Genomic DNA, 61,309 nt, shown 5'->3' with positions numbered 1-61,309 from the left:
TTTTATAATAAAGTCTAATGTATCGCTAAAATACAAAAACAATAATCTTCAACGCTTCTACAGTAAATTTTAATATAAAATCAACTTTTTCAGTAAAAAAGGGGTGTGGTTATGTATCTTAACATTCAAAAACTCTACTTTTTTCCATACATTTTTCGTTCAGAAACAGTAACATTTAATTGGAATTTACTATACCATTTTTTCGCTGGACAACAAAATTTGTTGTTACAGGAACTTTCATTGTAAATCTACTCTAACTCTATGTCAAACTATGTTGAAACTATGGTTTGTGGGGTAAACGCTAATGTAGATTTCTATCCGGGTCGCTCAAGGGTCAAGCGTCGCTTCAATCCTATATAATATTTTTACTTCTGATCTTTCAAATCTACCCGTAGGATGTAAAAAGTCACTTTTCTGTGATGATACCACCATCTCTACCACAGGAAACCTTCGAATTATCTGCAGTCGACTGCAACGAAGCTTGAATTTTTTCAATGATCACCTGAAAAATATTGAAAATTTCTACTAATGGGGCAAAAACACAATATATTGTGTTTCCGCATAAACCGAGAGCTTCTTCTTTTAAACCAAATAATAACAATATTATTAAATTTGACGTGGTCAGATCAAGTTAAGTACTTGGGTTTACTATGTTATATTTCCACATAAGGGGCAAAAAATTGCCAAAATTTCTCCCTAGGGCGAAAATTTGTGGTGAAACCACTCTTTGTACGTAGAGGGCACCAATCCTAACTTAACAAAGTCATGGATGCGTTTCGACTGCGTCTCATCAGAAACCGATACTAACTTATTGTCGGAATGGATTAGCGCCGGCTTGACGCTAACGCTTCTAAAACGGAACACACTGCGTTTCAATTGAACGAGTGGTCAAACGTGATGACCCGTCCGAGCAGAAGTTCTGCTTATACCGATGAGACACAGTGAAGCCAAAACTTGTCTTGAATTAGCAGGCCAATACGAAAGCACTATGCTATATTTCCCCCTAGGGAGATTTTTTTTTCGAATTAGGACAAACCTTCTTGGTAAAATCGAATATCCAACGGGTTGAATATGTCACGCTCTCGTTAGTACTGTTTCGGTTTCGTAAGCGCCGGGCCGTGCCCCAAAGAGTGCTTATCGATGTTTCTCTCGTTAGCTCGTCGACGAACCGACGCCAGTAGCTCCGTTTTTTGGCTTTCATCAAACTCTTGATGTGCGTTTCTGCCATCGCGTACTGTCGGTAGCTGGCTGGTATCCCGTCATCTCGGAAGGTCTTATACGCGGTGGCCTTTTTCCGCGTACACGTCTGAGCACTCTTTGTCCCACCATGGTTAGGAGGATGCCCGCGAGAGTTCTCATGTGGTACGCGTTTTGTCTGAGCTTGTATCGCGGTATCGAGAATCTTGTGTCAACTCTACTTTTCAGTAAATTGCGGACGCGTAGCTCTTCCAATCAATATTTCGTGTAAGGTCATAGCAATGCAAATTTCTTTGCCTTTAATTCTGGTTTGGCAAGCGACAACTTCAATACCTGGTGCCGAGGAGAGGTTGATTCGATTGAAAGAGTAGCTCTTTTTAATCCCCAAAAGTACTCCTCCGTAGGAGTCTTGTCGATCCAAGCGAATAATATTAAAATGGTTGAAGTGTAGGTCTATTTCTGAAGTAAGCCATGTCTCGCATAGTGCAAATGCATCTCATTTCAAGTTATTTAGTAAGATTTTAAAGGAATGGATTGTCGAGATAATGCTTCTGCAATTGCACTGTAAAATAGTGATTAAATCCCTGATCTCGTTCGAAGAATTAGCCATCGAAGGATACAATCGCTGAAAGGAGGGGCCATTTCGCAGTGAACTGCATCAAAAATGTTTTTACTGCGGGGAGAAAGCTTATCAAGATGCTTTTAAGAGGGTCAGAAATATTTAGTGCTGTAAAAATGTTGTCCACAATGTCAGAGAAATTTGTTAAGCCAGCGCTGGTTTCATTCTCTGGCTCCTGGTATCGTAAAAACTGGTAGCCTATTGGTTCACGAAACGGATATCGGTACCGAGAGAAATTTCGCCACATTTTGTAGTCTTTGACTGACTTGGACTGTAGAATGTGCGAGAAGTATCCCCATAGCGACCATCAGGTGATTCGCTACCGCATCGGCCAATGGAACCTTGTTGCAGCACGGAGAAGAACGACCGGCAAGCTAAAGTGGAAGACGAAAGTCTTTAACAAAAACCTCTTTATTGAGCCATTTCGGCGAATAGCGGAATCAAGTAGGGGAACTAGGGGTAAGACGGACATGTTAAGGTTATACTCAAATAAAACATAGTAAAAGCATGTTTTTGTCAACATGAAATACTCTATGTTGTAGCTCCATATGTTGGTTTTCGAGTGCCCAGAGGGATTATGTTACAGAAATCAACAAGTATCTTTTTTGAAAGAAATAGAAAACAAAGAAATATCTGCACTTTTTCCAGACTGCGGGTGAAACGGACATATGCTGGGGGTAAGACGGACATGTCACCGGAAGGATGATCACAATACAAAATATTAAAATTTACTGTTTCTAACGGATGTTTTGGATAGTTTGTGGTTCTTCTTAATATATATGTTCAATTCGAGGTGAAAAATAACGTTTTGGGGTTCAATTTAAAGTTGAAGCAAATGATGTATTTTCTAATATCGTTTTTTTCCGTTTTCATAAAGAGGCTATACAATCAGTTCCAATGATCAGTCAAATCATTTATACAAAACTGGAAAGTTACATATTAAATACGCAATTGGTAACATCAGTTCCTCGATTACACATAGCCAGAATATGGGACCTGCACAAAGTCTGCTACCTTTTCCAGGTCCTAGGAATTCCGTATTCAGCCTCGGTCACATTAACGTACATCTTGCAGTCTACTACATGTGAGACTTCAGCTAACTGGATGGTTCTCCACGTTTGACTGCTAGAATTTCGTTTCTACACGCGAGACATTCATATAAGGATGAATCAATAGAATTAATCAAGACTGTCCGTCTTGCCCCACCAGTACACATATTTTTTAAACGCTCGCACTTATTTACTCGTATAAGAACTTACCTGTTACTTTCCACGAAGATGTCATTTAAGAGTTACATTATCGAAATATAAGAAAAAATCCGCGAAAAAATTGATTTTTTCCTCGATAAACCTTAAAATCAGAGACGTAAAAATTACTTCCGCACGAAGATGCACTACTGATTATCAATGTTTACTTAATTTATTCGCTTTTAACAATATTCAAGGCATACTGAGTGCTTCATAATTCAAGGATATCCATAAAGAGAGAGTACTCATATAATGCAATTGAACTTTATATGCTATATGCCTAAAATAACCATATGTCCGTCTTACCCAACCTGTCCGTCTTACCCACAGTTCCCCTACGTTGATGCGGCTGATCTAACAAGAAGGATTGTGACGGCTTGTGACGTTACAATGCCATGAAATTGGAGCCATGCAGTAGACGGCGTGCTGTTTACTGGTTAAATGAGTAGCTCAGTACGCTACACGCTGCTTGTCTTAGAGCTAGAAGGCGGGCTCAGAGCGCAAGATCGGAGAGTGAGAGAGGAGCGCAAGCGACGTTTCGAGAAAATAGGGACTCTTTTAATCGGGAGATCAAGCTTTGCAAGCCAATTGCCTTAAGTATCTGTGCTGAGAAATAGACGCCAATCCCTGAGGGACGCGTACTGAGTCGTCATGATGAAGAAAAGGCCCGTCGACACCAGCTGAAATATGCACGGGTAAGCTAAAGATAATCATTGAGGGTCTTTTCTCAAAGCACGATTCAACTACCTAGTCGCCGACACCGTAGGGCGAAGAAGAAGAATGAGGTAACACAGCCGCGTGGCAAGTGACTAACGACGAGCTCAAAGAAGCGTCGATGTGATAAAAATCAAAGAAAACCCCCAGTCCGGATGGAATACCAACCGTGGCGCTGAAAGCTGCGATCCTGGCATAGCCGGACATGTTCAGGATGCTACTGAGCTACTTCCAGAGTAGAGTACTGCTGTACCAGACGAACAAAGGGTAGAAGGCAATGCGAATCGTAGCGGGCTCCAGTCTCTGTCCAACTCTTTGGAACGGGATGTACAATGGGATCTTAACACTGCGGATGCCCGGGAAAGTGAAAATCGTAGGTTTCGTGGACGACGTGTAACTAACGGTGATGAGTGAGACGCTTGAAGAAATGGAGGTGTTGGTGACGGAGACAATAGATGCGATCGAGAGTTGGATGAAAGGAGTCAAGCTGCAAATAGCTCACCACAAGATGAATGTGCTGTTGGTCAGCAACTGCAAAGCGGATACAGATCACCGTCGAAGGGCATGTGATTGCATCGAAGTATGCACTGAAGGAATTGGGAGTGATAATCGACGACTAGTTGAGCTTTAACAACCACGTTGATTACACCTGGGAGATGTCGGTCTATTTATTTATTTAATTAGATATTTATTTATTTAGTTACACACATCAGCAGGCCGTACTCGGCCCCAATGATGGAAACATAAATTAAGTACTCCTAAAACACTTCAGAAATCGATTTCTTAATAATATTTGCATTAGCATTAAAAAATTCAACTGACACATTTTTCTCTTATTGAATAACACGTAACACCCACAGATTTTACATAATACATAACAAAATCAAAGAAACATATATCGAGTTTAACGAGACGATATAAACTTATAATAATAATAAACGTTTCACTCGAAAAAGCTTTTTCAAGGCTGTCATGGTTATTGCAAACGTTGTTTGAACTCTCTGAAGTGTATCCCTCTAGGACATGTTGATTCGTTCAATGCGTTTGTCTTATGCTGCCATCCAATGCCAATTTTGAATGATATGTAGACACATTCTACGCACTTGTATCGCTTACCTCTTAAAAATGAATCTGCTAATATAAGTAAAAGTTGTTCTGAAATATGTTGGTGTAGGTTTGAGGCTCCCAAATCGTACATATATATAAAAAAAATTAAAAGAATTTTATAACGGTCGTCAATGAAAACCAGTAATACATTTATGACTCGTTTTTAATAATTGAATTGATTTTTCCGTACCACACCGACAGGTTTGTAAAAAAAATTATTTGGAATAAGCTTAAATTCCATTTTATTGTTCACATATTGTACAAAGATTTCATCTTCGGACGCAGATTTATTGAGTGAATTGATCGTCGGATAAAAAGGGGACAAAAATTGACCATTGTTGCGTTGTTCCCTAACGCAAATATCATGTTTTTTCAATTTTTCACGAAAACAAAGCACGCTACCTATGAAATCTTTTCAGAAGCTATTAGTACTCATCAATACCTTTCTAAAAATATGCTATTTGTATATAGCAAGCTTTGGAATCGTTCTTTCAGAGGGGTGCACTGAAGTGTTGTCTCCTAACGCTTTCCGTTGCAATACGATAAATCCTTCTGTAGAGTTACTTTGAGAGCCTACAGAACAGTATATGGACATAAAAGATATAACCAACCTATTTCAGCAATACCGCAGCCATGCAGTGTCATGGGTTGTCTTAGGGCGGGGGGGGTGGTTCCATTAAGGGGGAGGCCTTATAATATCGAAAAATTATCAAGTTTTTTATTACATATATCAGTACATAAACTGTCTAAGGATATATCAACAATTTCAGAACTGAGTTCGAAGTGATTTTAAAGATATAGAATGGAACGCATTAGAATACCAAATAAGCATGAGAGCGCGCGGAAAAATTTGGTCATAGGGAATAACACTCACTCGTCGTCACATCTTTCAAAGTAGCGGGATAATTATTGACCACTTGGAACTAACCCGGTTTGTCTTTTCGGGATAGATTTTCTTCAACACGAACCAAACATCGTAGTTTAATGCAGTTTTTTTTTATGTTTTATAGCACTTTAAATTCAAATTGTTATCCTGAGGACATTTCTTAGAATTCGCTAATAAAAGATACAATTTTACGAAATTCTCCAGTTTTCTATTCTTTAGATAATTCAATGACAAGCCAGCCATCTGAGCCATAAGACCGCAATTGTGTGAAATTTCTTAACGAATTTTTTATTACTCTAATATATAAAAATTTTCAAAAAGCTCGAGCTTACCCTTCTTTTCCAAAAATTGCGTAAAACGGCTACATTTTGATTAATTTCCGCAATCATCACTAATAAGTGTCGTCTTGGAGATCTATGAGTAGAAACAGTTGTGCAAACGCCAGAGGATGAACTGGAAGGGCGATATTCTCTTTCGAACTTTTTTTCAACCGTATTACTCGTATTTCGCGACAACATTATATACAATATGTAAATACAATAACTGCTCGACTGAGTATAATCGTTAGACAGTCTTTCCTTTGTTGATTTGCTTCAGAGTCACATTTGTGTATTTGTAACGTAACAAGAAAATAAATATTGAACAACCCTAAGACGTATTTTATCTGATAAGAGATTTTATAAGGTCAAAAAACAAAGTCAGTGCACCAAACATACATGAAAAAAACTTAGTTGGTTAACAAAATAAAAAAAAAATTGAGTCACCCTAAGAAACAGTTAATTTTATTTCATATATTTTCCTATGTCAATCAGGAGCGGATCCAGAAAAAAATTTCGGAGGGGGTCCAAAATTTCGACTTTAAAATGTTCATTGTACAATACGTAATAGGCACCATCCATAAATGACGTAGCATTTTTTGAGTAATTTTTAACACCCCCCTGCCCCATAGTAGCATTTCGTCACAAACCTCTAAATACCCCTTCTGGTAATTACGTAGCTTTACGGTAACTCTCCCCCCCCTGTACCCCATATTCTTTTTTAAATAAAAAAAACGCTTTTAATCCACCTAACAGTGTGATGAGACATTTCTTATAACTCTTATCACTCTCTTCGGATATCATATCGTTTGAGAACATTTAGAACTTGATGCTTCGCGATGTTTTTGATAACACATACTACATGGGATAGTGGCAGGACCCAGAGAATCGCTCAAATCAGCATAGGACAACATCAGTGCTAGAAATCTCAAACCAAATCAATGGGAAAATGGTCCATAAAATAGAAATACCAACGAATTATTGCTAATGCTCTGTTAATAAAATATCTAAATTGTGGTGGGAAAACTGAATTTTCCTAAAGGGGTTATACAGGGTGTTTGGTTCATGGTTAAGAATCTCTCGGGGGGTGATAGACTGCTCTATTTGGAGAAAAAAATTGTTCTACACATACCATCAAATCTCAATCGTTACAGAGTAATTGAACTTTTTGTGTAAAAAACTTATTTGTCTTAAAATACCTCTAACTTTAAAAGTATACTTTGTATTTTAACTATTTCAGTTCCATTCGAAAGGTGAGAAAATTTCCTATTGAATATTGTTCTCATATCTTTTAAGTAATTAGTTTTAATTACCTTTTAGCTGTAAAGTAGTGAAAAGTTAGTGTTTTTGAGAAGGTTTTTGCTAATTTTCTCAAAATAATGAAGTATGGTTATAGCAATATCCATTATCCAAAAGTTGGGTTTTAAGACGATTCATAATTTGTTCTTGGACGTCATATTTCTATCTCTTCTCATTTCTTTGTAATTTCATTACTATACTTTTCCTGTAACCGACTTGCAAGTGCTTAAAAGACTCTAATCTAAAAAATATGCATTATATCGTTATTTACAATATTTCATTGGAAAGCTGAGAAAATGTCCTATCAGTGTATGTACAAATATCTTTTAGTTAAGTGTACTAAATGATTTTTTACTAACGAAATAACTCAAAATTTGTGTTTTTTGGAGAGTTTTTTAATAATTCTAATTATTAATCAACAAAATTTATCGTTACTATTGTTCATTTGATGCCCCTTAATGTTCTCTATAACTTTTTATTTGATACTCTGTCTATATCTCTTTTCATTTTGCTGCTATTTAATAGTTAACACAGCATGAGCTCGCCACAAATGTAGTGGGTTCGAAATCGTTATTTTTGCATATGAAACGATGTGATAAAAACCGATTTTGCGTCGAAACCAAAAGAGATAATTGAATGGAGTCAAAGAAAGAACTGTAGAACTTGCTGAGATGCATTATTTCCATGATAATAATGGTGATGTTTATTATTTACTATTTTAAGAAAATTAACGAAAATGCTAATAATAGCACTAACTTTAAACTAATTTACTTTTAAAATAATACTAAATTCACCTAACTGAAAGGTATTAATACATTCTTCACTGTAAAATTTTCCTGGCTTTCGAATAAAAAGAAAAAAAAGTACAATAAGTGCCATAATTTTTCAATTAGAGCTGGTACTAGTGAAAATGAGATAAAAATCTCCAAGTTGAATAACCCAAAACCGTGAAAACAAGAAAAGGTAAGTGTATCATGTCGAAGAACGAATTAAGCAGCTCATCAAGACTAACAATCTGAATTATTAAAATGATGAGGTTAACTATTAGGAGAAATGAACGAAAAATCGTTTAAAATTGTTTAATTTTCAATAAATTACTTTGAAAAAGTTACTTAAACTCATTAGCTGAAACTTGTGAGGGCATCACTCAATGCGAAATTTTCTCACCTTTCGAATGGAACTAAAACATTTAAAATACAAATTATACTTTTAAAGTTAGAGGTATTTTAAGACAAATAAGTTTTTTACACAAAAAGTTCAATAACTCTGTAACGGTTGAGATTTGATGGTATGTGTAGAACAATTTTTTTCTCCAAATATAGCAGTCTATCACCCCCCGAGAGATTCTTAACCATGAACCAAACACCCTGTATATTGTACTGAGCCAAAAAAATCGAAATTTTTTTTTGAATCGATTTGAAGTTTATACTTTACTCAAATTTCCAACGCGACTGAGAACTAAGAAATCAACGCTTTTTCTTGAAAAGGGCGATACTAACAGCGATACCATTCAAAGAAAATCAACAGTGAATATTTCCAGACTTGGTTATATTTCCTATTTAAGAACTATTGTGTTTTTTTACATCCTAGATTGCATGATTCAGTGATCGAAACCCAAAACTTCATAAAGTATTTGAAATTATTAAATTAAAATTTGTTTTTGCTATTGAAATTGACAAAATGATAGTATCGCCCCTTTGGCGATTGTTTACTTTTTCGGTCCCACCTATCAGCATTGAAGTATCGCCCTTACGTTTTTTTACAATAACTACCGTATAACACCACCGATTTCGTCCGTGTTTTTTCAATAGCGATCATTGTTACTATTTACAGCTGGTATCAGAAAATAACAGTTTCGCCTCTAAACTGCTAGCAAAAAAAGTATCGCCCTGTTTGTTTGCATGGAGCGTGGAGGGCGAAACTTTAAATAAATAAACAAAAATACAGTTTCGCCCGTTGTATTTTTTGCTGTAGTTTAAGAAAGCAATATCGTAGAATCCAATTTTTTAGGTTAATTTGTTGCGTTTCAAAGCTCTCATGCGCATGCATGAAAAAAAGCCTTATGATTACATTTGTAAGTATCGCCCTTTTCACAAAAAAGAGTTGAAATGAAATCGCAGCTTTTGATATCACGCTATCTCTGAAGTGCATGCGTGCATAGTTCCAAATTTTACTTTGTCATCTACTTTTTCTAAAGGTGAATTCCCAGTAGTATCCTTGATTTGAAATATTATCGCTAATCCTAATGTCAAAGAACAAATGAAAACCTCTCGAAAACGAACCGTTTGGGAAAATCATCATCATTACTGGAATTTTCATTTTCACGAATCTTTTCGATAACCTTCCGTCACTTGCGTAAATGCACTGGGTGCACAGTGCTCTGAAAATCTAGCGAAATCGTCTTAGGGCACCAGCGGGTCTAATTCAGAGCTATCTGCGCGGCGAGTTTAATCCGTAAAGAATACTAAAAATTAATTTCTATTCCATAATTTTCAGTTCAGCAATTCGAGAGATCGTGCTCACCGCAAGCCATGAAAAATAGACTACGTTGTGAAGCGATGGTCACTATTTATTAAAAATCACGGTTAAATAAAAAATAAAACTATTAAAAAAAATTCAAATAGTTTATAATTTTCACAAACTTATTAGGAAAAATGTATTAATAAGCTTTCGTAATATTGTGTAGGAAAAAAGCTAAAAATTTCAGTATTTTCTCTATCTGCAACATATAAACCCTCAAGTATACCAATTAATTGATATACGAATTGGAATAGGTTCGCCAAATTTTGGAAGAAGTCTAGAAAATAACCCCTTGAAAGCTACCTAAAAATTGTTGTAGTTCGATGCAATAAAAAAATCCCCAAAAATGAAATGTATCTATTAATGTGAAACACAGTGAATAATACATACAATAAAGACCCATTTTTATCAATCTCATGGTATATTTTAGGCTGACAAAATGGGGACATTGACTAAATCGGGCAATTTTTTTTCTTTATAATAAACTGAAGCTGTTAAAATATTCTTCCCGTCCCTTGATGTAGTCTGATAACTATTTCTGATTATGATGAACTTTTTATTTTTGCATATTTCCATCTTCATGATAAGGAAAACATGCTCAAGAAAGGATTTACTCGAATTCAGTCTTGTTCGTCTGCTAGAGCCCATCAAACATATGTTCATATTTGGCTGATAAAATCGGGGTTTCAATGTATTATAATAGATATTCAGCATTCGAAGAAGTTTCTTGTGAACGAGTGTAGAACGACTTTGTTTCTACTTACTTGAAGTCAGCGGCGTAGCCAGAAATTCGGTTTGGTGGGGGTTTGGTGAAAATCGATCATACTGCCCAAACGGCATAATTCCGAAACCGTAATTTTTGAAGTTTTAAAATTATGCAGAATTAATTTTTCAGAAAATAGTAACAGAGTTCGTGTCTTCAGCGAATTTGTTGAGACTTTATTGTAGTCATGAATATTAACCTGAGAAAATTCACCATAAATACTTCTTGGACCGTCAAAATTATTTTATCAAATAATGCGCTGTTTAACGTTTGTAAAACTCATCGAAGATACCAAACCTCCGAAATTGGCGGTTTCAAAATGATGCTATCTTGACCCTAAATTACTGTTTTTAAACATTTGACCTATACATATAATTGGTCATATAACAAAAATCAAATGCTCATCAAAATCGATCAGAACCTGCTAGAGTCGAATGGAAATCGTCATTTTTCATAAATTTCTCTCTACATTCGGAAAGTGTTATCCTCGTTATTAATCATCTTACGTTTTCGTCTCAACTCGACGCATTCCCAAAATAAAAACCTGTTTTAATCCACCAAGTAGTGCAATTGTGCTTGTCTCATTTGTCCAGACTACGATTCCATGGCTGGTTATATTCAATACAATGGTGGAAATGAAAATTACATGTTCAGTACGATTTGCACATACATACATTTTAATTTTAAAGTAGCAACCCCTCACTGCATGCCCCCCTCGGGCCGGTATAATTGAAGATTTTTAGAGTGATTGCATAACCTTTCTATATGAGAAAGGCAAAAATGTACCAAAGTCTAAAGAAGTCAATTTTTGTCAAACATCTCAATGTTTCATGCATTTTAAAGTCATTTGGCATCAAAAATACAAATTTGATTTTGAAATTTTTTCATTTCAGTTTATATGGGAATTTGCTGCGTGATTGCACTCTTCAACTCGTAACCCCGGAACCGGAAGTCCAGTCAATAAAAAATTCAATAGCAGCCGATGGGAAGGTTGTACCTTTCATTTGAGCCTAACTTTATGCAAATCGGTCCAGCCATCTTTGAGAAACAGAGGTCACATTTTTTTCCACATACACACATACACACAGACATTTTCCGATATCGACGAACTCAGTCGATTGGCACATGACACGGCCCTCCAGGTCGGGATTAGATTGACGAATTTTAGAGTGAATGAGAAAGGCAAAAACATTTTTAGCAAATGTTGAAAGTTATGCATTTTTTTGGTGAGCAGTTTTATGTTTCACATGCATTAAATCAATTTTAACTTCGCTTCCTATTAAATAAAGACCCTTATTACAGTACATCTCTACAAAAGCGAGCGCAATTTGAAAAGAAATCTGAGGATTATGATTGATTACAGAACTCTTGAATTTTCTATTGGAATGTTTTCAGGCAGGAATTTGACATTGATGCTATTAGACAACTGTGAAATCAAGACCAATAGATCAGTTACATATCAGGAGGACCCCATTCCGACAATTTATCAAAAGTCCTCATGATGTTTGCAACAACAGGTTATCAATGTACGGATCAGATAATTGTTATTGTAATATTGAATTAAATCAGTCTGCATCAATAAATTTTCAACTTCAATTCAATTTTTTTTTTGGGTGCGGTGGGGGGGGCGGTGCTTGTATGATGGTCAACCCCAAAACCTTCTCTTGGCTACGCCGTTGCTTGGAGTAATTTATTTCGCTTCGCATTTTCCGATATGTTTCAGATCGATCCGATGGTTATAAGTTAGAAAAATTGCAGTCAGAAGGTTCGCACAAATGAAAATTTTTGCACTGATAAGTTATCAAGTTCCTTCCAGACAACTTGGAAGTGTTCGGTGATTATTTCTAGCGGTTGTAGATACAAAAATGAAATACAAAATTCGTTTTATCGAAATACTGTTTGGCTTATTTCAATGGATTATTACTATATTGAACAATAAATAGGCGACAAAGAGTAATCCACAAACAACAAGCCATAACTTTTAAAGTATTCAAAATAGATATATGAAGTCTTTAGTAAAGTTATTTGCAAAAGTAAGAGCTACAAATTTGCCGAAGACATCATTTCGATATAATCACTTCCAAGAAAATTTATGAAAATATCTCACTCATAGGGTGATTAATCAGCAAAAGCACAATACCAGAAGAAAGGGCATATTGCCTACATTATATTCTCCGAAGATATTATTGACCTAAAATAAGCCGTTTTGGCGTTAATAATAGATTACATGTTTTTGGTCATATTTCTGGCAATGGGAAATGATAAAAATCTTTCGTCCGCATTTAATGTTTAATATCTCTTTTGATAATAGTCCGATTTCAACAATCTATATATATCTATTGTTCGAAAGGTATTCGTTAAAGCTATCTAAAAACATATAAATTGTTAATCTATATTGTCAATTTCGGCAGATAATTAAAAAAAACTGCGAAAAACGCCATTTTTACGCATTCAAACATTCATATCTTGGAAACTAAACATCAGAATCAAAAACAAATTAATAGGGTTCATACTATTTTTTAGTTCTTTCATTTAAATTTGGTTTGGATAAGATCGGTTCAGCCATTGCTGAGAAACACGAATGAGAATTTGTCCGTTACATACACACACACAGACACACACACACACACACACACACACACACACACACACACACACACAGACATTGTCCCAAATCGTCGAGCTGAGTTGATTGGTACATAAGACTCGGCCCTCCGGGCCTCGGAAAAAATCTTGAAAGTTTGAGCGAATTCTATACATTTCTTTTATAAGAAATGTAAAAACGATGTTTCCCCTTTAAAAAAGCTACGTAGCCTGACATGGCCCCCGTACCCCCCCCCCCCCCCCCCGTCGTCGCACATCATCACAAAATCCAAAACTCCCCCTCCCCCATATAACGCTACGTCATTTATGGATGATCCCATATGTAATACCCTCATTTAATTAAACTCAGTTTTGGTAATCGAATCTGGTTTGCAAAGATTTTGAACTTAGAATGAATTGAAAAAAGAAACTTTTTTAAAAATTCTTAAGATGACAAAAATTTTCGGGGGGGGGGGGGGGTTCCGGACCCCCAAGACCTTCCCCTTGGATCCGCCACTGATGTCAATAATATATTAAACTTACCAAAACTACTTGAAACCACCTTTTTCGATCCATTAGAAAGTGGTAATTGTGGTCTACAATCTCTTCAACACTGTGGTATGCGGTGTGTCCTGTTCTCACTTCAAATTAATTTGATTTCTTAATAAAACACATGAAGGTGAAACTAGAAATACATCTGGTTTGGCGTTTCCAATCTTTATTTTGAGTTATTTACAGGTTCTGAGGTAATATACATCGCTTTGTTTGAGCTTCAATAAATTCTTCAGTCGCTTTAGGGGACAACACTTCATATGCGACCGTTTGTGTTCATTTTGGTGTTGTCCCCTAACGCAGTGTTCGTAGCGGTCGTGAAAAAATTTTCCTAAAAACTCGAAAATCTAAGTATACAGTATTGTTCTGTGACTGTGACTGAAGTTTGCCGCCCAGATTGTCCTCGTAGGGGAAGAGCACTAATTCTAGACCCACAGCTAGCTTTCCTACTACCATACAGAAATTGCTAGATTGTGTGGATGGTCGAAAACTGGTAGTGTGTCGAGAATGGGTGATGTAACCCTACTGCAAGAACTAGTTGGATAGGAGTGTATGCTGTGCACATAAAAAAAAATCTCTTCCCGTAGTAATGTGGTATGGTAACGCCGAGGAGGAATCAGATTCCGTGCAAGATTAGTTATACTGAAACCGTTCCCTGACTTGTTGGTTTTTGTAAATTTTTTTCCTGCTCAGAATGGTTTTGAACATTTTTTCATAAATATACAAAACCATTTATACCCCCCCCCACAATTTTCTTTCTACGCCACGCCACTGGTCAGAACTCGAGAATTTTGCAACAGATTCAAACACTTTTTGTATTTGGTCTGGAAGAAGATCACGAAGGGCCCGGTGGCCGAGCTTGGATATTCTTTGAGCCGGGCAGCCGATTTTGTTTCGACGTCCATCGTAACTTGAGATGAACCGCCGTCAGGGGAAGTCATTTTTGCACGGGCCTATGGTCCAGTGCACGTTAGTAGGAGAACCAAGAAGGGGAAACGTACAATAATATTTAACTTGTATATGTAGGGGAACCGGGGGCAAGTCCGACACCGTGGGTAAGCCCGACACCCCACGACTTTTCCCAGATATCAAATTTTAAATTATACAATAATACAAAGATATCATTAGTACGATTATTTTAAGAATTTCGAGACACACAGATGTCATATAGATTCATCCAACGTCACAAAATAAACAAAACATGCGAAAGGAAAGTTGATGCGCACTTGGATGTTATTTTTAGTTGAAACATTATATAGTGCTAAAAGCACAAAAGCTTTGGAAATCACCAGTATTTTTGCCGCACATTCTAATCTGCTCTCCATATCATTATTTATCTGCATTGAGGATAAATTTGAGTATTCCAACACTGTTTATTGGGCATTTAACAAAAATGTACACTGTTGGGGTAAGACCGACAGTTTTAGGAGGGGTAAGATCGACACGCTGTTTAGATGGTTGAGTTCATTTTTGATTCAATGCGAACGACTGGGAGTTGTTTTTGGTATTCAATTACACTATTATAACATCATGTTAATATTTGAAATACACGGAAACTCTGGTATTTGCATTTATTCCTTGTCAGTATTGTCTCAAACCGACCAAAAAATTAAAAATTTAATTGAGCGCGATTCATAGTTTTATTATAAAACGAAAGAAAAAAGGATAATCTAATATGAGATTCTAAAATGATATTGAAGGACAATTTCCATCGACTTTCGATTGTTGATCAACAGAGTTCCGAAAAATCATAACACGAACCGGATAGTTTACTACAAAAGTGTATGTTACTTCTAAGTGAATGAATCCTAGTAACAGGGGATATATTCTTTTTGCAGAACGGATCTTACTCCTTAGAATGGCTTGACAAGCGACAATAATGCTGGAAAAGATTAAGGGGGGATATCTTTACCGTAGTACAAACCAAGTGTTGAACATTATTTATTCACATCACACATTCGTATGCTCTTCCTCTTGCTACGCGATGAAATTCTAGAGAGCATGCATTTGCATCACATATACTCATATACACATAATTACACTTTATCACACACAACACATATTTAATGAAAAAACATGGACAAAAAGAAAGCTAACAAGGTTGTCGCTCTTGCCACTTCGGGGTGTCGGTCTTACCCGCAGCGTTTTTAAAATGTTATTTTTCTCCATTTTTGGCAACCAATAATTTTTAATGAATCTAATTTTTTGAAACGCTGAAAAAATGTTGTTAAGAACCATCTAAACAAGGATTATGCACAGAATATACAATTTTTTGTGTTATTTTAGGAAAATGATTGCACTTAAGGTGTCGGACTTGCCCCCGGTTCCCCTAACTGTATCCAGACGGCTTACTAGAAGAACACTGTTTCATATGGGCCACTGGCCGGCTAACGGTACTCAGAAACAGAAACACAAAAGAAGGGAAAAATATTAAAACCTCGACGATGCGGAGAGTGCGCAAGATAACCTTGATCGCGGATTAGCACTATTCTTTGTCGCTATACACTGCACGGACTGGCAACAAAACACTTGTGTCCCGACCGAGCGCTCGAAAACGAATGAGGATATCTATATTGAGTTATCTATGCTTATTAGAGTTCGATTTTCATTCCGAAATCAGCTGTATGGCTGTATGTGTATGACATACTGGAACGCTTAGTGCCAATGAATGTGAAAATTCAACAGTGTTGGGTTTTCAATATTGCACTTTCATACGGTTACGAATCAATACAACGATGTTATGGCTCTCGATTTCAATAGTTGCTCCTTAGAAGACCAATTCTTGATTTTGAGAATACAACTTGCGACCTCATCATCTGTTTGTGAATTTTAAGGCAGTGTACGATTCAGTGCAATGAAATGAATTGTGGTGCCAGATAATGCTTGTGCATGACTTCTGAAACAAACTGAATAGATTAGGTCAAAAAACAAGCTACAGAATGGCCAAAGAGACATCCGACTCGTTTGTGACGTTAGAAGTACTGTAGCGGAACCAGTGGCGGCGCGAGATGATTTGCCGCTAGGGGCCAAAAATTGAATTTGGCGCCCCTTTTATAATGAATTTTCAAACGAGTTCAATTTTTTACCATTTATTCGATTTTTTGAAAATTTTATATGAAACCGTCCCCTTAAAAGTTCATGCGAGCAAGTTTCTAATTTAGAGAAAAAATAATAATACTGCCATTTATTAACCGATTGTTATGAAAAATCGCGCATAATACTTTTAACAAAAGAACATAACAAATGACCGCGCTACTAATTTTTTAGACCCGAGAAATAGTTCTATGCTCTAAATCAAGATCTTAAGGGTCTATTAATTTAATCGAACGTGGGTTTGTATTGTATTTGACCAGACCTGCAACCTTTTCTGGATCACTTGAAAAGTACATTCTTTTTTTATTTTTCGGCACTTTGTAATTATTTATTATACTAATAACAAGGTCGCCGAATGGTGAATACTTCCCAGTGCTCGCCAACTTCCAGCTCGTGTCTCAGCTTTGTATGTAATTGCTTGTCAAACGTCCCTAGGTGAAAGGGCGGCCAAGTGCATCTATCACAATATCAAATTTGCTTTAATAAACTATTAATCGTCATCTATATCTTAATGACCTAGTGACAGGATAATTCAAATCATATCTGAATGTATTTTAGATATCCGGGTTACTCAATCTTGGACCGCCAGTTCCATAGACGCCCACCGCATGCGCATCCAGCCAGCGAGAGCGGGTTTGCCTCGAAATTAACGACTTCTCCCAGGTTCTCTGCTCTGTTGTCATTACTTTAATTGGTATCTCTTTCGTCTTTCGGCACTACAAGCCCAGTTCACTGTAGTCTGCCGTGTTTTATCAGTCTTTCAATGTCAGCATGGTTGTATACTTGGTACTGCCTGCGCCATTCTCCATTTTCTACTGTGCTGCCGAGTATTGATCGCAGAATTCTTCCCCAAACAAGCCGAGCACTCGATACCCTGCTTCCTTCAATATCCATGGCCGTACAGAGCAACAAGGAGTATCAACGATTTGAATAGAGCAAGTTTAGCGCGCATCCTCGGCTTGTGGGACTCTAGCTGACTACGTAAACCATATTCGCAGCTGCAACATGCATTTTTCCTTCGCGGCTAACATCGTTATCATATGTCATTAGTGTTCTAAGATATATAAATTGGTTTACCGTACCCCATCGTTTTCCACCTCAAACCCAACACGACTGCTACGTTCTCTGCCAGCTACAATGTACTTTGTCTTGTCCGCAAGTTGTATTCCAGAATTTCTCGCATTTGGTCCATCGTCGATCGTGCTTCTCGAAACCCGCTTTGATATTCATCAACAAAGGATTCAGCCAAGAGACGCAGTCTCCTCAAAAGAACACGAGAGACTACCTTGTACCCGAGCAAACGAAAAGCCCATAATACCCCTATGGTCATGGGGCTTGACATGGGTGTTTGAAATGGGTTCAAACCATGAAAACACCATCACTATGGTCCGGTAGATCCCATATAAAATACCATATGTTGGTGTATTTATGGGTTATTGAGACCATTTTATGGTGTCTTGATGGTTGTGAATTTTGTCAAGGACCACGTTTAAGGTCTTTTCAAGGGGCTATGTGATGTTTGAACCCATGAGTATTTGCTCGGGTAGGCGGCATTGATGATCGTTATGTCTCGGAAGACATTATGTTCGAGTTTGTAGTCCTTCTTGAAGATAGGACATATGAGGCCATTCAACCAATCCGAAGGTATTCTTTCTACTACGCAGATCATCCCGATCACGGAGTGGATTGCTTCTCACAGCCGGTCACTTTTTGGACTTTTTGAAGTTCACGAAAAAATTGGTTGGTCTTCAAGTTAGTTTTTTAGCTTTGAAGACCACTACTAAAAAATGAACTAGAAATTTGTTGAGTAGGAAATGCCGCCCCCTGATTTTGCCGCTCGGGGCGGTCGCTCCCTTCGCCCCCCTTAGCACCGCCACTGAGCGGAACAATGCACTTCCTGATTAGTTGTTCAAGAGTGCTTGAAAGTGTGATGCCCAGATGTGCTGTGCAAAGAAACCGTACTATTAACAAAAGATCAAACATTCTTCTTGGTTTCCCGGTGACTAAGACACCGAGGTGACTAAGTCAATCGTCGAGCAGTGGAAGAGGCTTTTGTGCTTTTTGGAAGAGAGGCTGCTGGACTGAGTATAAACTCTTGCAATATAAAGTAAATGGTAGTTAATAGAGAACCAGGTCGCCAGCACGGTATTGGTTCCGAGATAGAAAAGGATGCGGTAAAAGGTTGTCGACGAGTTCATATATCTTGGAAGATTATAATGACATTAGTGACAAGTAATAACAAGCAGTTTTCGGCTGGAAATGGCATCCGCTAAGATTTGCGTATTCAGCTGAATTTCCGTAGTCTACAGACGTGCAAAATACTTTTTCCATACATATCGTTGGTACTCTTTGTCGGTCTGTACGGATATGAGCCGTAATCATTGAAGGAAACAGATTATCGACTGGTTGGTGTACACAAGGATTCAAGAAAAGGACGCAAGAAAAGCACGGCAGACTACAGTTGGCCAGACATGTAGCTAGTTTGCCTGAAATTAAAAAAATGTTCTGTTCAGTTGTGAATCTAGATGAAGTTGTTGCAGATCCCGTACTTGAGGAATAGCTGAAGGCGAATCTTTTTCGAATTTGGAACAAAACCTTCGGCAAACATCGTCATGCCAACGAAATGATGATTGTATTTTGCGAACTGATTTTTTTCGAATAAAAAAGGGAAAGTCAACTTTAGACTTTTCAGTATGTCAGTACTCCGTTTCTATGCAGAAATTGTACGTTACGTGTCGCCGTGGAACGATATATCTCTAGATATATCGAAAACTAAACAGGAAAGTATTAAGTGAAGCCACTGAAAAACGCACCAAAGCTCCAATCCCGCTTAGAGCAAGTAAAACCAACTCCAAGATAGCGAAACGCTACAGTGATTAGGATTAAAGCTCAAAATTTACCAATCTGACCTCATACAAAAGTGTCCACACTGACTGTCAGTAACCTAACCTGTCATATGAGAGGTGAGGCCTATGACTTGCTTGACATATTGCCATTTTAGAGCGCTCCAGTGTATCTACCCTTGCAAGTTCTGCCTGAAAATAACCCGGTATTCTGGCTGGTTCTGTGTCGTATTCCGGTTCCAGTGACACAACCGATTCTTATTATAATCAGTTGTGTCACTGGAGCCGGATTACGAACTAGAATCAGCCTGCGTTTCGTTTATTTTTCGACCGAACTTACTGGATAGTAGCTTAATACGCCCACTAACGCCATTTATAAGGAAAATGCGGATTGAAGATTATTCACCTGGTATTTGTAATGCGTGTAGATGAAGAAGTATTTGTCGATGAAAACATGATTGATTTGGATTTCTGTGCGTACATGTAAGAATTCTGTGAGTTGTGTCTGAGTCTGAGGTCTGGCGATCTGTTCAAATGTGAATGGTCCATGTAAATCAAAAACGTATAATGGATGTTATCAAGATATATTTACCTTATTTTAACAACTTTAGTTATCTTTCATATTAATATTTTTAATTTACAGTCATATTAAAATGGAACTTGAATAGACATCTTTTCCATGATATTCAAAAAATGCTTATGCAAATTATTTTTGTTTGCGTGAACGTATATTAGTTTGTTCAACATAATGCATTATTAAGTAATTGTTGACTTGAAATTTTGTGAAGTTTACAGGATGAATGCTAGAATAGTTCTTAGGGCGGGTTTCAGATGAAATCTTATAGTTAAATAAAATGAGTGAAATCCTAATAATCAAAAATAAATTAACTTATTGCGTACTTCTTATCTTCTAATTACAGACTGTTCTAGTGTAATTTACAGAGACTTTCTTCATGAAACGAAGGTTTCATATTTTCACCGATCATAAGTTATTGACACTGATGATCTGATTTATCCAACCAATGAATGAAGACACTTTGACGTACACACCCGGAACATCCACCCGACCACATCCGAATCCCCAGGAGACGAGACCGGCGAGTTCGTAAAATCCATCATCCTGACAGACGAGTGGACCACCTCCATCGCCTTGGCAGGCATCATTCCCTTCCTCGCCGCCGGCACAAAAACTAGAAGCTGGCAGTATGAAAATCTTTTCCGTAACAGCATTCACTTTCCGTATGCATTCAGCGTCGCTTACAATTGGGATTTCTGCTTCGCGAACCCGTAGGGGAATCGGACCCGCCTCACCCATATATCCATACCCAGTGACTGTGCACCGTTTTCCGGCCGCGTGGTTTACGCCCCTGGCCGGCAAACAAACCTAGAAATAGAATAAATTTGGTTTATTTTTTCGACTTTTATAAATTATCTGATTGCCGGATTTAATTAAATTTCTAAAAATAAAACCGCCAATAATTTGTGTAACTATCACCGCTGTATATCTAGCGGTGATAGTCGAGTGAACCGACAGATTCGTTCCATCGTCCTCATATTCAAAGTATAACGTATCTGCTTACCAGACATACACCATCTCTTAATTCCGCCTGCCCGTGCAGCTTTAGTAGGGCAATGTCATTGTCCAGCGTTTGGCTGTTGTGGTTGTGATGGATGTAGGTGGTCGCAACCCTGAGCGTCTGAGCACCCGGACTTCCGAATTTTCGTGTCAGATCGTAGTCACCAACCCGCACGTAGATTGCATCACCCGATCGTACGATGCTGAAACAACAAAGTGGTTGATTAGTAAATTTTACACCCGTTGAACATTACTCATACCGACTTCGTCACACAATGCGCCGCTGTTAGGACCCACTGCGTACCAATGAGTGCCGCACCGCACAGGTACTGATTTAGCGAGTTGATTAATGCGACCTGCCAGCACCATTCACCGTTGTCGCCGTCTTCTCCACCTACGACCCGAGCTTGTCGATGACTGTTCCAATATTTGACAGTCGTTGAGTTGGCCCTGCTTATACTAGGATGATGGCTCAGATCTTCAGGAACCGTATCGTTGTGATCGCTGTAAATAATTGGAATTGGGACAATGCTATGACCCAGAACTAAGCGTTCTGTGCTTTTCGATCGGTAAATCTCTCCCATCTCGATGTGTCGCCCCTTACGAGTCTGATGATCAGCAAAATGTTCCATAGCTGTTCGATCAAGGAACGATCGAGCCGCACGGCTGGTGCCCTTTACCCCGCAGACATATTTTGAGTAAACTGGAGGCCTGGCCGTTGTCGTTGATGGTACTGGTTCGTACACGGGTTGTGAATGTTGGTGGATTGGTTGTTGCGTTGGGGGAATCTCGTAAATATTGTTACTCACTGGCCCCGGATAGTTGTTTGGAACCGGAGGACCATAGCTAGGTGGTGGTGGTTGCTGTTGGGGTATTGGAACTTGATGGGGTTGCACTGGGTAAGGCTGAGCAATATTCTGTGGTGGAGGGGGATAGATACCCGTATCGTTAGGTTTTATTTTACCGACTGCCATTTGAACTTCTTGAATTCTAGACTTTGGAGCGCAGCATTGGGTCCCTGATTTTTTGCATTTGAACAAATCGGTCATTTCAGCATTTCGGAAGCATGTGAAACTCAGTAGACCAACTATACAGGACCCTGGACATTCTTCTCTGGGATCTGGAGCTGCTGTTGTTGTTGGAGCTTGAGTAGTTGTGGTTGTTGTTGGCGGAGGTCGCCTAGGTGGAGCTCTGGTGACAGGAACTTTGGTGTTATCACAACAAACTGATCCACGTTTGCAATTTGCAGTATGCTGTATCAAAACCGATGGTCGTTCGCAGAACGCTGCCATGATGTTCAGCATACAGAAACCTGGGCATCTAGGTAGTGGTGGCTAAAAAGCATTTCATTTAGGAAGGATTAAGATTGCACTGCATAAACAAATCTTACCGGTGTGGCAGGCTTCCTTGTGGTTGTAACAAGTTCCTGTTTATTGTCTTCAGCGGTTCCAGTGACACAACAGGATCCTTCGTTAGGACAGAATGCCTCACTATCGACATCATCGCAGAATAATGCAAATAGTCCATTAACACATTCTCCTTCGCAGGATTTATGAACGGTTCCCTGGGAACTCGAAATCGTCGTTTTGTATTTAGGTGGCGTTGGTTTTGTGGGTTTGGGTGGTGGATTAGTTTTTGATTTCGGAGGTTCTTCTTGTGACCCTGTCTTATCCGTCGTAGTCTTCGAATACGGTTTAGGCGTTGTAGTTTTGTTCGCTTTGCTGTCATAATGGGCCGTCGGAACGTAGAGATCCGCTGGGGGCTTATCTGGATATATGTCCCTTGAAACGCAACACTTTGTTCCGCTCTTACAAAGTGCAGGTGTCGTGAGATATGCTTCGCAGTACTCTGCAATTCTATCTGCCACACATACACCAGGACAAGTCGCTGTAAAATTATGCAAGGAAATTTTAATCAATAATTTTCGTTGATATATTGGGTAAACGTTTTAATCACCTACAATTATTTTTGCTATCCTTATCTTTTTCCTTTATTTTTTCTTCTGTTGTGGGTTGGGGTGTAGTAGTCGTTGGTTTTGGAGTAGTCGTCGTCTTCGGCCGAGCCGTCGTCGTGGAAATGTTCGCCGCTGCGGCTTGACTTTCAACGCAGCATCTCATACTAGGAGACGGACACGGAATGTCTTCCAATACTTCGTAGCAGATGAGTGTGGCCAGAGTGTGTACACAGACACCAGGGCATCCTTTGGCATCCTCTGTACTAGTGATCGAGTCCAGCAATCCTGAAATGAAAAATTAACGATGTTTTGTGTTATTTTTGTGGTCTGCAGTAATACATTATTTATCAATAAACAGATTGAAATTAAATAAGCCTAGATCTACTAAAACATAAAAAGAATACCGAAAATGTAAGGCAATAATAGTCATTTCCATAATTACATTTCTTTATAGGAATTGATATAATGATTGCTGAATCCTGCTGACATTGTTATCTATGGTCCCCATTTTGAATTTGATAGTTACTCTTTAGATGTCAAAATACCGCCCAAGTAAGAAGACTCCGCATCTCGCGCATCACTAAAATCTGGTTTATTCAAACATCTAGTAAGCGAAATAGTTAAAGGTAGCACTTTACACGGATTTTCTACCATTTAATTCCACTATGATTATTTGTAGTGAAATGCACTTGCACTTCACTATTTAACAACAGACACCGGTATCTCGACTACAACTTGTAATCTTCTTCAGTGTTGGTATCAGTCTATAGACTTCTGGTCGAACGGGAAGAGAAAAAAAAGACATTTTCAAGCACATGTAACTGTTGAAGTTCGCTGAGAAATATCTGGATCGGCTGGCAATTTGTACTTGAGGTTTGAAAAGTAACAGTTTCATTGCTGCAACAGCGCATTTGCCCACGAGATGTCCGGGCACCCAGACAAGAAAGATAGTCTTGACGATGCTTAGATATTCGATTTGGGTTAAGCACGCGATCACTAGCTTGGACCGTGATTTGTCTGAGCTAAGGGCCTTGATTGCAGCCTGACTATCGGCGCAGAACTTTATAACTTTTCCGGATAAACTCTGTTGAAGGGCCGATTGTATCCCGCAGTCTGCTTGGAATACAGTAGGGTATTGTCGGGAGAAATGTCGCACATTTATAAAAATTAATCCTGCATCAAATGAACTATACAATATATGATCAAATCCTTTTTATCAATTGCGACAAGTATCTAAAATACACTGAAGTGGTTTTTGTCATGAAAAAAAATTTGCGGGTTGCGTACAAGACGACCACCGTCAAATTGAAAATGCAGCATGACTAGCGAATACCCGGCGCGAATTCATATCACCGCATCATTTTTCAGGGCACACACGCAATACGTTGTTACTTTTAATGTTAAAGATACAGAGTTGATCATTAACAAGCACAAAGTTAAGACAAATTAATAAACCTATTTTAATCTACCTAGTGGAGCAATATTGCCTTTCTCATTTGTCCAAACTACGATTCCATGGTTGGTTATGTTCAATACAATGATGGAAATGTATATTACATATTTTAGAGTGATTGCATAACCTTTCTATATGAGAAAGGCAAAAATATATCAAAGTCCATAAAGGCAATTTTCGTCAAAAAAATTTTTTTTCGATATTTCATCAAATCTCAACGTTTCATGCATTTTAAAGTCATTTGGCATCAAAAATGCAAATTGTCACCTGGCCCGACCAAAAGATTTCTCGCATCCTCCGATAACGGAGTCTTGTTCTTCGATGGAAATCCTCTGATTTATGAAATTAGATGACCAGATTCTCCAACAATCGGTGTACTAGATCTGTGTTGGTTTCCACCCTAGAGGACTTTTGAGTATGATCCTTTCTGTAACCTTGTGAGCCTTCGTTCATGGATTGCTAAGTTTTTTCTGACAATTGATCAAAAGGAATTAGGATAGACGAAATCACTTTGACCCCATGAATTACGATTTTATGTACAGACACTGGCAATCATGCAGGCCAACGACAATTAGTGAGGTTTTAAAAGCATATTCATCGAAATTTTTACAGTCGATTTCGATAATAAATTGCATTCTTAATATTAACATAAGGAGTTAAAGCGTGTCTTTATCAGAGGTTAACGTTTCAAGGATTATTTTAAGTGCGGAATGGTCGGTAATTTAAAATAAACTGATTTATTGGGGAAAATAACAAACTTAAAGTACCATGTGGTTGCCACCAAGGCATAGCGTTCTTACTATGTGTTGTTTCATTCGGTTTTTCCAACAGCAAAAAACTTGGTAAGCTATGTTAACCCCTCTCTCTGCTACCTTTCCCCTATGTAACAACATGCTACATACTTCCTCCTTTTACCCTTAAATTTGTGATGTAATTTGGTCTTGTAAAAGGGTTTTATAGTCGCTTTTTTGAATATATGTTTTTGCATGCAAGAGACAGAATGCGACAAATGGTTATCCCTGGATTGGATAGCGTTTGCTTTATAGATAGATGGCTTTGTCTGCGGAAATTTGCGGATTAAAGTGTTATTTCATACTAAAATATTGTTTTTTTGGCACTAAAACTTTGTATAACTCCACATATATAAGAGATAGAAATAAACTTGCATAACAAAAATTGTGTATTTTCTTATGGCGAACAAAATCTTAAAACATTTTAAAATTCTAAAAAATCACGCTGAAACGTTATATTGAAAAAAGTGATTTTCAACTTCACAAATGTGTATTAAAATCAAATGATAGATATATAGTCTCTTCAGCAAAGTTGTTTCCTATTATATTCCCTACGACTTTGTTGAATACAGTTTTTTATTATTTTCATAAATCACCAAACAAAAATTTGCTTCTCAGCTTTAGAATAATTAATCACCAAACTAATACTTTAATAAGATGGGGAATATTTTATAGACAAACTTTGCTGAAGACACTATAGCTCGCAAATCGTTTTTTCGTGGTTAAAACAATTTCGATAAGGTTTATTTGGAAACACCGTGCCCCGCTTGAAGTATTTGACTTTGGCACTATGGGAAAATATGAGGAAAAATATATTAAATGCTATAACCTTTGAAGTAGTATTCGGAAAATTTCAGTTTATACCTATTTCTAAAGCAAACATTTTTAGCATTTCAATGAAAATATTTCCGTTTTTCGAAATATACGGGAAGCTGGAGTTTTTGGACATCTTGTCCTAAAAATCTCCTATTCATAACAACCATTCTGCTCTATGCTGCTAATTATACATATTTTGCAGTTTTTTAATGTGAAAAAATTTCAACAATCGATCGTTGCGACCTGTGTCAAAATACGAGAAGTTTGGGGCTCTAAAGCATTTTGCAATTCATACCAAATTTTATCATTTTCTCGTGCATATGTCTCTATTATTCTTCCATCAATTTTTATAAAATGAATTTTATTGTACGTGGAAAATTGTCAGGAACAAAATGGAAATAGATTCGTTGCTGGAAAAATTCAGAAACATCAAATTTTCTGACATTGGGAATCATATTTTTTCATCAAGTGCCCTTATACCTCAACTTCCCGTATTTTTACTGAAATGAAACATCTACCATGTAATTTCTGAGCGTTTTTCGCACTGAAAATAGTAAATTAATTAATAATTTATTGTTTATATGTACAGGTCATGCAAATTTACTTGACTCTGAACTCAATGTGAGCGGACCAATTCAGTTTGGAATTCCATATAACTCCAACGTATTTCACTTGATCTGCACACAGTAGCTCAGAATCGAAGAACTGCAAGGGACAAACTCCGGTTGTTATTTGCTTCTTTGTGAAAAGAACCATTGAAGTTTAAGTTGGGCTTACTGATAATTTATCTTGTCGACACCACTGTTCGACAGCTCTTAATGCTTGTTTCATTAAGTCAAAGATTGTTCCGATGCAAAGTTCAGTAATTAGTACATATTTGGTAATCGTCAGCAAACTCGTAGGTTGGAAATCAATGAGTTAATCCGAGACATATGCAGGTGCCCCATGACCGCGCGTCGCTTCCAAAATAGACTGGAAGGACACACTGTCAAAAGTACTCTCAATATCTAAAAATACACCCAAGCAAGATTGTTGAGTGAGAAGGCTTTCTCAATGTTTTAAACAACATCGTGGAGCAAAGTGACTGTGGATTCCCCATACTGATACAGATGTTGCATTTTGTGCAGTGGATATTCAACTAGACTAACATTCCTGATGAGCTTTTAGAAGAAAAGGACTTAAGCTGATAGGCGTAAAACTCGTGGCTTCTTCATAGCTTGAGTATAGCTTAGACCCCCTCCCCCTGGGAATAAATCTAACAGTTATTTCTCGCCATGCTTTCAGTATATACCCGGTAGCAGGACAGGAAAGCATAATATTTTTGAAGACATTTTTGAGCATACAAACTTCCTTTCGCAGTAGCATGGGAAAGAATCCATCTTTTCCAGGAGATTGGTGTGGAGCAAAGCTGTCAATGGCCCACTTGACCGATTCAGTGGTAACCAATGTGCTTGCTAACGCTCAGGAGTCCGAATCATCAGAATGGAATCTTTTTTTGTCTAACTAGTGCTAATTTGGGTACTAGTTTAGATACATCGTCTAACTAGGCACCCAGATGATGCTAGTTACTGACGAGATGAATTCGAAACACAAAAAATAAAACTTAATTTAAGTTAGGTTTTGTGCCCTTAATGCACAAAGTGGTTCAGTCCAATTTTCCTTTATGGGAATTTAAGATAGAATAATGCCAGGCGTTTGCCTCCCGAGCCAAAATACAAGAGTTCGTTTTCGCTTTTTCGTCAGTAAACCTGAGTTTCTGTATTTGCTTCCCGGGACATCACTCGGGACAAGGCAGTTGCTTTGAACGATCACATGTGTCGTGCGGACTGTTTGGATTTTTTTGTGTATCTAACTAGTGCTAGTTTGGGTACTAGTTTAGATACATCGTCTAACTAGACACCCAGATGGTGTTAGTTACTGACGAGATGAATTCGAAACACAAAAATAAAACTTAATCAGAATGAGATCTGTGAACATTGTTCAGATCCGGATTGATACATCCTGGAAGTTTGTGTGTCGAATAGACAATTTGGTATATCTTTTTCGTCCGTCACATAAACACTATCTCTGGTTTTTAAGGATTTTGAGAGAATTTCATTTAACCATTAACATTACTGCATAGGTTTTGCCAGCCAGGCTTCTATGCAGATTTAAGACATTTCAAATATGCACCGCAAGCTGACCAGTAAGTCCTGGTCATCACGCTGACGCGGGTTCCAAGCTCTTCTCATATCTTTTTTCATTCTTTCAAAGTTAGCCCTCCAGAGGTTGCCCTAGACGATTTGACAGGGCGAAATGGACAAGCTTCTTCGTAGGATGCTACTATGAATTAGTTTGTCGTATCCACGATGTCATCCAAATCGTTTAGTTGACTAATTGTTGGAAAATAACCATGATATTTAGTTGCCAAGTTTCCCAAAAAGAGGTCCCAGTTTGTTGATTTAAGATTACGATAAGTTGCAACATTAAGGGTGATATCAAGATGATTGAGATGATGTATTATTTATTATCGGATAGAGACGTTTCAGTTTTATTCGGAATCTATCAATTTTCCAGCTCATGCGAAACCCTTTCAGAGCAAAGCGTTATGTCTAACACGTCCTCTCATCCAGACCTCGCAAAAGTTGATCGGTTTCCTACATTCAAAATATGGAGTTGTGAACTCCGATATGAGGCACGCATAAATATCCTTTTTTTAATTGCCCACCACACTCTCCCACACCAAAGAACTCATACAAGAGCCCCCTGGTAGTGGATGCAACTTGTCTCAGCTCATGAACAATGGCAACAAAAACAAATAAAACAAACTGACATTTATATCTATCTGATGTGCAATTAAGATAAGATAATCAACTAAGGTGTTAAGGGATCCACATTATTAATTAAATTAAAGTTAAGATAAATACTGCTGACGGATGTTTACATTAAATTACAAAACAATATCGTTAATTAAATATTTCGTTAAGCCTATGTTTAAAGTACTGTTTCAATCTAGCCTTGTAGATGGTACGATTGTCGATTCTCTGCATGTCAAGTGGAAATGCATTAAATTTGGTAGGACCAATAAAAAGAATCCGCTATTGACCAAGGTTTGTGACTGCTCGAATGCGTTGCAAGTTACTATTTCGGCGTGTTGAACGAGAATGTGTTAAAATTGTAAAATGTATATTATGCTGCGCGATGGAGATATGTAGATTGTCGTGTATGAATAATAGTGTTTGTACGTCACGTAAGTGGGCTATGGGTAAAATATTGTGGGCACTTTCAGAGTATAACAACAAAGTCGTATATAAAAGTGGTTTTTTAAATATAATTTTCAGGGATCTGTTTTGTAGTGTTTGTAGCTTTTTAAGGTGAGAGCTCGCTGCTCGCCCCCATACCGATACTAAGTAGTTAAGTTGTGAATGAATGTATGCAAAGTAGTAGATCAACAGAGGTCGCTGGGGAAAACGCTTTAACTCTCCACAAAATACCACAAGAGGATACCACACGCTTTTCGACAAATTTTATATGGTGTGTACAGGATAACGCAGAATCAATGTTTATACCCAAATATTTGAAACAATCCACATTTTAAATTGTATAATCTCTAAGTTTGGGATGATGATGTGTTGGTAAAGTTTTCCGTATGGATCGGAAGATCATGTACTTAGTTTTAGAAAGGTTTAGTGATAATAAATTTGCTTTAAAATATTGGTCGAGAACACTAAGATCGCCTCAAGTTACCTAGGTCATTATTATACAACAGAAATAACAAGGGCCCTATATTACTACCTTGAGGGACACCGATTCCAATGGGAGCAAGGCTACTACGTTCACCATCCAGAAATACAAATTGCTTTCTATTCGTTAAGTAACTATGAATAACAGAATGAGCAATGCCCCTGATACCGTAACGATCAAGCTTGGCCAGCAGTATTGTGTGGTCCAAAGTGTCAAATGCTTTTTTAAGGTCTAAGAATAGAGCACCAACAATGTTTTTACGGTCCACTTCGCTCATTATTAGATCAACTAATTCAATTATAGCAGTTTGGGTGCTAGAGCCTTGTCTAAACCCATACTGAAATCTATAGAGGACGCTGTGTTTGTTCAAAAATTCTAATAATCTAGCAGCAAATAGTTTTTGGAGGATTTTGTTGAAAACGGACAGTGTAGATATAGGACGATAATTATTACAATCACAACAGTTACCTGATTTAAAAACAGTGACGACTTTAGCCACTTTGAGACAGTCAGGGTAATAACCAGATACGTTGAAACATTGAGAAAGGATTCTAGCAAAAGCGCAAGAATTTCCTTTTAACATATTCACAGGAATGTTATCAGGGCACTACTCTTCTTATTATCTAGGCTATGTATCAGCATAATTACTTCGTTTGTTGATGAAGGACGCAAAAATATTGACTCACGGACGCGACGAACATTACTTAAAGGACAAATGTTTGAGGTGGTGGAGATATCATTTGACAGTTTTTGTCCTATACTAGAGAAGAAGATATTAAAAGTCTTACAGACTTCTGCATTATTGTTGGTTTTTTACCATCGACGATTGGATTTATCTAGTCGCGTTTCTTTGCTAAGCCAAAAGTGCTTTGTAGGTTTTTCCTTAGTTTTGAATGAGGTGTGTTAGTAAGAAGGTTTTCATAGAAGGATTTTTTTACCCATCGTTTTGTGGCATCGACCTTTTTGGATACATGCAATAGCATTTGATTTAGATGTTGATCCGCCGGATTACTTTTGAGACGTTGCAGGTAATTGCTTTTTATTTTTACTAGAGTCCATAAATCCAAAGTCATCCAAGGACAGTGAGTATCTTTCACTCTAACAGTTTTAGTTATTGTTTTCGTATGACGTTCATGTAATGAATTGTCTGTGGATGCGATAGATTGAATAGTAGATTCCGCGTCGACAATGACATCAATACCATTAACGAAGCTGGAAAACTCGTGGTTAAGTTGGCGATGGTTAACAATTTTTTGGTAAGCAACATTGGTTCCTTTTCAGCTGTAATTTTAAAAGTTGTTAAGATCTGAGAGTGGTCAGTCAGATTGTTAAATATTGTGTCATTGCGCACTCGATTTACATCGCCCAATTTGCATAGCACATGATCAAGTACGTTTTCGCTAATTGGTCTGGTAGGAAAAACATTTGTACAAATAAAGCCATAAGATTACAAGAGTGTTTTATATCTACCAACAATATTGTTATCACCAAGATTAATTGGGACATTTACATCACCTACAATAGCACATGAGTGCTTCGATTGGACTGAACACATAAAATTTTCTAGATAGGCTGAGAAATCATTGAAATCAAAGCTAGGAGGACGGTAAATTCCATGAACATCATAAAACTGTCCTTTGATAAACAGTTCGATGTGAATGTGATGAAATCCTTCTGCGGTATAGTTTTTTACAATTCTATGTTTGATAGTCTAATTGACATACACAGCTAAACCTCCGCTAGAGTGTTGCCTGCACGCGAAAAATGCTTTAACATTAGAATTGTCGTCTTTTAACCAAGTCTCACCAATCACTATAACATCTATGGAAGTTTTACAACTGTCAAGGGTTTACAAAATTTCATCAAATTTAGAGAGATTGTTTATACCTCTTACGCTCCGATGCAAAATTTTTAGTGTCTGGTTATCATTATTTACATTATGGTCATTAAAATCGTAAATATGGCCGAAAGAATTTTTTTTATTGTATTACCCATTGGATATGCATGAATTCAAGTTGTTATGCTGGATTGCGAACTAAATTCTAAATTAGGGTTGCCACTCCTCCGGGTCAGACTCCGGTTTTCGGGGGCGATTTCCGGGCCTCCGGGTTTTACATCAATTTCTCCGGGTTTGGTGGGAAGAAGCATAATTTCAATTTATATTTTTCACAAAATATTTAAAAAGTCTAAGTTAACTATTACTCTGGTTCAGATTTATTTTGCCCGACTAACCCTTCGTTTCAAGATAAGTTCACCAAATATTCCTGATTACTTTCACAAAGAAAACAAATCAAATTTACTACAAATTAGGGAAAGTAATATTTCACTATATGCTACAATTGAAATGTTGCATCCCACTAAGTCGCTCAAAATGGTGTAAAAAAGTTATTTTGCTGCAATTTTACCAAATAAATTCACTGTTAGTGGTGTTTATCACCAGCTACACCAAGGTTTGGCATATTTGTTCTAATCCAACTGGGTAGGTGAATATCAAACGAGTTCTTCCGGGTTTGTTGTTATTCCTGCAGCAATCCTTAAGGTATTATATACAAAGTTGTGGCGAAAAAGAGAGCTAAGTTCGTGTTTTTTTTAAAGTATTTTATGCAACTTTTTTTGAAAAGCAAAAGACAGCTCGATGGTAGTGCTATCGAAGTTCGAAAAAACAAGTTGAATTAAAAATAATATTGAAGGTTGGCGGAGCTATGGCCCATCCCCGTAGCGAGTTTTTTTTTGCAGAGGTTTGCGGTGAACGCTCGTCAAGCCAAACCGCTCAACTAAATTCAAAAAATAAAAAGATTATTGAAGAAAAATGTATTGTGGTGTACCTGAATGGATTTTTTTTCCTGCAAATAAAACGAGTAACCAACAAAATGAGTTTTGTAGTGTTCAAAATTTTAAACAAAAATTCATCACAAAGAATCAAATTTTTTTGGATAAAAAAGGTACCGTTCAAGTACACGAGAATGTAAATACAAACAATTCAAAAAAAAATTGATGAAAATCGGATGAATAGTTTCACCGTTTCACCGCAACGGTACTTTTCAAGCAACTTAGTTTCGAGATAATTGCGTTTGAAGTTTTGTGTTAACTTCATACGCGGAAGAACCAGCGCGCTGCGAACGGCTGTAGTTTGAAATCTAGTGCGCCGATCTGGATGAAATTTCGCACAGATATTTTCAAAAGTATGTACTTTCAGAATATTCAATAATTTTTTTTTGATTTTTTGAGTTACAACTTTGTATATAACCTGTTAACCTTAACTGTTGGCTAGGGTGGTGAGTTTTGCCACTTTGTTACTACCTCTGATGATGAATAACAGACACCACATAGTGCATCCTATGTGATGCTGCATCCCTGCCTACTTTGCTCGCCTTTTCCTGTTAGTTGTGGGAAAACCAATGCTCCTTCGACTTGTCCTCCACAGCGAGAGTAGCAGATGCTTTTGTATTCGTGGCATTTAGTCGGGGAAGTTTAATAAAGTTGCCCAATGAAATGATACGAAATCGACAAAAAATTAACTTTTTCGATCAAATATATTATAAAAACCGCAAGACTGGCAGCCATGCAAACCTAACAGCTAGTAAAAGTAAGAAGGCTGTTTTTGACACTTTTCAATGTCAAAAATCTGTCAGGTCAAAGAAGTTGCACTTTTGATCACACTTTTGATTCAGCCACTGGCATTTATGAGGCAAAGTTCCTCGGGACAACAAAACACAAACTAAAACAACAACAACAACACTTTTGATTCATCACACTTTCAAACTGTGCAGTTCGATTTGGTGTGAACTGTGCAATACTTTAACGTAGTAATAAAAAGCGATTCCAATTTCTGTTTAGTCCCACTCAAAATCCTCAACCTCCCAGGTCAGTGAAAATCTCCGGGTCAAAATCTCTCAAGAAGTGGCAACCCTATTCTTAATTTAGTTTTCGCTTAGGGGCAGATTGTTGTGGTGAAGAAGAGGCAGATTCTCCATTTTTGTAATTATTTATGAATCGATCAAGGTCATGTTTACTACCAATTCTTTCAATTTTAGAATGTTCATCATTTTTTACTAAAATCACTCCTCTACGACCAGGCCATACAAATTTAATATTAAGAAGTTTTTGGGATTCACGCATTTCTTTAAACAATTCTTATGACAAGGCTGACAGTTCTTCGCGGATCGCGACTTTTATTGCATTTTCGTTTACATTTAGTGCTTCATCAATAGTCGTAGTTAACAATGGGCCAAAGTGTTGCTTTTTGTCATGCAACAATTCTTTCAAATCTGTGTTTTTAAAAACAACTCTAGTCGGAATTATAGCGTTATTATTTTTATTATTGATTAGAAAATTGAACATTTTATTTCTAACATATATTTCACAACAACTAGAGGACACTAAGCAAGTTGGAAAGTAAACGCATGCAGCCATATCAGGTTTAAACGAGACACGATCATTTGATTTCTACGATTTGCGAAGAGCATAACAGTCCAAATAACGGTATTTTCGCAACGGTATTTTTACAATAATTTAATGATCTAGCGCATAAACAATAAAATATCCCTGGTAACAATTTTAGTACTAGTATACAAAGTTGGCAGTAATGTGGATGATTTCGTGTCGTGTGAACATGCAATGTTAGCAATACAGTTAATCCTTAAAATATTATAACTTTTGAAACAGTAAATCAAAACCTCTGCAAAAAAGCATGAACACGCAGAATACCTTTGCACATTATATCTCAATGACTTTGGAAGGATTGAAAACTTTTTTAGAGATTTATGCAGGTTTAGCAAACAACCTGGTCAAGTCACCCCGTGTTCCCCTATTTATGGTGAAACTTAGTTTTACATTTATATTGATGCTCCCAATATCTGCATGAAAAATTTATTTGAAATTATAAAATATAAATTTCTGTGTAGTATCAAGTATCTTCGAAATGAATAATAAGTCATAAAACGTAGTAACTAACCTGAGAGGAAGCTTCCCGCCAAGGAATCGTCTTGGGCATTGATTGGTGCGAGCAGCGCCGCGATCATTAGCAAATATTTAACACGCATCATCTTCATTTTGGCACACCCTGTTCGCCGGATTACCGATAGGCTTACATCAATTGGTGCGAAACGACCGTTTATTCAAGTTACTAGCACTGACATTCACAAAGCACTAGAGAGCTTCTCGCGCCACTCATACCGTCGGTTGTGGCGTCCGGCTCCAATTAAGGTGTTACTCAATAGCCGATCTCACTTTTCCCTTTTCCACTTGGTTTTCGTTTGATTCTTCCTAATCTTCTGTGTACACTCTAGCAAATTGCCTGTTATTCTTTCGATTATGAAATTATATTGTTTGTAACACTTTCTTAAACGTTAACTTGCTGGCGTCTTTCTTCGCTTGTTTTGTTTCACTGTTCTCTTCTATCGGCGTTTCATATCGTGCATCAAAAGCACTGGTTTTGTTTTGTTGCTTATATCCTCCTTACTAGAGCACTTTTCATTAATTCAGACTAGTTTACTCCTTCGTCTGCCGGTTGAAAACTAGTTCAGCTAGTAGCGGTAAATCGCGTGTCTTATCGCAGTCAATGGTTATCTAGAAATGCAAGAAGAAAAGATGAACGATTAGCAAATGGTTCAGTAGGTAAAATGCATTTCGTGCTATGGAAACAATTTAAAAGACCGTCGAATTCCTGGTCAGGTGACACAAACGTGCCATTAACCCATTTCCATACGGTATTGCGTTGGCGTCGTACATATTGTTCCGCACAGACCCCGATTGAGTGCCATCGCTGGAAACAGGTTTCCGCACTCATTGACGGCAACACGTTCAAGCCTTTTCAACGACGTTAACCGCTAAACATTCTTGACTTACTTCGGCGACAAATTGGTGAAGAGACAAACGGTAAAAATATGCTAAAACTGTAATCAAATATTTGTACAGAGACACAGTGACATTCCTTCCGAAATTTTAAATATGCGCAACGGCTATCCGAACAAGAGTGATACAATCACGTTGACCCATTTCTGTTGAAGCGAAGTGCCCATCAGCATGGACGGAGCAAGACTGGTCAGTCTTGCTGGTGTGCGGGAAGGCGCAGAAAACTTTCCAACCAACAGGCGATCGAGTAACCGGAATGTGTGTTTTGTTCGGTCCAATAATTTTTATCAGAGTTGTATTAGCAGACAATGTAGGATTTTTATTTTGGAAGATGAGATGAATGGGTAGAAACATTGTTATAATCAGGATTAGGGTTGTGGTGCCGGTAATACCGGTACCGAAAATCTCGGGAATACCGACCGATTTTTGGTACCATAATACCGGTCCTGCGCTATTTTGTCCAAATTAAATTTTAAAGATCTTGTACTAAATTTCAAAATATTCACATCTAGCGTAATAGACGTAAAAATTTGTTATATTTTTTTTTATTAGCGACATTCCATTATTCAATTGGTGGCGCGTAATAAGACTATGGTCTAAGTCATGTCTGTATTTGGTTTGCTCTTAAACTTTTATCTATAAAAGAGCGAACAGCGATTTAGTAGCTAACAATTTTAGACTTGGTGAACTGCTTCTAATGGGGCGATTTCGAATTATTGGTGTTCGGAAAATTCAGCAAAACTCCATAGTTTACAGGAAAGCAAAGAGCCTTGTTATGCATTAGAGAATAGTAAACAAACGACATAAACGTCGAAGCCAATTTACAGAAAATCAAGAGAAGAAATGCGAGCAACCTGCTCGGATTTACTGCCATTCTCGCTTTGATTTACTGTTGTTAATAGGGTTTCTTACATTTACCATCTGTTGAAGTCGACGAAAGTCGCATCGCTTAGCAGTTATTGATTTCGAAGTGGCCCATATTTCGAAATAAAAGAAGGTGCCGCATACGAAAAATATCTTCTGCTGAAATGATTTATGCCATTCCGAATAGGGTTGCCACCCCTCCGGGTTTGACCCGGAGACTCCGGTTTTCGGGAGCGATCTCCGGGTCTCCGGGTTTTACATCAATTTCTCCGGGTTTGGTGGGAAGAAGCATAGGTTCATTTTTTTGGAATTAATTGATTCTTTACAAAATATTTAAAAAGTCTAAATAAACTATTACTCTGGTTCAGATTTATTTTCCCTACACCCGTTTCAAGGTGGCGAAGAGTTCACCAAATATTGCTAATTTCTTTCACAAAGCAATGAAAATGAAAAACAAATAAAATTTACTACAAATTAACCTTCCGGAAGTCGCGCTAGTGCACTGAGTGCACGCTGCTCTAAAAATCTAGCGAAATCGTCTTAGGGGACCAGCGGCTGCTCGTTCGGTTAGCCATATGCGCGACTTCCGGAGGGTTAAGGAAAGTAATATTTCGCTATGTGCTACAATTGAAATGTTACATTCCACTAAGTCGCTCAAAATGGTATAAAAAAGCTATTTTACTGCAATTTTACCAAATCATTTCACTCTTAGTGGTGCTTATCACCAGCTGCACTTAGGTCTGGCAGATTTGTTCTAATCCAACTGACAAGGTCAACATCAAACGAATTCTTGCGGTGTTGTTGCTACTCCAGCAGCGATCCTTAACTGGGCTAGGGAGGTGAGCTTTGCCCCTTTTCTGCGAAATTAAAATTTGTTGGTGACGAATAACCGACACCACATAGTGTGATGTCGCAGCTCTGCCTCCTTTGCTCTCCTTCTTCTGTTAGTTGTGGAGAGCAATGCTCGTTCGACCTCCACAATGATAGTAGCTGGTGCTTTTGTATTCTTGGCACTTAGTGAAATACTACACCACATTAAACCGATAAAACCGTCCTCAAGCGTGAAAAATTTACAGTTTTATTTAACGTGCTAATAAAAAGCGATTAAAGTGCTCTAAAATTCCTAGCAATCGCTTTGATTCCAATTTCTGTCTCGTTCCACTCAAAATCCACCACCCCCCAGATCAGTGAAAATCTCCGGGTTAAAGCCTCTCCAGAGGTGGCAACCCTAATTCCGAAGCAATTGAAATCAATAAACATGTTTTTTTTATCAGCACAAATCAATCATCTGAGAATAAGGCCATCAGTTTGAGCAATCAATTTCACTTTGAAGCTTTTTTTCAACTTTTTAAAAAAAATTCGAGCACCGGTACTTTACCGGTACTATCGGTACTGAGGGCTTCAGTACCGTAGTACCGGTTCTCGCCAAAAAAAAGTCGGTACTGCGAACCTAATCAGGATGTTTGGGATTGTTACTACACCCAAAGCAAAAATCTCTTGCAATAATTGCAAGTGACAATCACTTGCAAATAATGTTAGCATCGCTTGCAATTTTGCAGTCAAAGCCGCTTGCCATACCTACATACGTTTCTTCAACACACTGTCAAAGGATTGCCACCGCATTCACGTGCCTATGCTGGCACGCCGAGTTTTTATTTACAATCTGCTTTTTATTCATTCCTCACCAACATCATCAAACGCAGTATTGTGGCTTATTCATTACACACGAGGCAGCATCGAATTCCGGATGTGCTGATTGTACGAGTTTTAACGCTCAATCCATCTGTGCTATAATGCTCAATAATAACTTCGAACTAATAAGTTCGAATCTGGGTTTCGTCTCTAACTTTTTTCATTAATCTTGAAGTTATACAAGTGTTTATATAGGACTTTTAACCGCTTATAATTATCTGATAGCGTGGTTGGATGTATAAAATATGGGTCAGTGATCTCCCTGTGCAGGGCTCATTTTTCAATGCCAGCAGACTTTTTTCTAACACAAACTCTCTAGTGCTTTGTGAATGTCAGTGCCAGTAACTTGAATAAACGGTCGTTTCGCACCAATTGATGTAAGCCTATCGGTAATCCGGCGAACAGGGTGTGCCAAAATGAAGATGATGCGTGTTAAATATTTGCTAATGATCGCGACGCTGCTCGCACCAATCAATGCCCAAGACGATTCCTTGGCTGGAAGCTTCCTCTCAGGTTAGTACTACGTTTTATGACTTATTATTCGTTTCGACGATACTTAAATATTACACAGAAATTTATATTTTATAATTTAAAAAAAAAAATTCATGCAGATATTGGGAGCATGAATATAAATGTAAAATTAAGTTTCACCATAAATAGGGGAACATGGAGTGACTTGACCAGGTTTTGGTCACCAATCCACATATATCGCTAATACATAGTCAAAATTCGTTTTTCTGTTTCTTGCATTCAATGTAAGGAAGCTTTTTGCAATTTTTGCACATTACCAGAACGCTTGCAATTTTTGCTCGTATTTATTGCATTAATGTAAGCGATTATTACCAGGTAGGTTTTGGGTGCATGCAAAATTCTACACGCACACATAGTTTTGAGCCAAGCTAAAAACTAAGATAGTAAGTATAATATTCTTGTAAGCTACTTGAAATAGTTCTATCAAATCCAACTGTTTCTAATTGATTGTAATGCTATTAGAAAAAGTGGGAGCTTACATCAAAGTATCTCTTTTCAAACATTTGTGTTTATTGTTGTTTTGCAATATAAAAAAAATACCAAACTAACTTAGTATGTTGATTTCATGAAACGATACTGTTATCAGTCATTTTTACTTTTTAGATAATTCAGGAATTCTGGGAATTGAAGAGGGCATTTTGCCCCGATGGGGCGTATTATACCCTTTTACCCTATATGCTAAAAAATATGAGAATAGCAAAACCAAGGAGTTTTTATTCTCAGGTGATACGGTCCTCAAAAACGCCGATCAACCATGTTGGTTCTAGAAACGACAGCTGTTAGCTATTGTTTACTAGTTCTCTCTATATGTTTGCTTGGATGTCAATGGGTAAACAAAGTTGTTCGATGTTATTTTTCTTCCCCGCAGAACTCTAAGCAGAGCAAAACAATGTTCAGCTATGTAAGAATGATTCCATTTCATTGATAAGTAAATCAAACCGGCCTAAGCGACTTCATGCACGGAATCAAATGAGTACGGTATCTGTCTCATCGTTTGCATCGCGAGCACATTAATACGCGCCAACCTCCGAATTCACACGTTATTCGTTCTGTCGCATTTCTCTTTCACCCAACCGAGTCAGGCATGGTTTTGCCGCGACGGCAGGTGAAAGCTTATCGTGTGTACGTGTATAAAACTGATCCACATGGTCGCTTGCACCCGGTGAAATCACGAGACGCATCTCTATTGCTTATGCCATGTATCTACCACTCGAAGAAGGGGAAACCCACATGCCGGCAATCCGATCCGTTGGAAGTTCAACAGCGATCAATGAAACGAAAAGAACTCTTCTCTCTCTCGGTCACATCTACCTTTTGCCACGTGAGCTACTCTCGCCTGTTGTTTGTTCGGAAGAAACCTGTGTCAGCTTACGGGACGATAAAACGGGCTCGGTGCACTTTTCTGAGATAAAGCCGAGGTCGGGTTTCGATTTCCATCCAAAAGCGACCAGTTCGGGTGCTGTGGTATGCGGTAGTGTAGATTTTTATAACCTTGACCCAATGCAATGAATGGCAGCGGCGAGCCATAGTCTACATTATGCTCCGGTTGGTGGTGGAACTGAACTCTAGTAACCTATTTTTTTCCTTCTCCTTCTATTCACTGACCCGACTGGAGAGAGTTTGTTACGAGAGTGGTTTCATGGATTTTTGTTGCTGAAGGCTTTGGAATGAGACTGCATCTCCAAGCTGGGACGGATTCAAGTGCAACCGTTAGAATGTAAATGGTTGAAATAACGCTACCTGTAGGGGAAGTGCATTCATGGTTTGATGACTTTCTCTACAAGTTGAATAATTTTGTTAAAAAATAGACTTAATTTTAACTTCAGACACATAGAGACTACTGCTCACAGTTTAAATAACTCAAACATTAATTATTTAGAGCATTTATTCTTCTTCGAATAATAGAAATGTTGCTAAATTCGACAAAGCCTTTAAGCTATAATAATTCGTTGCAATAGCGCCTGAAAATGAGGTTTAGAGGAACATGGGGAGACTTGACGAAGCGCAAAATTCTATTTTTGGCTATGGCGTCTAGAGGTGTGCGCCGATGCATTTTTAATATTTGGCCGGCGGCGTTGGCGGCGTCACGCCGTTGGACCCTATCGGCGGCGGCGCGCCGGCGTGTGTCGGCGTAACAAATATTGACACCTATGTAACTAAAAAAAATCTTGGCAGTACAATTCCTTTCCCAAATTTTCGGGTTCTATTGTATAAGGCACATACAAACAGATGTTACAGCTTGAAGAAAATTCTAAAAAAATCATCGCCCACAATGTACTAGCGACATCTGTTGAACACATTGCACAAAATGTAATTCTCGCAACCACATCAAATTTTTTTAACTGATGCTCTAATAGTGCCCACCCTGCTTGCGAAATGCAAGATAATAAATGAAAGGTGGAACTATTTTTACAGTTGTAAAATTTGAAGAACGAAATAGAAAAATTACGACTTCGCATGAAATAATGATTGCAATTGACAAATTTGAAGAATGCAGAGTAACGACTGTATTTCAATGACCCATAATAATTATTTATTGTTCTATATTTGGGAAATTAAGCAACGGTAAAACAGTTTTCGTTTTGTTTGAGGAAATTAATTCTTGTTGTCGTTTCATTGTTTTTTGTTTCAATTTAGTCTTCGTTACCGTCGCTCCCGCAGATACCAGGTACCCTAACAGGAGGCGTTATTAATGACATTACTGCGCAGAAATATCACTTTTAATTATCGTGTAGTGTAAGGACACCTTTCAAGGTAGACACATCCCAGTTAAGCTCAGCCGGAAATGAACCGGAATCTTGGCTGGTTCCAGTTCGTATTCCTGCTACAGTGACACATCCGATTCTAGTTAGAATCGGTTGTGCCACTGGATCCCGTGTACGAACTGGAACAAGCCAGATTTCCAGTTCAATTTCGGCTGAACTTTGCTGGGATTACTTCATTTTACAGGCTGGCGCTTACTTTTACTTCTTGTAAGTACCAAATGTCCGCGATGATAAGGCATATTCGATTTCATGGCACTACATTTTCTTTCAACGTAAGATTTGCTTATATCTTGAATGCAAAGTATGCTCGATGTGCTGGAATCATACAGATCTGCACCCTGACGAAACCTAAATATACAGTTATTATCATTCATAATAATTCCACGACTTGATGTTTTAGCTCCTGTTGGGTTGAAGCTGATCATTAAACAAGTCTGATTGAAAATGGTCTAAGCGTATCTCTAGTTTTCGTTGCACCTGCACACCGCCAATTTCTCCAGCAGTTCCGGGGATCTTCAAATTCTAATCCATTGCATACATCTATTCAGATTCGATACACCGAATCAATTAATTTACTAACATCCTATTATGTGCTTACTCACAGATCGGTATCGTGTTGTAACTTAAGAAATGGTTGTGAACCACTCCCGCCTTGCTCACTTCGACAAGAATGAGTTTCACATTTTCAGCCCATTTTTTTTTGTTTGCATGAGATTAAAAAGACGGTAACGTTTTCGGATGGGTGCAGAAACTAAGTAACGCATTTAGCTCTGTGTCAAAATCTTTTCACTAACGCCACGCTCGCTGATATTGCGCATTTTTGTAATTTAAATCGACCGTTTTACCTACGAGTGATGAAAACTCATCTCGTATTACGTTCTCTTTGTCTGTGATACCGGGCTGATGCAACTGCTACTGAAAATCTTTCTTGAGTGGGGCTAGATGACACGATTAATAATTTATGCAACCAGAAATCTTACCCTCTGCATCGCCACATTAGTGCACCAACGTCGCTAAAAGTCAAGATCACTCTGCGGAACTATTCTTCAAGAAAAAAATTTCAAAATAGGTCACGATTCAATCAATGATAAATAAACCTCGTTTTGAAAATAATTTTTGTGTTTTTACAAAATTAGTTCACGCAAAAAAAAAGATTCCATTATACTCAAATGTTTAGCAGGTGGTTGTATCTGAATATGTTTAATATTTTTATGATTCTAGTTCATAACTTGATGATACATTGATTTATATTAGCTTTATTGACTGAAAAAGTAAAGAATTGAACGATTGTGCAACGATTTTCGTAAATTCTCGTCGTGTTATCGTGATATTTTAGTCTTGAGCTTACCGTCGGATTTTTTACACAGAGTCACGTGTCTTATAGTTTTCTTAATTATTTCACGGACATGAATTGTGGCTAGGTAATGTATTTTTGGTGCTTAGCGCAGTTTCATTTAATTTCGAAAATTACACTGAATCTTAACAAAAGAATAACAGGGTTACAGGCAGGGATGCCATTATGACAGATTTATCTGGCACAGCCAGAGTTTTTGGCAGCTTCCAGACAAAAAGACAAATCTCTCATTCTGTCAGATTTTTAAGTTTTGGAAGCGGCTACATACACATTTTGGAAATTTGGGTAAACATGTCCCAAATTTTACAAAAATCGATTGATACACATTCTACGAAAACTAAAATATATGCCAAATTTCGATGACTATGAGGTCGCTGTCAAGTGCCAGATTTTGCCAGATATTTTTAATTGAACTGCCAGATTTTCTTTGAAAAATAGTGGCAACCCTGGTTACAGGTCCTAGTAGTTTCCTTGTAACACTCGCGCCTATGAGACTGGTTGCTAGCAGTTGTACACAATAGCTCACATAGAAATTTCAAAACCAAAGAGTAGAGCGAATAATCCATGAATAATATTCTGAATTCTTTGTAATTGTTTACGTAAGTATATTAAGATTATGTGAAAGATTTATTACTTTATGAACTATATCATGAACAGTTTCACGAGCTCGACTGGTGAATCGTGTCTAACATATAAGGAATCAACTATATCTTGAAAGTGGATTTTTTTTTGAATTTGTGGACCATTTCACGAATGGTGAATTGTAACTTATATGCTCGCAATCATAACCAGTTGACAAAGCAAGAATGGATCCATGAATTATATTCCGAGTGTCGTGTAATGATTTTCGAGAAAATATCAAGACTTTGTTAACTTAGTGATCTAATTCACAACCACTAATACCAAATAAAGATCAATATGTGATAAATCATGAATCAGTTAACGTCGTATATTCGGACCATAGACAATGTTCATAGATTTGTGGATAAAATTATGAGCTAATGATTTTCGAGTTCGCGAATTGTCGGCGTGAGAAAAAAGCGTCGGCGGCGCGCCGCCGGTCTACCTTTTGGCGTCGGCGTTTGTTGAAATTTACCAGCGGCGGCGGCGTGGCGCGGCGGCGCACAGGTCTAATGGCGTCTTCTATTCGGTTCTTAAAAAACTTGAAAAATATTTTTATACTTGTTTCGAGCCCTTAACTACCCATGATCGCATAGTTGTCCCGTTTTCTATAGGATTTCCTATCTTTATGGGACTGATATGCGATCATAGGCAGTTAAGGTAATTTTAATAGTTTGGAATGAAAAATCATTTCCTTACAGAAAATATTCCATGATTAATACATTTGCATTAAATGATGTAATTTTTTATCAAACTTTGTATGACCATATCTACTCGACTACTAATTACTATTAAAGTACTAATATATCATTTTATTCCTTATGAAGCAGTGAAATGATTTTACATAAATTGGAGCATTGGAATAGTTATTACTAGAATTTGCACGACATTGAACGCAATAACTATTGTTGGGGAGACTTGACCAAGTGGCAATTAGCTGAAGAAAGATGAAAAATTCCTGATATTTACTATGCTTTGGTTTCTACTGTTAATGTTAATCACGCCGTAAAAAATCCCATCTTAAATATAAGTCTATTTATTTTAGTATTAGTAAATAAAGTAGGACTGATTTGTTGACGTGTGAACATGCAATATAAGCAGTACAGTTAATCCTTAAAAAGAAATGCATTAAAAAAATCGAAATTTATTAAATGCAACCTTTTTATATTTTTTACTACTACCAAAGGAACTCGAGAATATTGAAAAAAAAAATTACACTATATTTTATGTCATTATTTTTTGTTATGATTTTTCAAAATTCTCTTGGTCAAGTCTTCCCAGGCCTTGGTCAAGTCTCCCCGCAGTAGACCAAAAAAAAAAACGATCTCAGAAAAACTTTTGTAACTTTTCAAAAATTAAATTAAAAATTCTGCAAAAAATCATGAATACGCACAATAACTTTGCACATTATATCTCATTGACTTTTGAGGGATTGAAGGCTTTTTTATAGATTTATGCAGGTTTAGCTGAAAACCTGGTTAAGTCTCCCCATGTTCCTCTATACTAGAGGAGAGTGGGGATAGGTGAACCGCTAAGGATATTACGTCACATTCTACCAATTTTAGGGCAAACCTTATGCGTTTTGGTAGCTCTGTCGGTAAGCTAACCTCACATGCATTTGCGATAGCGTCAAGTGCCTGTTGTCACTTTTACAGAGTTACAGTACATTAAAAGTTGTCTCAATTGAGACCTTGCGTTTTTTTGGAAAAAGTTTGTGGTGTCCCTTCTGTGCGACTAAACATCATAAAGTTTTTCGTAAATGTAAGTAGGTGCAAAATCTGTAATTTATTTGAAGAAATTTGCAAAGGTAAATATTTCCTGACGGTTTAAAATTAATTCAAATTTGCTTATGGCATGTGGGGATACATGAACCACTTTTTGCGGGGATACATGAACATCATTTAGGTTGTTTATAAATATGATCCGGATTGAGCAACAACGAAACTCCTTTTAGAGGCTACGAATAATATCAGTCTGAGATCTCACTGAATATACCTATAATTTAATAGCTAGTTACGTTCAATATAACATTGTGAAAATGTCTATTACATTCTTATTATACTTGGTAAGTATCTGTGAGTGCACGACTGCTACGAACCTGATGAGCAACATGTCGACGCTGACACACTTGAAATAAACAAAACTAATATTTAATTAGCTTAATCAGCAAGAATTCAATGCTGTCCTCATGTTAGGGGCCGTGCATATACCACGTGGACAAAGAAAACTTCGTTTTTGATCCCGTCCCCCTCCGCCGTGGAGAAACGTGGACAATTTCTGTACCCCTACCCCCTCCCAACGATGTCCACGTAGGCGTTCCAATTTTTTTGGTTGATTCAATGAAAATGGTTTTTTTTCAGAAAATTCTGTTGTTTTTGACTACTATGGTGAAGAAGGAGTTAATGAAAAGCGTTCAAACTTCAACTACATAGACTTCCTCAGTCTTTTGTGAAATTACCAAGGAAATATCTCATTTCTGAACTATATAATCTTTTATGTTCAGGGAGCATCCATAAATGAAGTAGAACTTTTTGAGTGATTTTTAACACCCCCTCCCCCATCGTAGCATTTCGTCACAAATCTCTAAATACCCTCCCCCGGTAATTACGTAGCTTGACGGTAACCGTACCACCCCTTGTCCCCGTGCAAACCATAAAATAATAAAAAACGATATTAGTTAGATGAATCGGGTAAGATTGTCGTGACAACAGGTCAACCCCTATTCCCCTTTAAAAAGCTACGTATCATGACATGACCCCCTACCCCCCCCCCCTGTCGTCACACATCATCACAATATACAAAACTCCCCCCTCCCCCATATAATGATACGTCATTTATGGATGGTCTCTTACGTTTTAAAGATCCATCATAATAACATAAAATGAAAGTAACCTGTAGTAATTAAAGGAAGCGCGCACACCATTGACGTTCCAGTTTTGTTCCATTTTCTTATAAAAGACAAAAGTTTAATGAAAAGCTCACGTGGACATTTAAATCTATCATATCTTTTGTTTGTAATAAAATTCTTTCGGTATCACATGATTTTTTTCGGGATAACATAAAATCTCGACATTTCACGGAGGCCATTTGACATCAAAAATGCGAATTTGATTTCTAAAATTTCTTTCCGGGCACTTCTAGAACCGTCTATGGTGATCAATGAAGCCAACAAGATGTCGGTGGGCCTTCAGTAACCTAGAACTGCAAATGCAAGATGTTTGGCTCCTATTTTAGCAAAAAGAAATCCTTTTTGCATTTGCGGTATCGGTTCGATTAGGAGTTTGCTCTGTGACCCTACTCCACAACCCGTTACTCCGGAACCAGAAGTCGGATAGAAATAAAATTTAATAACAGTTTTTGGGAACGCAACATCGTTCATTTGAGAGTAAGTTTGGTAAATCGGTCCAGTTATCACTGAGAAATCGATGTAACTGTTATTGACTTTGGATACTTCAGCCGGGGCCTCCGGAACCGTTGATGGTGGCCAATGTGGCCAAAGAGTCTAAATGGTTGTTAGTGACCTAGAACTAAAAATCCAAGCAGTGATGGTCACATTTTGGAAAAATTTTCGCATTTTAGAAATTTTTTCACCTTTTTAGATTTATCGCAGTACATATACGTTTAGGTCGGGATTTGCTGCGTGTTCGTACTCATCACCCCGTAATTCCGGAACCGGGAGTCGGATCATTAGAAATTCAATAGTAGCCAATGGGAATCGTGTACCTTTCATTTGAGACCAATTTTGTAAAAAATCATTAATCACGCTGAGAACTTGGCAAGTTCCCCGGGGTGTCAAGAAGCGTCCTAGGCAGCCAATGTGGTCAAAGCAACTTCGGTGGGTCATTAATGATCTAGACACGCAAATCCATGTAATGTTGCACACAGTTTAATATGTATTACATCGTTTGGACATCATGGTGGTACCAGTTTATAAGGAAATTTGCTGTGTGATCGTACTCTTCAACCCGTAACTCCTAAACCGAAAGTCGGATCGATAAAAAGTCAATAGCGGCCGATGGGATGGTTGTACCTTTCGTTTGAAACTAAATTTGTGTACATCAGTACAGCCATCTCTGAGAAAAATTGGTGAGATTGTTTGACACAAACACACGCACACACACATCGACATTTCCCGAGCTCAACGAACTGAATCGATTGGTATAAGAAACTCGGCCATCCAGGTTTCAGTTAAACAGTCGAAATTCCGACCGATTGCAAAAGCCTTTCTGAGAAAGGCAAAAAGGAAATCAGTTAACGATAAGTTCAGTGGAGATCCCGAAATAAATAGCACCAGTGGAATTACGAGATTGGCCACTGTTTTACGCAGTGGCATTTGTGATTCCCTACTTCTGGTAGGTAAAAAAGCCAATTGCTTTCGCGAAGTTGGCCGCTCTACAGGCTAATTACCAAACTGTATAAACCGTGCACAGTAGTCCAGGCAAAGTCGACGATGGTGGCTTAAGATAATAAAAAATTTAATTTAATTAGTTGTATCCAGTTACGTCGTTGTCTTGCGACTTTATTCTCCAGTCCAGTCGGCGTTCACGGGTGAAAAAATAGAACAGATTAACTTGGCGAATGAAGCAGCTTACCGCGGCGAGTGAGTGCCGCAACTAGAAATAAATTGCTTAGTACAACGCGGGCTATTACTCCGTGAAGTTTGCTCATTACTAGCTTGTACTCTTAACCAATCAAACTATATTCAAGAGTATTTTTTACTCATCTCACCTAGGTTTTCGTGCACAAAATTAGAAAAAATTAAAAAATGCTATGCTATATTTCACCCTAAGGAGGAAAATTTGGTAAAAACCAAAATTTCTCACTAGGGTGAAAATTTTGTTGGTAAAAACCTGTGTCTCATCGGCATAAACAGAACAGTTGTTCGATTAAAACCCATAGTGTGTTTTAGTTTTAAGGGATTTGCGTCAAGCCGGCGCTAATCTATTCCGACAATAAGTTAGTGTCGGTTTCTGATGAGGCGAAGCCGAAACGCAACATAGTATTAAAAAAATGGTTTTATTCGCAATTAAAATTTTTAACTTTAATTTTTATTTTTCTGGAAAACGACACAAATTTTTCAGAGCATATTTTTTCGCGCAGGAGTATTCATTCCCTGTAACTTGTTCTCAGATGTTGCATAAAATACTGTAATCTAACTTTTATGCACTAATTTTTTTTTGCCTGAGTCACAATAATTTTATTGACTATGGAAAATGTTTCTTCCATGCCGGTGAAACGTGTCAAATTTCAACGGAATCTAAAATGGTCGGTCGCGTTTTTGAAGATTTTCGGGCAGATCTTCGTGGAATTCCTTGGTTGAGTAGAAGATTCTGAATATAAATTTCAGCTATCAACGATCCTTCGATGGACAACATTAGAATCAAAGATATCTTTGTTAGAATGTTCGCTTTGAGTCACAGCCTGTCACACTGTACATACTTTGCTTGCAGCGATGCCAGGGCCATTTTCAGTAAACGATGAAAAATATAATTTTGACATACCTTCGATGTCTTATATTATTGAAAAACGAAAAATTCTATCAATTTGGATAGTCGACTACCTTTTTTTGTGTATTGCATTGTTAATATTCTCGAATTGTGTTGAACATAGGAAGGTAAAAATTGAGCAGGTTTTAGCGCTGCGAGAGAAGCCTATATCTTGATCAAAACAGGTTTTTGTGTTTCTCAATCTCAACAGTCGAAAAAAATAAATTTAGAACATTATATGCGCAAAAAAAGTTGGGCATGAAAGGGTTAAAGGGATAAAATAAGCAATGCGTACACATTACTGAACATGTACTACCAATCAGTACATTCCGTAAGTATGAATAAGCATTCTTCGTGTCCAATCATTTCAAAATAACAAACACTACCGACAATTCAAAATAGGCTTGCTAAAATATCATATTTTAGCATTATGCTGATTAAGTAAGAGAGGTAAAACCGAATTCCAGTTCATATATTAAATATTTGTACCCAATGGGACATTACGTATATGTTCGTCATTTCGAGAAATGAATCATCAAAAAACTGAAAGGGTTGTTTAAGAGTACTTCTGATTCACAAAGTGCTCTTGCTAGCATAATCAGCTCGCGTACTGTGGGGTGTTATAATAACTGTAACTCAACACATATCCCCGTCTGCAATGCATTCCGGTCGCTGCGAAACGGGTTCTGCACTCGAGATCAGGTTTTATCTAGTTAGCTCTTAGGTGCATCCATCCGGCTCGGCGTATTTTTTCTGGGTCATACCAATTGCTGACGTTCGCAGCAATTTCACCCTTTGACTCCAGATATTCAATAAAACACCAATTATCTACAACTTTTCCCTTTTACTCATCTGTCTGTGGTTGACATTAAATATACCGCAGAGGTGTCATTGCTGGGATGACGATTTGCCACGAAACCATGCTAATCCATCACCGTGCAACTGTTTTCTACAGGTGAACGAAAAAATAGCACCGACAATAGCCACATTTCTCCTCGGCTTCACTTGCTTCCACATTTTTTCTTTCACTGTAACACCGACAAATAATTAGAAGCACCGATTTCAATCAACGATAAGTCATTTAAATTAAAGTAAAAGTTTTCTATGTTCGTACAGTATACAGCAATGAATCAACGTTATGCACCAAATACTCTCCATTCGCCTACCGCCGAGGCGAACTTTCAAATTTAATTCACAGCTCTTACATCCACCGATTTGACCGTTGTGCGAAGGAAGATAGATATTGTTCAGAACTATGCGGGTTAGTGCGAAATGCGCACAAATCTATACTCAAACTCCCCGATCGTACCTACTCGAAGCAAAATTGAATATGCAAATAGGCAGGAATGAGAACACGGCACCACTTTTCACCAGCAGCACGGATATTCTTCACGATTAGCTACCCACACGTCCGACCGGGCTTAAAGTCAACTCCACAATAAAGTTACTTAACATTGCTCTTGAATGGTCAGCCCCAAGCTTTCTTTTCTGCTTCCCTCTTTTTCCGTTCAACCGATTCTATCGCCTCTTTCTTTTGCAGACTTTCTTCCTCATCGACTACGCCATGGCTGATTCCAGACAGGTATTGCGCAGTGCGATTGGCTGGCGAAGAATCGGCTGAAGGAATATTCCCTGCCAACGTACACGCTGAAATCTGACTATCTGTCTAGGAAAATTCGTGACTAAATTAACTATCGACATCGCTATCGTATGAGGTTTCCTATGAGGTTTACCCGTACAATTTGGGATCTTACTGTAGTTTGTGCCATAATTGCTCATGAAATATTTGTTGACTTGAATTTGTCGCTTTTGTAAAACATAATGTATTTTCTGATTTTGATACATTCCACGCAAAACAGTTCGAGGTATCTGATTTCTTCAGAATCAATTTTGTCATGTTAAGGACTTGGACCAGTCATTCAGCGACGAACCTGATTCAGTCTTTAAGGAGTGGTAAGTCAGTGAACAGCATACATACATGTCGACTGGTTATATCACCATCATGACCAGACTTTATAGATTCTCGAATTAGATAAAGCATTTAAGCGTATTATGCTCTAATTTGCGTTGCGTAGCGACGAAGACACTGGCAGATTACATAGCTATTTCGTCATATTATTCTCATTCCACACTGCAATATTGCCTAAATTGTTAACTAATCTGGTCGTGCATATCGACGGAGAAAATATAATAAAATGACAAAACAACGAGTGCCTTTGAAATCATTACCTTGATATAAAACACGATCTGAACTAAAATATGTAATTATCAAAATTTGCTCGATGCATTTCATTAAACTGTATATTAAAAAATATGGGTGTTATTTGAAATCTAATGATATTCAAAGGAATCACGTTTGAATGGGAAATTTTCAAATTAATCTTTATAATAATTATGATTGATCAGAAAATATCCATTGATATTATCGCTGGTGTTGACGGGTGATACGCTGAATTCGAAGATCGTTGGAGGCTGTTGACTTCTGTCAACATGACATGATTGATGTAGGTTTAGGTCTTCGGCTATAATTTTGCCATGTATTGTATATTGTAGATTTCAAATAAAATAACTGGATCAATCAACTAAAGTTTTGGTCTTAGATATGAAAAGTACGAAATATATCTTCTGCTTTCTGCATGGACAATTTTTATTTTATCAAAAAATAGCCCTTTTCAGCGGTAAAAGGAGTTAAAACGCTGCTGGTTGCTGTATATATTTCGTCAGATACAACTATTAAAGACAAGAAAAACAATTTTTCGTTATATGAATTTATGAGATTGTTGTTTCGGGAGGTTTTTACACAGACATTTCAATGTAGCAAAATATGAAATAAGCTTCGTCTTACCTCTGATTCTGAAGCAGCAACTACACTTGAAAGTAATGCATTGAATCTGGTTTGTGAAAAACGCTAATGTAGAAAGCTTAAGATATACCGTACTTTCTATATCACAGACCAATGCTTACAATACACCAATAAAATTACAACAATCATGTCAAAATTAAATTCATGAAATACATATGAATGAAAACAAAGAGGACAAAAGTCAGCAAAATCCAATGATTTTTTAATCAAGTGCATACCCTATCAACACCAACGCAGACTTTTTTTCCGAATCACCATAATTATCATTAGGAATATTTGAAAATTTCTCATTCAAACAAGGTTTTGTTGAATATCATTAGATTTGAAATAGCAGTCCGAAGGATTGTCATGACACTCCAGATATGTCACAAACATTATCTACCGATTTTTTCTATATGTCTGCTACTTTATACCCATCGCTCGGAAATGAAAAAAAATCTTATTTAATCAAAATAGTAAGCATGGTGGATGTGAAACTATTTCAATGTATGGCCCATTAGACGATGAACTTTTTACTACTTAGGGTGGCATTGCAAAAAAAAAAACATGTCAAACGCTTAAATTGTACGTTGGCGATTTAGATTGCAGAATCCTTCTTCGGCAACAGAACGGCCTGGATGTTAGGCAACGCTCCATCCTGGGCAATAGTCAAGCCAGTGAGCAATTTGTTCAGCTCTTCGGCATTTCGAATGGCCAGCTGCGAAGGACGGGGAATGATGTTGGTTTTTTATTATCACAGGCAGCGTATCCTGACAGCTCCAATACTTCGGCGGAAAGATATTATATCACTGCTGTCAGGAAGACGGGTGCTTCGGCACCGGCACACTCGGCGTAGAGACTCTTTCTCAGCAAACGATGTATTCGGTCGACAGGGAATTGGAGACTGGCGCGAACTGGGCGAGATTTTGACTTTTCCTTCACCTTTCCTCTTATATCGCGTTCAGTGCCACGAAATTTCAAAATCGTAACCTATTTCTGATTGCATTTACCGAAACCGACATTCAGATTCAACGCCTCACTCATTCACTTTCCAACTGACCATCCAGAATCGAATACTTGAGTGCAGAGGAAATATAAATTCATTCACCAACCAAAGCATTTATTTGTTATTATGTCGACAGTTTGAAGGCAGAAGTTAGCATCTTCTACATTTTCGAGCATAAGTGAACTGCGTAATCTATATCTGGTGCACTTTTGCTCAATAATCCCTCTCAGAGCTAGCAAAGAAATAAAATTCACTTTGCTTCTGAAACCGAACATGTCCATACCTGAATGCGCTGCGTCGGGAGAACAAATGACGAAGGAAGTGAACCAAAAATTTCATTCATCGCAACGGGCATGAATTGAATTTCGTTTTCTTTCAAGTTCAAGCTTGGATGTCAATTTTTTAAGCTCTGGTCGCGTTCAGATATAGCGATCGTATATGTGCTGTAGCCAGCACGAGTGTACTCACTTACGACCATCGGTTTTGTACTCGGTCCAGTTTACGTTCGAAACCAAAGGGGCTGGCGATCAAACGAAATCAGTTTACTTCCATCGTCAAAGAGGTTGAACTTCGAATGAAACCTACTCAAGATTGGCGATCCCGTGCATGAGATAAGCGGGAATCAATCACAAACGAGCTTCAGTCAGATTATTTAAAATCGGGTTTTTTTCCCGTATGTGTTGATGAAGGAAATTTTTTTTAAATTCAATTCTTGATTGATAGTTTGAAATTGCTGATAAGGAATAATTTGATTTTCAAAGAAAATATGGGTGAGAGATTTTCATTTACTAGCGTAGAGCTGCACAAACTATAATTTACTGTCAGTCCACGGAGTCGGCCAAATCATAATAATCACCGACCAGAATCACAATCCTTTCTGTTCAAAATTTTCGGCAAGGAACATGAAATTAGTTTCTATTTTATTAACGACTAAGAATAAGTCAGCGGTTTTACACTTGTCCGTACTTGCCGCAGACTCAGGTGATTCGCATTTAGAAAATGTTCAAATAACCTGACTCCTGCGGTAGAAGACAAAGGGTTAAGACGTCAGAAAACTCCAAGCTTTCACGCTTTTCAAATTTTTCCTCCTTCAACTCCTTGCTCTTCCTTGAGTACTATGGCTCTTAATATTGAAAAATATTTCACGCCTTGCCTTGTTAATTAAATGTCGTTACAACATAAATACCATGGAATTGGTGGCAACCAATCACGAACGAGCTTAGGTCAGGTGTTTTAAAATTGTGTATGCTACTTTCGAACCCCCTGAAATGCAAATAATTGCCTATGGTAGTAACACGATATGACACAAACTGAATGTGACCCAATCTAATGTGAAAAAATGTTAGAAATCGAACGGAACCTTTGCGATCTTTGGCCGAATATGAGAAGTTGGGGTTATGACGCCTTTTGTCTTTCATATTAAATTTTATCATTTTCTCGTGCGTGCATCTCTATTATTCTTCAATCAATTTTCAAAAAATGTACCTTGTTGAACGTGTAAAGTCCTTAGAAACAAAATAAAAATGGATTCGTTAACTCTAAAATTCAGAAACGGCAGATTTTTTGGCATTTAGGCTCGATTCCACAATAAATTATTAAAAAATTTACTAATTTTAACGTAAAATACGGATCACATGAGAAAAGTTTCATTTATAGAAAAATACGGTAAGTTGAGGTATTAGGATATTTAATAAAAAAGAGCTTATGTCAAAAAAATTCACATTTCTGAATTTTACCTGTAACGAATTCTTTTTTTTTTGTTCATAAGGATTCATAAGGTACAGTTTATGAAAATTCATCGAAGAATAATAGAGATATATGCACGAGAAAATGATAAAATTTAATACGAATGATAAAAGGTCCCATAACCCCAACTTCTCGTATGCTCGTGACCAGTACCCCACTTTTCCGTATTTTTCGCGAAATGGAAACATCTCCATTCAAATACTAAGATTATTTTCTTCAAAAAGAGGCATGAATTGTAATTTTCTGAGTGCATCTTAAAAAGTTATACCCACTCAAACGCAATCCAATCACTGTAAGCCGAGTTATCAGCGAAATAGTGTGACATAGTGACTAATGAGATGAATAAGGGCTCGTCTACCCAACAATATTAATTTTAAAATCGAAATTTCGAACCGCTCCCGAATTTTTTTCCTGGGTCCGCCCTGTAGTAAACCAATGTTTTATGCAACGGACTCATTTTGAGTTATTGAAAATTGGCAAGTGAGGAATCAAAATATAAATTGTTTAATTTCTCCGCCGATTGTAAACAGATTTTGACAATACATTTGTTTGAAAGTTATGTGTCGTGTTTTGACAAAATTACCCTCATATCTCATAAAGTTAACAACATATCCAAAAATTATAATAATAGCGTCTAATGGTCACGTTAGACCTTTCGATTAACCCGATTGGTCCTCCGGGTCTCGGAGAGAGTTTTCAATGTTTGAGCGAATCCTATACATTTACTTTGCACGAACGTAAAAATATTTTAAATGCTACAACTTTTGAAGTGGCTTTCGGAAAATTAGTTTATACCTTTTTTAAAGGCAATAAATTTTGGTATTTGATTGGAGATATTTTCGTATCTCGAAAAATACGTGATTTTGGGACATGGGAGAATATGAGGAACCCATTTTAACAACATATGCTGCATATCATACATACATCAAACGAAACTTTTGCGCCTTCTCTCCGAATATGAGAAGTTGGGGCTCTAGGGCATGATATCAAATTGTATCATTTTCTTGTGAATATATCTCCATTATTCTTCAATCATTTTTTATGAATGTATCTTGTTGAACGTGGAAAACTCTCAGGAACAAATTAGAAGTATATTCGTTATCGGTAAAATTCAAAAATATCAGATTTTTCGGCATTTAGTCTAGAAACCGCATTTTCTTTATTAAATGCCCCATTATCCAAACTTCCTGCATTTTTCTGAAGTGAAACATCTACCATGTAATTCCTGAGCGTTTTTACACTAGAGGTTTAAAAATTGAATAATATAATTCTGGAGACAATTTAGAATAGGACGTAATTAACATTGAGGGCCTCTCTTCGTTTACTTTCTCTTTCGATTATCACTGCGTCACTATAAATAACACTTTGCACTAATTTCGCAGTACATATCGAAAGCCGATGGTTTATACTAGAATATTATGCAAAGAGTTGATTGCTAAATGCTGAAACGACCGATTAATGAACAGAAGATAAAAACCACAAAGAGAATCTCTTCTTGTTACTTACGTCCTATTCTAAATTTTCTCTAGAATTTATTGTTGATCAACGTTAAAATGTGCTATTTAATAAAATTGTTTTTGGTTCCATTTACCACTTCTGATGGTTGTGAAGCCCCGAGTAAAGTTGTTGAAATACATTATGAACCAGTTCTTATTAAAATTTGAATAAACGGTCTTGGAATCGCTGTCAGTATGAATATCTATGTTAACATTGACTAACTATACTGTTCTCTGTAAGTCGAAATTGACTTTATTCATCTAATATTGATTACAACTGCGCCACTGCCAGAAAGAACTGAATAAGTGCAAAACAATTTGACTATGTTTATAGTTTAGTTCTATAGAATGATGCGCTTCCCGCTAGATAGTATTTTAGTTATTATCGATAGGTATAGTTGTTTACATAAAAGGAGCTCATACTTCAGTGGACAAATTTCGCTGTGATGCTGCCTTTGTCTATACATATATTTTTTCTTTCCGCATTCAAACGAAGAATCTGATTTAAATAAATATGAGTAAAAATGGAACTTAGATCAGATGTAATAGAAAACTAGTACATAATCATAAATTCGTTTACATGTTTAGGAATTTAAGGGTACACAAAATAAAATCAGAAGGTGAACGACTTTCATTGTGACTCACTGTACCTAGGTAAATGCAAAAGGTTACATATTTGGGTTCCACAGTTTCGTTCAAGGCAGATTTTTATCATTTACTACAGTCGGCGATCCTCTCCAGGTGGTTCCTTCATTCGCCTGCTCATTTACAATCATAAACCAACCGTCGAGTCGACCGACGGGTAGTTGAAATTTGCCTACTCTTTTGAACGAATGATGAGTGTTTCAGCAATATCGTGTTCAGTGCACCGTTATGACTGCTTTTCATAATTTCGTGCTATTCAAATTCAACATACATTTTTGCTTGTTGGCATCTAGTTACGAAAAGTTAACTCCTGACCAAGTTAGTAATATTGTTTAATCAAATTTTGCATCTGATAATGAGGACAATGCTCCAATAAAATGAAAATGAAAGCGTGTCGTCGTCCGATCTAGTTTAACCTATTTCACAAACAGCTTTCGTCAGTCGAACTTCCTCGTATTATGTTCTTTTTATACGATGATAGAAGATATGTCCATCGTGATATTATTTAAAGGTGATCGATTTCGTTTTCACTTAACACTTACGTTCCAAGTGGAGGTACGAAAGGCAAAAAAACTGTTTCTGAGGTCACTTTCTTTCCTCTGCTTTCTTACTGTTTCAACACTGCGTCCACACCTAACGAATTGCAACGAGAGACTAATGATCGCGAAAAATGTTAAACGCTCGGCAGGCGCAGTACAGAAGGTGGAACAAATGGAAGATGTAGCTGAAGGAGATATAAAGTAGCCTGATTGGTTTTTTTTGCTCTTTTGCAAACCCTGGGAGTCTCTCGTACATTTTTCCTGTGGTTTTGAACAGGTATAGGGGAAGATAGATTAGTTATTTTGTTTCCTTTGCGGTGTTAGATTTGCTATGGTGTGCTCATGGGTAATTTCTCTTGAAAAGACATTACCAATATTTGGAGTGGTGTCATCATTCTGGTTGGGCATTTTCGCACACTTTCGGTTGCGCATAAAATCGGACTATTTACTTGCTGCATCGATAGCAAGTATGAATTTTCCCTTTGTTAATCATATAAATACCAAACGCTGGGTGAAAATAAACATAATACTATAAATGCACCTTAAGGGGAAACAGAATCAAATTCACTTTTTCTAACAACGGCTTATTTACTTGAGTTACACATTTTCCAGGGAATTTAATTTCAACAGCGTAGTAACAGCAATATAGGGGAGAGGGGGTAACAGTGAAACACATTTTTTGACGTAGGACTACGTCTTTGTTTTCGATATGGGGGTGCACTCTGCAAATTCTACAAAAATGGTATGTAACGAAAAGTGGTCCAATTTTAAACGCATATAATTCAGCCATCTCACGATAAATTTTCAAATTTTTTGCGCAAATCGCCCCGAAATACTTCTAAGAATAGATACTAATAGATAAACCCAAAGATTTTTGATATCATAGCATTAAAAAATTAAATAATATACAACCTTGTCAAAATATCGCGCATTTACACACAGAAGATAGCGCTTCCCAAGCCCTGTACGACGGATTGGTGTACCTAGCGCGCAACGCTTCTATGAATAACGTCATCATCGACTATTTAAAGAACGGACTTGGCCAGACACGCTCAGTTCACTGTTGAACGGCTGGCGAAGCAGATCAGTGCGCTGTGTTTTTTACAACCAGTGTAACTGAGCTAGAAGTATTTGCTATTTGCGCTTGAAATTAAGTAATGTAGTGGTAGTAATAAGCTTCCCATTTTGGTTTAAGCGCAAGGACAGTTTTTAAAACGGGATTTGATTAATTAGTTTTGCTCATCTAAGCAATTTTATCAATTCTGTAATTTAAAAGGAACTTTACGGAACTTGGTGAATTTGGCCCCACTTGCAACTGGTATAATCAACCTGCACAAATTGTTACATAACGCAGGGCTGTTGTTTGGAAAAAAATCATTCAGCCCTTCGCTATGCAAAATCACGATATTATGACAGATAGGCTAAGCGCGGCCGTTCCTTTCAATCGGGAAAGGCCGCGTGGAATTTTGGTGAAACGCACTAATAGTGTCGTGGTGGTACTAGTTGTCTCTTTCGCTCTACCCATCATCATCAGCGTTGACTCATTTTGCATTGAACGTTGGGTTCAATGTTTGGGGCGAATGTGTTGGTAGGTAGGGGAACTGGCGGTAAAATGAACACGTTAAGGACATTATACATGCAAGCCACAACATAGCTCCTACGCCGCACATACCCCTCTCCCCTGCCTAACCATGTATCTGACATGAGCCAATATAAAAATACGTTTTTCAATATACTAACCTTGCCGGTGTACCACGAAACTGCTACTTGAGGAAGCTAGAACATTTTCCTATACAATCAACCCGAGTTTTTGACTGAATTCCATCTGTAGATCTCATTTTGTGCGAAAATATCACCCCTCTTCACTTAGGGTTTCTTTTCGAAACACTCTTATTTTTCCTCTTCTCATTTTCAGAACACTTTTTCAAATGCACTTTAATCACACACCACTGAATGAACACCCGCGAAACTTTAATCGTTTACTAACTTCAACTTCATTTTCTGCCAATGTGCAGATGACTGAAGTAAAATGTCCGAAATCTCTCATTTGTGCGTTTGAATTTTCACTTCGAATTTCATTTTTTCTCAATGTAAACAAGCGCGTCGGTGCCTAGCAACAAGCGTGCGTTCCTGGCTTCCACATATCTTCACCTTAAGAAAAGTCATTATTTTCTAATTAATAAGTGAATGAGTTATCACCTTATGTTTCTTGTTAGACATGTTTTGTACATATCTGGTAAAAATACTTCGTCATAAACACATTTTTTCAAACATGATTCTTGATTTCTAAACATGTCCAAAAATGAGACATGTTTATAGCGAGTGGGTAAAATGAACAGCTTCTGGTGACCTGCAAAATGTCCTGTATGTATGCATTTTCCGATCAATGCTTAATATCCCAACAAATCATGAGCTTTGCATACACACAGGGCATTTTGCAGGCAAAAAAAAATTGTCACGGAAGAATTGAATTTTCATGACGCAATATTAACCATTTTACAATCCTGTGGCATCGAAACACATCTACAAACTTGGGGTTATCCATGGGTGTTTAAACTTTTAGGATCTGTTTGAGAGCAACTAGAAAGCTTGTTCTATACATGAGACGTCATTATATTGTCTAAAATTTGATTTTTCTTCACCGGTCCGGGTGTTTTTTCCCACACACTAAGTACTAAGAAAATAAATATTTTACACTAAGTAGTATAGTCCTACGTCTACAGTTCGTGCAACCCCATAGGGCTGCCCCTTGTAGTTTTCTACGATTTAAATTTGATGATAATATGTGATATTTGGGTAGCCAAAAGTGGTACATTGTTAAGTAGGGGAATTGTGGGAAAAACCGACACTGTGGGTAAAACCGACACCCCACAACTTTTCCTAGAAATAAATTTTTTTATTCATTTCATAATGATACATTATTATTAGTACGTTTATGTAGAGCATTTGAAGAAAAATTGGATTTACGTTGGTGCGCAGAATGTCATAAAAATAAACAAAACATACGATAGCAGTGTTCATACTCGTCTGGATGTAAAATTTCGTTGGTAGATTTTAAGGTTTTAATCGAACAAAAGCTTTTCAAATCACCCCAAATTCCTATGATCAACTAGGTGCATTGAAGACGTGTTTGAGAAATGTTTAGTTGCGATTCATTACAAAAGGCTGGGGATCTTTGTGACACTTCAATTACACTATTAGCACACTATAGTAATAGCTGAAATACACAGAAATACTTTTATTGTGTTTATTTCTTATAAGTCTCTTTAAAAATCAAAAATTGGAATTTTTGCTTATCTGATTCTATCGAAGCTTTTGCTATTTCTGCAAAAAGCCCATCAAACCGAATGTCTAGTGTTTTCTTGGTTTGTCATAGACGAACTTTATCACAATGAGACAATGATATTATGTATACCCCAATAGATCGTTGATAATCAGAGTCCGAAAAATCAAATCTGAAAAAGATAGTTTTACTAAGATGAGTGTGTGTCACTTATAAGTGAATGAATCCAATTAGCAGAACGTAAAACGCTTCCAAATCTTCTCATACGAAATAAAATGACACTGGAGGTTGCAATGATGTGCGCAAGGATTATTTAGAAATACTCATATCAATAAATAATCCTATAGCATAAAATATTCTTATTTATAGTACTACGCTTTCGAACTTTCTTCCCCTCACTACATGATGAAGCAATAAAAAGCACATATTTGCATCATACATACTCACACTTTATTAAACACGCATATATCTAATTTTCAATCAAGATAAAGATTTTAATAAAGTGGAGAGAAAATAAATTAAAGGGGGTGTCG

General features: G+C 37.4%; 1 protein-coding gene across 2 annotated transcripts; it reads right to left on the bottom strand.

Moving 5' to 3' along the window:
* Window positions 1-20,388: 20,388 nt before the first annotated feature.
* Window positions 20,389-57,596, bottom strand: LOC131683553 (protein masquerade). Of its 2 annotated transcripts, none has more exons than XM_058965613.1 (7): window positions 57,497-57,596; window positions 35,008-35,621; window positions 23,277-23,555; window positions 22,707-23,203; window positions 21,581-22,650; window positions 21,321-21,519; window positions 20,389-21,124 (listed from the first exon to the last, which is right to left on the bottom strand). In XM_058965613.1, exons 2-7 carry the CDS (start codon window positions 35,102-35,104, stop codon window positions 20,723-20,725), a joined length of 2,544 nt encoding a protein of 847 aa, XP_058821596.1. In that variant the 5' UTR covers window positions 35,105-35,621; window positions 57,497-57,596; the 3' UTR covers window positions 20,389-20,722. The 2 variants fall into 2 exon arrangements, with proteins under 2 accessions (XP_058821596.1, XP_058821597.1); XM_058965614.1 differs by lacking the exon at window positions 57,497-57,596 and adding an exon at window positions 50,529-50,637.
* Between the last annotated feature and the right edge of the window lie 3,713 nt (window positions 57,597-61,309).

This window comes from Topomyia yanbarensis, chromosome 2 (genome assembly GCF_030247195.1).
Source record: "Topomyia yanbarensis strain Yona2022 chromosome 2, ASM3024719v1, whole genome shotgun sequence".
NCBI lineage: Eukaryota > Metazoa > Arthropoda > Insecta > Diptera > Culicidae > Topomyia > Topomyia yanbarensis.
This window is presented reverse-complemented; position numbering and strand designations above follow the sequence as displayed.

Bases quoted from the DNA above. Each gene is read 5' to 3' on its own strand.
- LOC131683553 (XM_058965613.1), bottom strand. From the start codon at position 35,104: ATGAAGATGATGCGTGTTAAATATTTGCTAATGATCGCGGCGCTGCTC. The intron at 21,520-21,580 runs GTCGGTATGAGT...TTGTTGTTTCAG, and splicing joins GCGGCGCATTGTGTGACGAA to CATCGTACGATCGGGTGATG. The intron at 21,125-21,320 runs GTAAGCAGATAC...TTCTATTTCTAG, and splicing joins TAAGAGATGGTGTATGTCTG to GTTTGTTTGCCGGCCAGGGG.